This window comes from Neophocaena asiaeorientalis, unplaced genomic scaffold (assembly GCF_003031525.2).
Source record: "Neophocaena asiaeorientalis asiaeorientalis breed wild unplaced genomic scaffold, Neophocaena_asiaeorientalis_V1.1 scaffold138, whole genome shotgun sequence".
Lineage (NCBI taxonomy): Eukaryota > Metazoa > Chordata > Mammalia > Artiodactyla > Phocoenidae > Neophocaena > Neophocaena asiaeorientalis.
The window spans coordinates 4138373-4204820 of NW_020172632.1; the positions used below are offsets into that span (position 1 = coordinate 4138373).

General features: G+C 41.5%; 1 protein-coding gene and 1 non-coding gene across 2 annotated transcripts; both read right to left on the reverse strand.

The window, feature by feature from the left end:
* Positions 1–10635: 10635 nt before the first annotated feature.
* Positions 10636–10744, reverse strand: LOC112395924 (U6 spliceosomal RNA). The gene has a single exon (XR_003002468.1). It is a non-coding gene; the product is annotated as a U6 spliceosomal RNA (small nuclear RNA).
* A 12055-nt stretch (positions 10745–22799) lies between these two features.
* LOC112395837 (calreticulin-like) lies at positions 22800–56999 on the reverse strand. Its single transcript, XM_024739249.1, is given in 13 exon segments — positions 22800–23090; positions 28453–28545; positions 32613–32756; positions 33885–33957; positions 33959–33990; positions 36455–36664; positions 37883–37977; positions 41228–41399; positions 41401–41435; positions 44937–45037; positions 47538–47670; positions 54974–55114; positions 56900–56999. Coding segments are annotated over 13 exon segments (1620 nt in total).
* Between the last annotated feature and the right edge of the window lie 9449 nt (positions 57000–66448).

Here is a 66448-nt window from a genome sequence, read left to right on the forward strand (position 1 = left end):
CCTACCTTAAAGTTTTTTTGAATAAAATTTATTCATTTATTAGTAATGTTTATTGAGTTCTGTAGAGTAAGGGAGATTATTACATTCCACTGGCTTGTAGCAAGCAAACAAATACAGTTTTACACTTGTCCTATTTCCTTCCTTTTTCTTTCTCTTTTCTTTTTTTTTCTTCTTCCTTATGAAGGGTCCCAGAAGCTATACGAAACAAAAAGAACACCATGGGAAAGAAAATATTTACACTCAAGGCTGCAGGTCCTTTCATCTGAAGATTTCAAAGAATTGTCTCCATAACTAATTACAAGTCCTGCTTTAACATGGGGGAATGCTGAGACACCATCAAATTAAGAAGCTTGCCCTAAATCACAAGGCAAGTCTGCAGATGGGCTACAGACAGAACAAAGCTGTCCTGTTTGCCAGCCTTGGACTCTAAAGTAGGGCACATGAAGGTCAACAGAGGCTTCAATTAATGAGGAGAAAAGTTTGGGGAATTCTGATTCTGTACCTTTGAATTATTGCAGTGACAAGAACATGGGCTTTAGAGTAAAATTTGATTTCAAGTCTCAGCTCAGCCCATTACTAAATATGTAACCTCAGTGAAATCATAAATTAAGTCTTAGTTTCCTTCTCTGTAAAATGGGGATATTAACTCCTACTTCTAAGGTTTGGGGTAAGTTAAATGACGCAACTTTTGTGAAAGACCTAGCACAGTGTCCTGCTCTTAGAAGGTTCATGTACATGGAGAAAGCTAAGATACCCCACATGAACACATAATGACAAATAGACAACTGTTTCAGTCAAAGATTTTCTAAGCCACAATCACAGTTGTGTCTCAGTGTAAAACGATGACTGTGTATTGAACATCTCATAACACAAATAGAGGATGCCTTGTTCAGGCCTTCATTGCTTTTCTTCCTTGATTCTGTGCTTTCTTTCATAGCCCACATCCAAACTATCAGCAAGTTTTGCTAGCTCAACCTCCAGTATATATCTGAAATTCCAATTCTATTTTCAAAATATATTCCAGATCTGACCATCTCTCAGTATCTTCACTGCCACCATCACCTTTTTCCTAGACCACTGCTAGAGCTCCTTAACTAATCTCCCCAATTTCATGTTTGCACCTATGTCTGTTATCCTTATAATAGACAGAGTGATCTTTTTTAAATGTTCATTAGATCTTATCAATTCCCTGTTTAAAATCCTCCAGGGACTTCTCATCAAACCCCTGACCATTGACCTACAACAGAGCCAGGTCTTTCCAGGTGAAGTATGTGTCAACAAAGCACAGAAGAACAAGTATGTTCTGGGCATGTTGAGATGTTTGGTGGGATGGAGCATGGTGGGGATGGGAGAGGGAGGAACTAGCAGAGGAAGATTGGAGGAGGGAATTTTAGGAAATACCCAGAGGGAATCATGGCTGGGCCAGAAGAGGCTTAGAGAAATGCATCTGTCTGAAGATTCTCAGAGAGGCAAAATCACCACTGGAAGCAAATGGGACAATTACTGTTTTGTGTTGATAGTATTTTCAAATCTAGTGGCCTTGATTTTTTAAAAGCACAATCAGGAACCTATTTTATCATTCCAAAAGGAAGTCAAGTTTATAGGCCAGGAACCCTAACATCAGGACAGTGGTTAGGAGGATGGGCTTTGTAATCAGACAAATCTGATATTGAATCAGGGTCTCCACTTAAGCTATAATACCATGGACAAGTTATGTAAAGTCTTCGAGCCTCAGTTTTATGCAAACAATATCAGAGTGATTAAGAATATTAAATAGTTGATGCTTATAAAGCACTTTGCACAGTGTCTGGCACATGGGAATGGGAATAAGTGCCCTACAAATGGGGACTATCACATTATGGTTATGACAATGATGATTAAGGACTTGGTTATCTTTATAACAGTCCTGTGTTCATAAGTTTTACTGATAAACACTGTGTCTCACCCCTAACAGAGATCTGAAGTAAATCTGTCAAATTTTAAAAATCTGAGGAGACTGTCCCAATTCACAGCAACATTTGGTACTAAGAGACAAAAAAGGGCACATACTTGCACTGGAGACACTATCCACTCTGTCCCGCAGTCCAGAAAATCAAAATATGTAAATAGAATGGTAGCATCATATTTGCATTTAACTGTATATAAATGTAATTATACACCCTCGGTGCTCAGTGTTCAAGAGGGTTTTTTGTTGTTATTTTCAATATTGTCTCTATATGCAAGTCAAAGATTTCAGCTGATGCTCAACCAAAGAAGAAGTATAAGACTTGTAACTGAAAACTACAAAAACATCATTGAAAGAAATTAAAGAAGACCTAAATAAATGGAAACACTTCTCAAGTTCATGGATTAGAAAATTTAAGGTGTCAGTACTCCCTAAACTGATCTACAGATTCAAGGCAAGTCCTATCAGAATCCCACCTAATTTCTTTGCAGAAACTAACAATTCTAAAATTTCTATGGAATTGCAAGGGACTCAATCTTGAAAATGAAGAACAGAGTTGGAAGACTCATAGTTCCTGATTTCAAACTTACCATTAAAGTACAGTAATCAAGTTAGTGTGGTACTGGCATAAGGGGAGACATATAAATCAATGGAATAGAATTGAGACTTCAAAAATAAGCCCGTACATTTATGGTTCATTGATTTTCCACAGGATTGCCAAGACAATTCAAGTTGGGGGAAGAATAGTCTTTTCAACAAATGATGCTGGGACAACTGGATGTCCACACGTAAAAGAATGAAGTTAAGGAATTCCCTGGCGGTCCAGTGGTTAGGACTCTGTGCTTCCACTGCAGGGGGCAGGAGTTTGATCCCTGGAACTAAGATCCCTCATGCTACGCAGCACAACCAAAAATAAATAAATAAATAAATAAATAAATAAAACCAACAACAAACAAACAAAAAGAATGAAGTTAGGCTTCCTCCTCATACCATATACAAAAACCAACTCAAAATAGATCATTGATGCAAATGTAACACTATAAAACTCTAAGAAGAAAAAAATAGATGCAAATCTTCATGACTTTGAATTAGGCAATGATTTCTTAGATGTAACACCAAAAGCATAAGCGGCAAAAGGAAAATAGGTAAATTGAATTTCATCAAAATTTAAAACTTTTGTGTTTCAAGGAACACCATCAAAAAAGTGAAAAGACAATCCAAGGAATGGGAGAAAATATTTGCAAATCATATACCTGATAAGTGGACTATCCAGAATATAGGAAGAACTCTTACAACTCAGCCAATTAAAAATGGGTAAAAGATTTGAGGCAATATTTCTCCAAAGAATATATACAAATGGCCAAAAAGTACACAAAAAGATGCTCAACATCATTAGTCATTTGGGAAATACAAATCAAAACCACAATGAAATACTTCACACCACTAAAATGGCTATAATTTTTAAAATGCACAGTAACGACTGTATATCCACATGCAAAATACTGATGTCATTGAGATTGTTGCAATATTCAGTGTTGGTAAGGATGTGGAGAAACTGGATCCCTCATACATTGCTGGTGGATGTGTAAAATGGTACAGACACTTTGGAAAACAATTTGTCACTTCCTCAAAGAGTAAAACATAGAGTTACCTTAGGCCCCAACAATTCTATTCCTAGGTATATAGGAATTAAAACATAATTAAACATAATTAAAAATGTAGTCACATAAAAACTTGTATATGAATGTTCCTAGTGGCATTATTCATAATAGCCAAAGATAGAAACAACCCAAATGTTCATCACTGATGAATAGATAAATACATGTGGTATAACCATACAATGGAGTATTATTATTCGGCAATAAAAAAGAATGAACTACTGATACGTGCTGCAACATGGATGAACACTGAAGGAAGGGAAAGAAGCCAGACACAAAAAACCACATATTGTATGATTCCATTTCTATGAAATGTCCAAAAAAGGCAAATCCATGGAGACAGAAAGTAGATTAGCAGTTGCCAGGAGCTGGGGGAAGGGGAAAAGGAGAGTGACTGCTAATGGGTACAGGGTTTCTTTTTGGAGTGATGAAAATGTCCTGTAATTAGATAATGGTATGGTTGTGCAACTCTATGAGTACAGTAAAAGCCACTTAACTGTACACACACACACACACACACACACACGTCACTCTGGCTCTGTGTAAAGGATGGAACAGTGAGGGGCTTCCCTGGTGGTCCAGTGGTAAAGAATCCGCCTTACAGTGCAGTGGACAATCCCCTGGTTCGATCCCTGTCAGGGAACTAAGATCCCACATGCCTGGGGCAACTAAGCCCGTGAGCCACAATTACTGAGCTCGTGCTCCTCAACTAGAGCCCATGTGCTGCAAACTACAGAGCCCACATGACCTGGAGCCTGCACGCCTCAACTAGAGAGAAGCCCGGGCACCACAACACAGAGCCCTCGCACCTCAGCGGAAGATCCCACATGCCTCAACGAAGATATCCTGCGTGCTGCAACTAAGACCCGATGAAGCCAAAAATAAATTAATTAATTAAACAAAAAAAGGATGGAGCAGTGGGGTCAAGGATGGAGGCTTTAGAGATCCTGGTAAGAGTTATTGGAGAGAGGCAGAGGCAGTGGTGATAGACTTAAGGAGACTGATTGCAGGGATATAGAGAAGGCAGTATACCACAGTGGTTAAAGTTGTGGGCTTTAAAGGAAAACACACCTTAATTCCAACCTCAGCTCTGCCACTTATGAGTTGTGTGATTTAAGGTTAGTTCCTTAACCTATCTGAACCTCAGTTCCCTCATTTATAAAATAGAGGAGATAAAAATAGATCTACCTTGTAGGGTTATCATGAGGATTTGTTCATTTATTTTAAAAATAGTTATTGAGTCTACTATGTGCTAGGCACTGTTCTAGGTACTGAGGATACAACGGTAAACAAAACAAACAAAACTCTGCCTTCGTGCAGGTTATATTTCAATGGCGGAAGAGTGACAATTATATAAACTATATATAAAATTATAAATAAATAAATAATATATATTTATAAATTATAAATATAATTTATAAATCATATATTTTCTCCTTATTTACTTATGATTGTATACATATATACACATACATATGAATATGTATATATATAATCATAAGTTGATAGGAGAAAAATATATTAGTGAAGGAAGAAAGATAGATGGGAGCTTATATGAGCTTATATGGGAGAGGTTGAGAGTCTACTAAGGGTGGTCAGAAAAGTCCTCATGGATAAGGAAACATTTGAGACTTAAAGTAAGAGAGTGACCAAGAGTATATCTAGGATGGGTGGCCATCAAGGTAAAAAGAACAGCAGATACAAGTGTGGTAGCTAGAAGGGGATATGGAATCAGGAGAGATTTTGTTTTTTAAGGTAAGGAATAACATAGCACTTTTTTAAGCTGATGTGATGATCCTTTGGAAAGTGAAGTATTAATTATGTAGGTAAGAAAGAGGATTGCTGGAGCAGAGGGGAAAGGATTGATTTTTAGAGTACCAGAGAGAGGACTGGGTATGCAGGCATGGATGCAGGGGGGTGAGCTATCTGCTGAGAGGGAAAAGAAAGCGGAAGGTGTCGGAAGTTTGAGTAAAGAAAAGGTATGAAATAATCATTTAGGGAAAGTGGATGGACTTTTAAAATAAAATGATTCCCAGATAGCACTAACGGCCCACGTGAGATTAGTGGTGATGAATTTTAAGAGTCCAGTTGATATAGTTGTGGGTTTTTCTTCATCCACTTTCCCAAAGGTGGAGAGTAAGTGAAGAGTTAGATTGTCCAGGGTAGGGATTTTGTGAAGCAAAATAACAAAGCAAGACGGGGCAGGAGAGGAGAGGACATATCAAGGGAATGATGATAACATTGGACCTTGGAAGTGAAGTGTATAAAAAGAGAAGTGAGAGGACATGAAATGGGTAAGGAATGGTGAATAGGCGTTAGGATCACTAGATTGTAAGGCCAAGGGGGGAACCAAAGAACTGTTGGAGTGAGTGAGCTGGAAAGACAGGAGAGGTATAGAAAGATAAGAAAGATTATTGGTAGATTATTAATGAATGGAAACAATCCCTAAAATAATAGTAGTAGGGCTTCCCTGGTGGCACAGTGGTTAAGAATCCGCCTGCCAATTCAGGGGACACAGGCTCGAGCCCTGGTCCGGGAAGATCCCACATGCCACGGAGCAACTAAGCCTATGCGCCACAACTACTGAGCCTGTCCTCTAGATCCTGTGAGCCACAACTACTGAGCCCACGTGCCACAACTACTGAAGCCCACATGCCTAGAGCCTATGCTCTGCAACAAGAGAAGCCGCCGCAATAAGAAGCCCTTGCACTGCAACAAAGAGTAGCCCCCACTCGCCGCAAGTGGAGAAAGCCACGCACAGCAACAAAGAGCCAAAGCAGCCAAAAGTAAACAAATAAAATAAATAAAATTTTTAAAAAATAGTAGTAGTAAGACCTCAAAGTGCTCACTATGTAATGGGGAAGACAAGGCAGAATGAAATGAATGCTAAAGACAGGCATATGCAATGGCTGTAGCCAAAAAGAATCTTCAAGTAAGTGTGAGGGTCAGATAAAGGAACGCAGGCAAAGAAGGTGGCATTTGAGATGAGCCTCAAAATGGAGCAAATATAGAGCATAGCCTGATATATCATAGCAGTTGTACCATGGCAGCGAGTGTTCAGGAAACAATGGCTGGAGCACGGGCTGGGAGCTAAAATGCCAGGCTAATGCCTGAACAGTTTATGTAGGTAATAGTGACATTAGGGGCCTTCTATGTAATTGAATCTACTTATTAGCGTGATATGAAGTCATATTGCTTTCTGTATTTTGATCAGTCTAAAGTCTTCCTTTTCCTTTATGTACTTAGGTCATATTTAGAGTTTTTACATTTCACTAGGATTTTCTGATTGTCCTTTTAAGATCACTTCCCCTCAAATGCACTGATACGGCTGTTTCTTTCCAAACAATGGATTGCCACATGCCCATTCACTTTCTTTCCAATAGCCTTCCACTCCACCCCCCAATGTTGGTAGGAAAGCCTGACATGTGATCCCTTATGGGTCTGAAGCTCCTGTGAGAGAGGTGTGGGAAATAGGCTGGATATGATCAGAATTATGCTGTCCAGAGCATTAGGACCGGTTGCAGCAGATAAGAGTGGAAGGCAAATAGTCATATTCTCCCAAGGTTGAGGAAGACGGAAGGGACACGGTCTCGCAACTGAGGTGTCACAATTTTTTCAGGAACTCAGTATCAATATCAATGATGGGGTCAGTCTCTTGGCAAGCTATATTTATGATGTCATTTGAAGATATCACAACCTCTGTCTTCACAGACTAACCAGATAAATGTTGAAACCATTACCTTCTCTGTCATTGTAGCTTTGGCCAAGTCCTTCCCCTCCTCTGGACCCAAGGTGCTATCTTTAAAAAAGGGGCTGCAGTTATACTTCTCTAAGGTCCCTTCCAACTGTGACATGCTCTACATTTTCTGTTATCATTTATTCTTTATTAAATTTATGTGACAGGCATTTTTCCAAGCATGAGACCCTCTCACCACTTCACTCCGCCTGCCAAACTCCTGTTATGAATTATGTTGGGCTTTCTTCGGTAAAACATTTGTGAAAAGTTGTGCGTTACAGACGTAGAGAATGGACTTGAGGACACGGGGAGGGGAAAGGGTAAGCATCATGTAACACATTTGAGAGAAAATCATGTAAAGGGCTTTGTTTTGTTCCAGCAGCTGAAACAATAAAACCACCACAATGACATGCAACATCATTTTGTACTGCCCTCCAGTGGTGGCCCAAATGTCTTTTCCTGGTTGAAGTTTAAGGAATAAAATGTGTTTTCAGAGGAGCTCACATTATCTAAAGGTAGGAGAGTCTTTGAGGGCCTGAGGAAAGGGTATATCATCAAATCTCCCTTCTTAAAAAGGAGGAACTGAGGCCCATCATTGTTCTCATCACCATGCAAACCTATTCTAGTTTCTCCCGTCTTTGAAGAGATATTTTACAACCCTGACTCTGGGTCTACTTCTCTGCTCCCCTTCACAGCCAAATTTCTCAAAAGGGTTATCTACATACTGTTTCTACTTACTCATCTCCAATTTATTTTTAAACTTTTTACTCTAAAATAATTCCTAACTTTCAGAAGAGTTGTAAAAATATTACAAAGAATTCCCATATACTCTTTATCCAGGGGCACCAAAAGTTAGTATTTTTGCCACAGTCTCTTTATCTTTGTGTGTGTATATGTGTACACATGCACACATAAATATATAGCTGTATGTGTGTGTGGTCAGGGGTAGTTCTGAACCATTTGAATTGTAGCCTTTACCCCTAATACCCTAAATACTTCAGTGTGTATTTTCTAAGAACAAAGACATTCTCTTACATACCTATACACCCCTCTCCCCACCCCCACCCCTAGTATGAAGATTACATTCAGGAACTTTATCACTGACATAATCCTTATTTATAGTCCACATTCAAAGTTCACTTATTGGCCTGATAATATCCTATATAGCAATTTTCCATCCTATACAAGGTCTGATCCAATGCTTGATCCCTAATCATGCATTGCATTTAACTGTCATGACTCTTTAGTTTCTTTTAATCTAAAATAGATTGTTATTTATGATACTGACTTTTTTTTAAGTACAGGCCATTGTTTTATAGAATTTCCTTCTGTTTGGGTTTGTGTCCTATTTCCTTATGATGAGATTTATATTTTTCATTTTTTGGAGTGGGCAGGAATACTACCTATGGGATAGTGTGTCACATGAGGAGAAATATGGTGTTACCTGGTCCCATTATTGATCATATTCATTTTGATCAGTTGGTTAAGGTGGTATCTGCTAGGTTTTCACTGTAAAGTTATTATTTTTTTTCTATGTAAATAATGAGTAACCTGTGGAGAGGTACACTGAGACTATGTAAATATCCTGTTCCTCGTCAAAACTTTTGCCCAAACGTTTCCACATTCACCAATAATTCTTGCCTGAATCAATTACTATGATAGTTGCAAAATGGTGATTCTAGGGAATTCCCTGGTGGTCTGGTGGTTAAAACTATGTGCTTTCACTGCTGTGGGCTGGGTTCAATCTCTGGTCGCGGAACTAAGGTCCCACAAGCCTTGCAGCCAAAAAAAGGAAGATGGTGATTCTATAATTCCATTAGTCCATCTACATTTTTTTAGTTAGCATTCTACTGTAAGCAAGATCTTTCCCTTCTCTCTTATTTATCTATATTTAATCTATATTTATTATCACCAGTAAAAAAAACCTCATAGATTCTTATTTTATTTAATAGGTTATAATCCATTACTGTCATTATTCATTTTATTGTTCAACTTGTCCTAGATTTGGCCATTGAGACCCCCTTTAAGCTGGCTTCTGTGTCCTTTTGACACACGCTCATTTTTTTTTAGCATTTCCTTGCTTTCTGGTATAATACCGTGTTCCAGGTTCATCTTGTATTTTCCCTGTCTAAACTTGGAAATCATCCCTGTCTCCAAAAGAGCACTCCTTTAGGTGGGGAATGGTATTTAGAAGCCGAGATCTGGGCACCAGATATATCCATTGCTACTGGGGAGTAACTGCTTCTAGGCCCTTTAAGTAAACAGAGCCAAGGAGGAAAGGCAGCTTAATATATAGTCCAACTATTTTTAATCATGAATTCAGTACTGGTATCTCTAATTCCAGTTCAACACCACAGAGTTCTTTCTCCAATTCCTGATTTGCATCTCCCTTTTCCCACAGTGAGAACTCTGGCTCTCAACGGCATCAACGTCTTATTTTCATTTGTTCAGTGTTATGATATACACGAAATAGTTTCAGAATTGCTATATCCATTCCACTAAAGAAAACATTTTTTTTATTATTTATTTATTTATTTATTTATTTTTGGCTGTGCTGGGTCTTTGTTGCTGCATGCAGGCTTTCTCTAGTTGTGGTGAGCAGGGGCTACTCTTTGTTGCGGTGCACAGGTTTCTCACTGCGGTGACTTCTCTTGTTGCGGAGCACAGTTCTAGGTGCACGGGCTTCAGTAGTTGTGGCGCACAGGCTTAGCTGCTCCGTGGCATGTGGGATCTTCCTGGACCAGGGCTCAAACCTGTGTCCCCTGCATTGGCAGGTGGATTCTTAACCACTGCGCCGCCAGGGAAGTCCCTGAAAACAATCTATTAAATAGTGTTCAGTATTTGTTTGCATTTTTATTTTGTTTTTAGACTAAGGGAATATAGTCAAAATACTGTGTTCAAAAGTAATCCAGATCCATTTTTTATTTTCTTTCAGAATGGTTATATTACTTATTTAAATATAGTTAGGTTTATTTCTGTCTGTTTATATTCAGTTTTAGGATCCCTTTCATTCTTGTTGGTTCAATTTTCTTTTTTTTTTTTTTTTGCGGTACACGGCCCTCTCACTGTTGTGGCCTCTCCCGTTGCGGAGCACAGGCTCCGGACGTGCAGGCTCAGCGGCCATGGCTCACGGGCCCAGCCGCTCTGCGATATGTGGGATCCTCCCAGACCGGGGCACAAACCCGTGTCCCCTGCATCGCCAGGCGGACTCTCAACCACTGTGCCACCAGGGAAGCCCAATTTTCTTTTTTGAATATGTAAAAGCTAACATTGTCCAAAAGTCAGATCCATACACAAAACATATGTAGCACTTCACGAATCTGTGTGTCATCTGTATGTAGGAGTCATGCCAATTTTCTCTGTATTGTTCCAGTTTTACTATACGTGCTGTCAAAGCAAGAGCACCTCCAGTTAATTTTTCAACCTGTTGGGTGCTATTTGAAGTGTGACCCCCCAACACACACACTTCACTGAAACTGCTCTTGTCAAAGTCATCAGTGACTAATATTTTTCTATCCTTATCTTATTGGACCTTTCCACACTCTAAGCAAATCTCTCCAATAGTCTTGAAACACTCTCCTCTCTTGGTTTTTGTTCCCCTAGTCTTCTGGTTTTACTCTCTCTTCACAGGCCTCTCCTCATTATCCTTGTCTATTCAACCACCCTAAAACGTGTTATTCCTCAGGCCTCCTGGCTCCCTTCACTTCCTTCTGTGTACTCTCTTCCTAGCCAACCTCAGCCATGTCTAAGCCTTCAAATGCTGATTATGCTAATGACATCTAAATTGATATCTTCATCCCAGACCTTTCCTCTGGTTTCCAAACCTATAACGAACTGCCTAACTGACATCCACTTGGATGTCTCACTGACATCTTCAGGGTAACATGTCTAAAATAGAACTTCTCATTTCCCAGCCAAAACTGCTTCCCCCAGGCTCCTCCCTCACAGTAAGTATCAGTCCTATCAGGTTGCTGTAGCCAGAAACCTAGGAGTCATTCTTGATTTCTCTATGCTCCTCAACCACAATGTCCAATCTATCTGCGATATATGAAAATTTTACCTCCAAAATTATGTCAAATGAGTCCATTTTTCTCGGTCTCTACTACCACCCCTTCACTCATCATCTCTCACCCAGACTCCTCATCTACCTCATAACTGGCCTCTCTTTTATCTCCCACACATTCATTCTCCATTTAGTAGCTACCATGACCTTTTTAACAACAAAATAACAGTACAAGCTTACATTTATGAGGTGTTTATTATGTGCCAGGACTTGCTGCAAGCACTTTATATGTATTTAGTCTTTAAAACCACTCCATGAGGTAAAAACCAATTTACCTCAATTTTATAGAAAAGGAAACTGGAGCACAGAGAGGTTAAGTACTGCCCAAGATCACACAGCTGGTAAATGGTAGAACTTGGGCTTGGACCCAGAATGAATCTTTAGCCTTTGCACTTATCTACCACTTTATACTAGATCACGTTACTACCCAACCTCAAATGCTTTCATGGCCTCTCTCTACACAGGGACTAAATACCCAACTCCATTCCAAGGCCTGCTGATCCTGTGACATGCTTCCTGCTTACCCCACCAGGCTGCTGGCTGCTTCCCTTTCCTTCATTTCCCTCCAGCAACCTGGCTTGTTTTGTTTTGTTGTTGTTTCCCAGCTTCCTTGTACATAATAAGCCTTTTCTTACTGGCAGGCATTGCACAACCCCTGCCTCAAATACTCTTCTCTCTGGCTCCTTCTCATTCTACAGGTCTCAATTTAATGATCTGTTCTGAGAGAATTTCCCTCACCATGCTATTTCTTAAGTAGCTCCTTTCCTGGTATGTTCTATCTAAGCCCCATACTTGTTTTCTTTTTTAGTCCTTAAAACAATTTGTTGTTATTTATTTGTTTGCTTACTTGTTTTGTCTCTCTTCCCTACTAAAATTAAGTGCTGTGAAGGCAGAGGCTGTGTCTTAGTCACTTTTGTATATTCAGAGCCTAGCACAGTGCCTAGTTCATAGAAGGGGCTCTAGAAATATTTGTTGAATAAACATATCTTTTTCTACTTCATAGCTTCTGTTTACTCATAAATTTCTGCTTCCTCATCACTTTGGTTTGTGATAGAGACAGCCCAGGCTCTATCTCCTCCCACACATATCCTTACTCAATGTCATAGTTTAATTAGTTAGAGTTTTTATTGCTGTTAATTGCCTCAGTCACTTCATGTTTCCCAAGTCAGACCCCTGGGAGAGAAATATTGATTTGTCCAACTCATTTCTTAGAAGCCAGTCCACATTTGTAGGTTGTTGGTTGCTTGCCTGCCTTGGGGCAGATTCTCAGTCCTGGTCCAAACAGCTGTGCTGGGCAGGGTGTGGGTGGGGGTGGTCTGCACATTGCTGCTTCATTTCCTTTCTGGGACTTTCATCTTGAATCATAGCCCAAAGGATTGTCAGGCCAACCATTTGAATGTCCAGTGAAATGTTTTAAAGGAGCTTGATGATGATTCAAGTTCCCCCTAAGGCCGCACTGTGGGTGAGCTCTACGGGCTCTGGGCTCCCAGGACACTTATCAAGCAGTGCCTAAAGATTTATGGAGCGCTTACCATGTGCCAGGCACGCTGCATTACATATACTCTCTCAGTTCAACCTCACAACATTCAGGTGAGGTCGACATTATCATAATCCCCACTTTACACGTGAGCAAACTGAGATTTAAGGGGTTTGGTCCCTGGCCAAAGATCAAGATCTAGTGAACGGGTGATGCCAGGACCCTAATTTAGATCTTTCTAACTCCAAAGTCCATCCTCCCTACATTACACTAGACTGTTTACTTTCTCCTTATCAACTGTGTCACCTTGGTCAAGTTACCTAATTTATGTGACCTTCTATTTCCTTATCAGTAAAACGAGGATATTAATACCTAATTCATGGGATTATTATAGGTTTATGAGCAATCATAACCTATTCCAATAAACATAGCAGCTACGTTACTATCTTTCAGTTTAGTCTGAATCTAAATTTTCATATGTGAAAAGCAGAATTATCAACTTCAGTTGTCCATAAAGAACAGGATCTCCTGGGAGACTTTATCCTGCTGGCAAGTATTCCTGATCCAAATTATAAAGACATAGGGCTTTGAGAGGGACAACAGTTATTCTCTAAGGAAACAGAGAAATTCAATGTACTTCAGAGATGAGAAAGAACCTGCATTCAAACTAGCCATAATGTAGCAGAGTGCAAATTGGTAAGCACTCAGTATAAAGATTTAAATCTGTGTCTGACAAGCATAAGATTTTCTCCAAGGCCAGAGCATTTTACATTATAATCTTCTGTAATCCTACCACAACTTTAAGTGGTGGGTCTTCTTATGACCTCCATTTTTCAGGCTCGGAGAGTTAAAGTGACCTGGGTAAGGTCACAAATATAATCTGAGGTAGAGAGGGAACTGGAGCCCAGTGTGGCACCATTGCAACAAGCTTTCAGCTGTGTGCAGTCTGGCAAATCTACTAGCGAGTTACCCTGCCCTGCAACTTCAGGATCATTTGGGTGGAAACTGACTCCCAGGTCAAACATGATCCTGACATCTTGTACATTCATTATTCTCAGAAAAGGCAAATCAGTTCTACAGACATCAGCACAATTTAGGGAGAATGCTGGCTAGGATGGTAGTTCCCCATGTAGCAATACAGATAAATACCAATATCTAAACCAATGATATCATGTGAGGAATGCAAGAGCAAGAATAACTAATCTTTGTACAGCACTGGATGATTCACAAGGGACATTCATATCTATTACCCAGTTTCCTCCTCATATCACCCCTTTGAGAGAGGTATTATCATTGCCATTTCACAGATAAAGAAACTGAGGTTTTAAAAAGTTGATTTAGTATGAAGAAGTGGACATATATTGTTTTATGGTCTCTGGGCCTTCATTCCTCCTTCTTTTGAGAACAGTACCTTGTGTTTCCTTTGGAGATCAAACACCTTCTACTTCAGCAACAGTAATTGGATCAACATGTGTACATGATGCATCAGATCTTTGAGCATCACCCTTAGAACTTTTGTTTGGGTTTTTGTTCAAACCGTTGAGATGGAGGAGCTCTCTTAAATCTATGGGTATGATTCTGAAGTGAATGGCTACCACCACAAGAAAAAAAATTATGTATGAATTTTAAACCTGCAGAAGTTTAATGGGCAGAAGACCAAAACAGACATTTCTGCAAAGAAGACATACAGATGGCTAATAAGCACATGAAAAGGTACTCAACATTGCTAATTATTAGAGAAATGCAAATCAAAACTACAATGAGGTACCACCTCACACTGGTCAGAATGGCCATCATCAAGAAGTCTACAAATAGTAAATGCTGGAGGTGTGGTGAAAAGGGAACCCTCGTATACTGTTGGTGGCATGTATACGGGTGCAGCCACTATGGAGAACAGTATGGAGGTTCCTTAAAAAACTAAAAATAGAGTTACCATATGATCCAGCAATCCCACTTCTGGGCATATATCCAGAGAAAACTCTAATTCAAAAAGACACATGAACCCCAGTGTTCATAGCAGCACAAATTACAATAGCCAAGACATGTTAGCAACCTAAATTGTTCATCAACAGATGAATAAAGAAGATGTTTTATATATATATATACATACATATATATGTATATATAGAGTGGAATAGTACTCAGCCATAAAAAATGAAATACTGCCATTTGCAGCAATGTGGATGGACTTAGAGATTACTATACTAAGTGAAGTAAGTCTGACAGACAAAGACAAATATTATGTGATACCATTTATATGTGGAATCCAAAATATGATACAAATGGAACTTATTTACAACAGAAACAGACTCGCAGACATAGAAAACAAACTTGTGGTTACCAAAGGGGATAGCAGCGGGGAGGGATAAATTAGGAGTTTGGGATTAGCAGATACAAATTACTATAATACAAAATAGATAAACAACAAGTTCCTACTGTATAGCACAGGGAACTGTATTCAATATCTTGTAATAAATTATAATGGAAAAGAATATGAAAAAGAATATACATGTATATATGTATAACTGAATCACTTTGCTGTACATCAGAGACTAATACAACATTGTAAATTACCTATACTTCAAAAAAAAAGTAGAAATGGAGATTAAAAATAAAAGTGTGTAGCACATGGATGGTAGGATTAACTCTTGATATATAGCAATTATGTTAAGTGCAAATAAATTAATCTCACTAATTGGATTTTTAAAAAATATATCCAACAGTAAATTGGCTATCAAAGACACACTTAAAACATAAGGAGATGGAAAGACTAAAAATAAAAAGATGAAAAATGATACACCAGGAAAATATGAACTGGGTTGTGACCATAGTATCTGTCAAAAAGGAATTTTAGTCTCAAATGATAAGAAGTGATAAAAAGTCGTTACATATTCATAAAAGAAGCAAACACATAAATGTAATAGGTAAAACACATAGATGCACCTAATTATACAGTCTTAAAATATAGACAACTTCAGGGAGAAATAGATAGAAGCATAATTGTAGTAGAAGATTTAATATCCCCCTCTCAGAAACTGATATATCAAGGCTTAAAGTATAATAACCATATTTCATCAATTCTATACCTCATACAAGACTGGCTTGAGAAGGATTAAAGATATAATAAATGTGAAAAATAAAATTATAAAAGAAAAACATAGGAGACTATTACAGTTTGTGACTGAGGAGAATGGAAAAGCAAAACCTATTATAAAAAGCACAAACTATAAGACAATAATATTGATGAATAATAAAGATTTCTATTCACCAAAAGACACTGTAGACAAAGTAACTAGATGAGAGAATGAGAAAAGATATATGAAATATTTAATACACAAAATCCTTGCAAATAAGTAAGAGGGTAGCAACCCCTAGAAAGAAAATAAGCAAAAAACATGAACCTAGAGGAAATCGCAAAATCAAGACATATGAAGAGATGCTCAAAAATATCAGTGAAATGTTAATTAAAACAGCAATGTACTATCGTTTTACATCTATTATACTATAAAATATTGATAATGCCAGCTGGTTGGGTTGTGGGGATGCTGAAACCCTTATATGTGGTGGTGGGAGTATGGACTGGTATAGCCTTGTCGAAAGCAATCTGACATAAATTATGCAAATCAAGAACTCATATTCTATGAGCCCGCAGTTGCACTCCTGGGATATATCCCAAAGAAATTCTTATGCAGACACAGAAACATATTCATTGCTGTGTTATTTATGATGGTGGAGACTTGAAGACAACCTGATTGTCTATCACTGGGAGAGTAGACAGCTAAAATGTGGTAAATGTTCTGTCATTAAATATTATGCAGTAATCATCAGAAATGGATTAGATATACACACAGCAACAAGAAAGCATTTTATTTTTTATTGACATATAGTTGGTTTACAATATTTTAATAGTTTCAGGTGTACAACATAGTGATTCAATATTTTTATACATTATACTCCATTTAAACTTATTACAAAATAATGGCTATATTACATCTTCTTTATCCATTTATTTGTTGATGGACACTTAGGTTCCTTCCATGTCTTGGCTATTATAAATAATGCTGCTGTGAACGTTGGGGTGCATGTATCTTTTTGAATTAGTGTTTTCATTTTCTTCAGATATATACTCAGGAGTGGAATTGATGGGTCATATGGAGTTCTACTTTTAGTTTTTTGAGGACTGTCCATACTGTTTTCCATAGTGGCTACACCAATTTACAATCCCGCTAACAGTATACTAGGGTTCCTTTTTCTCCACATCCTTGCCAACATTTGTTATTTGTGCTCTTTTTGATGATAGTCATTCTGACAGGTGTGAGGTGATATCACATTGTGGTTTTGATGTGCATTTGTCTAATAATTAGCAATGTTGAGCATCTTTTCGTGTGCCTGTTAGAATCTGTATGTCTTTGGGAAAATGTCTATTCAGTTTTTCTGCCCATTTTTTAATTGAGTTGATTTTTTTTGATATTAAGTTGTATAAGCTGTTTATACATTGTGGACATTAACCCCTTATAAGCCATATCATTTGCAAATATTTTCTCCCATTCAGTAGGTTGCCTTCCATTTTGTCAATGGTTTCCTTTGCTGTGCAAAAGCTTTTAAGTTTAATTAGGTCCCATTTGTTTATTTTTGGTTTTGTTTCTTTTGCCTTGGGAGACAGATCCAAAAAATATTGCTATGATTAATGTCAAAGAGTGTTCTGCTCATGTTCTCTTCTAGGAGTTTCACAGTTTCTGGTCTCACATTAAAGTCTTTAATGCATTTTGAGTTTATTTTTATATATGGTGTGAGAAAATGTCCTAATTTTGTTCTTTTACATGTAGCTGTCCAGTTTTCCCAGCACCACTTATTAAAGACTGTCTTTTCTCCATTATATATTCTTTCCTCCTTTGTTGTAAACTCACTGATCATAAATGTGTAGGTTTATTTTTGGGCTCTCTATTCTGTTCCACTGGTCTATATGTCTGTTTGTTTTGTTTTGTTTTGTTTTTTGCCAGTACCATGTTGTTTTCATTACTGTAGCTTTGTAGTATAGTCTGAAGTCAGGGAGCATGAAACCTCCAGCTTTGTTCTTTTTTCTCAAGATTCCTTTGGCTATTCGGGGTCTTTTGTGGTTCCATATAAATTTTAGGATTGTTATAGTTCTGTGAAAAATATCATGGGTATTTTGATAGGGATTGCACTAAATCTGTAGATTTCTTTGAACAGTGTGAACATTTTAACAATATTTAATTCTTCCAAGCCATGAAAATGGAGTATTTTCTATTTCTTTGTGTCATCATTAATTTCCTTCATCAAGATTTTATAGTTCCAGAGTATAGGTCTTTCATCTCCTTGGTTAAGTTTATTCCTCGGTATTTTATTCTTTTTGATACTGTTTTAAATGGAATTGTTTTCTTGCTTTCTCTTTCTGATAGTTCATTATTAGTGTATAGAAAAGCAACAGATTTCTGTACATTAGTCTTGTATCCTGCCACTTTACTTAATTCATTTATTAGTTCTAATAGCTTTTTGGTGGGGATTTAGGGTTTTCTATACACATAGTGTCATGTCATCTGCAAATAGTGACAGTTTTTCTTCTTCCCTTCCAATTTGAATGCCTTTTATTTATTTTTCTTTTCTGATTGCTATGGCTAGGACTTCCAATACTCTGTTAAAGAGAAGTGGCAAGAGTAGGCATCCTTGTCTAGTTCCTGATCTTAGAGGAAATGCTTTCAGCTTTTCACCATTAATGTTAGCTGTGGGCTTATCATACATGGCCTTTATTATGTTGATATATATTCCCTCTATACCTACTCTGATGGTAGTCTTTATCATGAATGGATGCTGAATTTTGTCAAATGCTTTTTCTGTGTCTATTGAGATGATCATGTGATTTTTATCCTTCCTTTTGTTAATGAAGTATATCACACTGATTGATATTGAACCATCCTTGCATCCTTGGAATAAATCCCACTTGATCATGGTGTATGATCCTTTCTATATATTGTTGAATTCGGTTTGCTAATATTTTGTTAAGGATTTTTGCATCTATATTCATCAGAGATGTTGGCCTGTAATTTTCTTTTTTTGTAGTGTCTTTGTCTGGTTTTGGTATCAGGGTAATGGTGGCCTTGTAGAATGAATTTGGGAGTGTTCCATCCTCTTCAACTTTTTGGAAGAGTTTGAGAAGGATAGATATTAGCTCTTCTTTATATGTTTGGTAGAATTTCCCTGTGAAGCCATTCTGTTCTGATTTTTGTTTGATGGGAGGTTTTTTTTTAAACTACAAATTAAATTTCACTACAAGTGTTTGGTCTTTTCAGATTGTCTATTTCTAACATGAATGCATTTTTAAAACAGTGCAGGGCTTCCCTGGTGGCGCAGTGGTTGAGAGTCCACCTGCCGATGCAGGGGACACGGGTTCGTGCCCTGGTCTGGGAAGATCCCACATGCCGTGGAGCGGCTGGGCCCGTGAGCCATGGCCACTGAGCCTGCGCGTCCGGAGCCTGTGCTCCGCAATGGGAGAGGCCACAACAGTGAGAGGCCTGCGTACCACAAAAAAACAAACAAACAAAATAAAACAAAACAGTGCATAGTGAAAAATATGAGGTAACAAGATGAGATTTAAACACTATACCATTTACATAAATTAAAAATACACCCAGGGAAAACAAAAATTCATATTTTGTAAGAACATATGTAAAAAACAGTTTTACATCAGATAGAACTTAGTTGCTTGTGTGGGGAAGGGAAAGGCAGTAAAAGAGAAAAAAAAAAGTATCAAATAAAATTTAAAAGTGATAATCACTGGGGCTTCCCTAGTGGCGCAGTGGTTGAGAGTCCGCCTGCCGATGCAGGGGACACGGGTTCATGCCCCGGTCCGGGAAGATCCCACATGCCGCGATCACTGACCAAAGAGGATAAAGTGCTGTACTGAAGAGTGTGATTAACTAAATCATTTCAACCCAAAGTCAAACCAGTTAACCAATGAATAAACACAAAACTGGAAGAAAAGACAATAAATATTGCACAGATGTCTCTGGATTTGGGAATAATTAAAAATTTTTTACTTTTTTCTTAATGTGTTTGTAGATATGAAGTTTTTTACATTGAACATCTGTTACTTTTGAAAATTAAACATATAAACAGAAGTTCAAAAGAAAAACTCAATCTGGAGGAGTATGGTTCAGTGGCAGAATGGTGGTATTCAAAAGACAAGTCCTAGCAGGAAACACAAAAATTTCAGTCTGTGTGCAGAATGGATGGAACTATGCATGAATTTTTTCTTGTTAAAATTACATTAATTTCTGAAATAATGTTTGTACAATCAATCAAAATAAAGGTAAAAAATTAACAAAGGTAAAGCAGCAACTTTAAAAAATATATTCAAATGGATTTTTTTTTTTGGCCGCCCGGCGCAGCTTGCAGGATCTTAGTTCCCCGACCAGGGATTGAACCTGTGCCCTCAGCAGTGAAAGCTCAGAGTCCTTACCACTGGACTGCCAGGGGATTCCCTCAAATGGATCTTTATTGTTTACTACTCCCTCAGAATTCTGCATGAAAATCAGTATCTTTACCTGGTGATAATGAAAATATGTAACAACTGGTAGAACATATGCCTGACCAATCAGAGCAGACATTGGTAGTAAACAATGGTATCCCTAAAACATAGATTCCTCACACACTAGCCCTGCAGCCCCAAGACAGGGTTTAGACTCAGTACCTGAAGCCTTGCTCTTTTTCACTCTTATGTTATAGAAACAGGTATAAAGGTGAAGAGTGCCAAGATATGCTACCCCAAAATATGCCACTCTGGCATAAGGGTTATTTTAAGCTAAAGGCACTTGAAAAACAGCAGATACAAAAGGGATACTTTGATCTCTCCTTTCCTTCTGAATACAGGAGGTAAAGCTCCCACATAGGAGCTGCCCTCCACATACCAGGAGAAAAGAAACACTCATCAAGCTGAGAGCAAGAGAATTCTACACAAACTGACATTGTTAAAATAATTCTTATCTTCCTTTAGCCTCCCTGTACATTTTAGTTACTTTTCCACAATTGCCTCTCTTTGTTTAACCTAGTATTAAAGCATTTAGGTTTTGCCACTTCTTTGGGTCTTCATTTCCTTGTGAGGGCTCCCGTGTCACATAAAACTTACATTGAATAAATTTGTATGTTTTTCTCCTGTTCATCTGTCTTACGTTAACTAAATTCTAAGGCCCAGCTGAAGACCCTAAGAGGGAAGAGGTAAAGTTTTGCCTCCCTGCAAAGGCAAGTTTTCCAAACCAGAACATTCCAAAGATTGTAAGGCCCAGACACTACAGCCGACTCCAACCTACGGGAAAGAAGGAAGAAGGAGTTCTTGCTGCTTCTCCCTGACCTCACCACCCCCCTCCTGTCATACAGGTGCCCTGCTCTTTGACTCTGAAATTTGGTTCACACATATCCTCCTCCGAAAGACAGACTCATGAATTCTTCAAGAGCTGGTTCAAAAGTTACTTCCTTCGTGAACTCTTCCCTGAAAGCACCAGTCAGAGTTTTGTTCATTCTTTTAACTAATATTTATTGAGCACCTATGATGTTCCAGACCTAAATTTGTAGCCCTGTGCTATCATATGATAATTGTGTCTGGGCTTGACTCTCCAGCTAGACTGGGATTAATTTTTGGTGTAGTCCTAGTAAAATAAAGGAAGGAAGAGTCAGCGTTTAATCCTCACAGCTGAGTTTGCAAATGTGAAAAATGAGACACAGAAAATAACTCCCACAGGCAAGTTAGATTACTTGCCTAAGGTAATACAGCTGATAAGTGAGTAGGGCCAGGAATCAACCATGGTCACCTTGAACACCTGGCAGCCACATTAGCTTCTTATGAAAAGGCTGTCACACTTTGTGCAGCAACTTGTTTGTATGTTTATTTTTTGAGAAAATGTTTAAAAGAGGAAAATTACTTTATGATTATTTTTGTTAAAAGGGTATTTTTTCCATGTGAGACTTGCCTACTATCTGTACTCAGTCGTAATAGATATTTACTCACTCATTCAACAAACAGCCTAATGCAATGGAAGGATAATCTTTGGAACCAGACAAACTTGAGATCAGATACGGGTCCCGCCCCTTACTGGTTATTTGACCCTGAGCAAGTGACTTGCCTCCTTTTAGCAGTTTCTGCGTCTGTAAAAGGAAGATAATAATGGTATCCTCTACAATGGCTGTTCTGAGGATTAAATGAGCACATTGCAGCAGTTGCTCAAATTTATAGGAAAATGCTTTGTGATCTGTAAAGAGCTATGTGAATGCATATAATAATATAGTGAGCCGATGGTACAGAAAGGATAACTATAAAACCAGCAAACCTGCAAACAAGTAATAATTAATTAAAAACTACTGCACAAAACAGCAGAGAAGCAAAAGGAGTTTCACAAAGTATCTTTGTTTATGTTAGGAGGAAGTCTGATTTTGTTTTTAAGTGCTTGATACACCTGCAAGAAGAAAACATCAAGCATTATCGCCCACAAATACGGCTATCAGAACTGCTCAGTAAATACTAAATAATACAGATTTACATCTGTAATAACATCACTGGATATACTGGAATAAGTTGAAAGTGAGGCTCAGGTTTATACAGAGGCTTTTTTACTGTCAATTATTTTATAAATACCATGATAATGGTAAGTAGTAATAGCTACTATTTGTTGACTGTCTTTTTATATCAGGCACTTTGCACACATAGCTAATTTAATCCTTACAGCAGCCTCATGAAACAGGAATTATCACTCCCTTTCCATTGACAAGAGAAGCCTCAAGAAGTGATGGGACTTTCCCAAGGTCATACAGAGCAAAGGAGATGGGATATAGAAATCCAAATTCAATGTTCATTCAGAGAGAGCAAGTAATTTTGCTCCCCAGACTTTGCCAAACCATGAACATTCTACCTTTTAAGCAACATCATTTGCCTCTGAGTAGTAACCACTTGTTACCCAGTTATAGTTCATCCTCTGATCAACATGGACTTCTACATTTTTACCCAGAAATGCTCTTTCATCATCATCTTCCTTCAGCTGCCTGTAATTTCCTGGGTCCTCAGCAGAATCCTCTTCACTTCCCTCTTCAATTCCCCAGATGTCATCTTCCCTTTCTTCCTCCTTTTCCTTTTTCTTCTTGGCCTCTTTTTCCTGTTTTCTTTTTTCCATTTCTTTGTACAGTTCTCTCCATTGCTTCTCTATGTCCTGTTTAGAGTGTGGAATTTCAAAATAATTTACAGATGGTATAAACAAAAATAACTCACTTTAGAAATGTCTGGCATCTTCCCACACTCTTAAAGATTTCTGGTATGGTGTTTATTTACCTATAAATTTTCATTATGTGTGGGGTGGAGAGAAGTGTGTGTGTGTGTGTGTGTGTGTGTGTGTGTGTGTGTAATTTGTTCATAAATAAAATTGGTTCAGATTCAACAAACATCTACTGAATGCCTACAGTATTGCTAAGCATGGTATGAGACAGTCTACACACATTATTTCTATTCCTTACAGCAGTGTATGAGGTGTTACTGCTCCCACCTTCTAGATGAGGAATACGAGATTCAGACTGATTAAATCAGTTCCCCAAGCTATATAGCTAGTGAGTGGTAGAACTAGAATTAGAAACCATGTTTTCTGGTTCCAAGTCTGGTCCTCTTTCTGCTATATCACAGTAAAACAACCTTTATGGAACTCTTTGAATTTGCTTTTGAACTGTAGCCAGTACAAGTTTGCAGTCAGAAACGGGACTTCTGAGTTCTCTAATGTGTTCATCCAGGTGCTAGAATTTGATCCTTAGAGCTGTCTTCATAAATTTTACTACTCAGAGGGGCCTTAAAGAAAGGACACTGTCCTTGGGACTTCCCTGGTGACACAGTGGTTAAGAATCCACCTGCCAATGCAGGGGACATGGGTTCGAGCCCTAGTCTGGGAAGATCCCACATGCCGTGGAGCAAATAAGCCTGTGCACCACAACTACTGAGCTTGAGCTTTAGAGCCCACGAACCACAACTACTGAGCCCTTGTGCCACAACTACTGAAGCCCACGTGCCTGGACCCCATGCTCTGCAACAAGAGAAGGCACTGCAATGAGAAGCCTGCGCACCACAATGAAGGGTATCCCCCACTCGCCGCAGCTAGAGAAAGCACACGTGCAGCAACGAAGAACCAATGCAGCCAAGAATTTAAAAAAAAAAAAAAAGACACAGTCTAAACTCCTCTAGGGCTTTAATCCTCACCTAGAGAATCTGGTGGTCTTCTACCCAGACCTGGGGGACAAAGCTAGATTGAGAACCTGCATGCCCAGTAGGATAGGGCCTTCAACAATCCTAGCGGGAGCAAGTGCTTGACATCTTGTGTTTCCCACGTTATTCCCACATTCTCTCTTTCAATCAGGCCTTCATTTTCTTATGCCTGGGAAGCACTGGCTACAGTTAATGTCTCTATTTCTTCACTTCCCTCTCGCTGCTCTACTCACTGATCTGTTCCCAACCTCCGATCCTTACCAAAACAGTTCTTGCCAAAGGCAACAAAAGACCAACTCTACCAACTCCTCAAGCCCACCTGGACCTATAACAACATGTTAAACCATTTCCTTTTCATTAGACCTCAACCAACTTATATCTTCCCTTTCCTGCTTTCTCTATTTTTATGTGATTGCTCTCTTCCAAACATCCTCAACTCCTTTGCCCTTCCCTCCCTTAGTTGGGCAAATCTTCAAATCTGGTTAAATCCAACTTGCCAGGCCTGCACCTAAGCAGAGAAAATGGCTAGAGAAAATAGTAAAAACAGATTGTTCTCATTTTAAACTCATTAAAACTAAACTCAAAAATTAACTATAGTCCAATATAAAAAAAATTTTTTTTAATGCCAAGACATTTGACAATTAAAAAAAAAAACCATGGGGCTTCCCTGGTGGCGCAGTGGTTGAGAGTCTGCCTGCCAATGCAGGGGACACAGATTCGTGCCCCGGTCCGGGAAGATCCCACATGCCGTGGAGCGGCTGGGCCCGTGAGCCATGGCCGCTGAGCCTGCGTGTCCGGAGCCTGTGCTGCACAACGGGAGAGGCCACAACAGTGAGAGGCCCGTGTACCGCCAAAAAAAAAAAAAAAAAAAAAAAAAACCAAAAACTAAACTCAAGTGAGCCCTTAATGCTAACTGATGAGCCTATTATATTTCTGTGGTTGGTTCACTCTCCTTCTCCTTTTCCCCTGGAGCAATGTTGGGCTAGCAAGACTTTCTCAGAGCTGCACTGCACTTGACTATAATTCCTACCCAATTCTCCTTTTCCTCTCTCCTTTCACAGGTACCTATTCCTGCACCCTCTACCCTTCATCTTTCCCAGGCATTACCCCCAATAAATCGCCTACATTTCTAACACCATCTTGTTGTCTGCTTCCCAGAGAATACAACTACATATACACCCACCACCAAATCTACCCATCTGCCTGTATTTATTCTTATATAGTCATTCTTTATTCCTGTGATTATGGATAAAATATCCATATTCCTATGGAAAGCCAACCCATCTTCTTGGGCACTAGATGTCATCCACTCTCATATTCTCAAAAACAGTGTTCTAGAAATTCTCCTCTTTCTCTCCTATATTGTTTTTTCTCTTTATTGTATCATTCCCATTAACATACAAGCAGGCAGGAAGATCTACTGTATATAAAAAAAATTCTTGACCAACATTTCCCTTTACCTACCACCCTATTCTCTCTATACTTATTACAGCAAAACTCCACAAAAGACTAGCTTATACTTGCTGTCTCTAGTTTTGCTCCTTCCATTCTTTCTTGGACCCATTTTTTCCCCTATACGTCGCACTGAAACTGCTCTTGTCAGAGTCACCAATGAACCCCATGTTATTAAATTCAGTGGTCCATTCTCAGTCCTCATCTTTCTTGATCACTCAATACAATTGATCACTCCTTTCCCCCTTAAAATACTTTCTTCACTTGGCCAACAGGATAATGTCCTGGTTCTCTTCCTACCTCGCCGGCTACCCTTTCTGTTTTGTTTGCTGGTTCCACTTTATCTCCCTGATCTCTAACTATTGGGGTGCCCCAAAGCTCATCCTCAATAACTCCATCCTTCTGGTCATTGGGGTCAAAAACCTTGGAGCCATCCCTCTTTACTCCAACCCATATTTTGTATCTAATCCATCACCCTTTTGAGTTTAACCTTCAAAATGGATCTAGAATCTGAGCATTCCTCTACCTCCACCACTACCACTCGCTTCTGCCTTTGTTCCCCTATAGTCCTTTTTCATTCGTATAGACTTTTTGCAATGCAGCAGCCAGAGTAACATCTTAATCTATGAGCCAGTTCATATCACTCCTTTGCTAAAAATGGCTCCAATGGCTCCCCATTTTACTCAGGGAAGTGGCCCCAACTACTCTCATTCTTTCTCACTCAGCTCTAGTCACACTGTACTTCTTACTCTTTCTTAGACAAGCAAGTTATGCTTCTACTTCAGGGACTTTGCATTTGCTGTTCTCTCTACCAGAAGGCTCTTCTTCCCAAACATCTGCGTGGTTTGCTCCTTACTTCCTCCAAGTCTCTTAAATGTTGTTTACTCAACAAAGCCTCTCCTGACCAAAGAGCAAAACCCCCATGATGACAGCCCTCTCTATTGCTTTATTGTTCTCTGTAGTTTATCTCTCCATCTCATGCATATATATTTACTTCTTTATATGTTTCTTGTTGGGCTCCCCTGACTGAATGTAAGCCCCATGAGGGCAGAAACGTCTCTGTTTTATTTCACTGGTATATCTCTAACAACTACAACAGTGCTTTGAACAAGCACTCAACAAATATTTGCCAAGTGAATATTTAGGTTAATAATAATAAGTACCATGTATTGAGCACTTACTATATGCCAGGAACTTAAAAGATAATTGGTATCATCGTTCCCAATTTATAGATGAGGAGACTGAAGATCAGAGACGTTAAACAACTTGACCAAGGTTGTACAGCTAGTAAGTAATGGAGCCTGGATTTGAACCTAAGCAATCTAGCTCTAAAACTCATGCTCTTGACCAATATGTAACATTTCCTCAATAAAACAATATTAGAGGACTTCCCTGGTGGTGCAGAGGTTAAGAATCCGCCTGCCAATGCAGGGAACACGGGTTCGATCCCTGGTCCAGGAAGATCCCACATGACGCGGAGCAACTAAGCCTGCGTGCCACAGCTACTGAGCCTGCACTCTAGAGCCCACGAGCCACAACTACTGAGCCCCTGTGCTACAACTATTGAAGCCCACGCGCCTAGAGCCTGTGCTCCGCAACAAGAGAAGCCACCTCAGTGAGAAGCACGTGCACTGCAACAAAGAGCAGCCCCCGCTCGCCGCAACTAGAGAAAGCCCACGCGCAGCAATGAAGACCCGACGCAGACAAAAATAAAATTAAAAAATCTATTTTAAAAATAACAGTATTAGATGATAACCTCAAAGTAAAAACAAAACAAAACCAGACTAAGAAGTGTAAAAAGTCTAATTTTTATTTTTTCCATGATGACTGTGTCAATGCTTCTTTGAAAATGCTAAGTATCAAAGTTCTCTCAGAAATTTCTTTTTTGGGACTTCCCTGGTGGCACAGTGGTTAAGAATCCACCTACCAATGCAGGGGACATGGGTTCGAGCCCTGGTCTGGGAAGATCCCATTTGCCACCGAGCAACTAAGCCCGTGTGCCACAACTACTGAGCCTGCACTCTAGAGCCCGCAAGCCACAACTACTGAGCCCACATGCCACAACTATTGAAACCCGCGTGCCTGGAGCCCATGCTCCTCAACAAGAGAAGCCACCGCAATGAGAAGCCCGAGCACCGCAACGAAGAGTAGCCCCTGCTTGCTGCAACTAGAGAAAGCCACGCACAGCAAAGAAGACCCAACACAGCCAAAAATATAGATAAATAAATAAATAAATTTCTTTTTAATGCCTGTGCTTTGCTGGTGCTCTAACCATGAGCCTTGCCTGCCTTTTGGGTAATCAAGCATTGGCCACAAACCTGCTTGAATGGCCCAGAACCAGGAGGTCTGGATGAAGGGTGGCACCAAGAAGAAGCCATTGTCCTAAGTCTCACTCCACCCGTAAAATAGTTCTAGGAGAGCAGGGAAACTGGTAAACAGCACTAACATCTTGCTTCCTTCTCCAAGTCATCCATCAGAAATGGGTTCAGTGGCTCCCTTCTAGATCACCACACTGTGAGCAGGGAGTGTGACACAGAAGGAGAGTGCATTCTAACTCAACAAGTTAAAGGCTGCATGTGACCTTGTACAGTTTGTCTATACTCTGTGAATCTCAATTCCTACATCTGAAAAACGGGAATAACAATACCTGTCTTGCTGGTTTGTTTTAAGGGCTTAATGGGAAGACTTTTGGAAAGTGGTCATAGAGTCAAGTACAAGGTCGTAGATGTCCAATGAATACAAGTTCTTTACCCTGCCTCTCGGGGCCATTTAACCAGCAAATGAGACAATGACTGTGAGACTGATTTTTTAAACGCAGAGAACAGTGCACAACTGAAGAGTCAGACACCTGGAAATCCAAAGGAGGAAAATCTTACTTTTCTTATTCCCCAGGTCTTATTTCCAGCCTCTTCTGCAAACTCTTCATTATTTGTAAGAAGGAAATTGTCAGAGATGCAGCCTGATTTCACCTGTTGAAATGAAAACAATGGGATTATTAGAACTAGGTCAAAAGGCTTTAAAAAATCAACTGGAAGCTTTGCTAAATGCAGATTCCCAGGCCACAGACCCAGAGATTTTAATCAATAACTGAGGTGGAGTGAGGGAATACAAAGATGATTAAGAGCACAGAGGGTCCAGAATGCTGTACCACCTTAGCTGATCTGCTCTAGAAAGAAGTTACGTTACTGTTTCCCAAGGTTCTGTGTTCTCCAAGCCTGTGACCACTCTTTCAGAGGGTTGTGAAGAAATTTTCATCATTCTGCTAGGCTCCAAATTGCTGTCCAGTGGCTCTTGCCCCAGCTCAGATTGACAGTCTCTGCTGCCACTTATAGATGTCCTTTTTAAGGTTCTCTCCTCAATATAATCAGAAAAACTAAAATAATACGGGGAAAAGAAAAGGTTCAACAAGAAGTGCAAGCATAATTTAGATTCTCTACCATATTTCTCTATTTTCTTAAAATAACATATTTAATATTTACAATTAAAGAAAAGGATGAATCAAGTCAACGGTATATAATAATTTCAGTGTTTATTAATGATAAAGGAACAAAATAGAAAGAGCAGCAGTCATGGAATCAGACAGACCAGCTCAACCACATACTAGCTGTGTGACTTTGAGGAAGTTACTCAACTCCTCTGAGCCTATTCCCTCATAAGTGAAGTATTAAAACTAACTCACTTGAAGTGTTGTCATGAGCATTAGAAATAATATATGTAAAGCACAGTGTCTAGCAGATAACGGTCATTCGATAAATGATAATAGTTATTATCATAACTTTTCATTATCTGGATATGTTTCAAAAGAAACAAAAGGAGAGTCATTCTGGATTTTTTTGCTTTAGCATTATATGTTAAATAAATCAGCAAGTTAATTGTGTGAGAGCCGTTGTGTGACCACGAGAAAGTTTGCGGCATGAGTTATCATGTGTCCTTCCTCTAGGGTTTGAAAAATGTTTCGTTTTGTTTTGGTTTTTTTAAATAAGAAAGACTTTTATTTGGCTTACATCATCCCCCCAACCCTGCCTTCAGCAGAAAAATAAATGACAAAATAGCCACTTTGAATAAAGATCGTTAATTTCTTCTGAGCCATTAAAAAAATTGGTTCTAATAATTCCTTATGCAACTTTATGATTTTTTTCTTCGGGATTTTTTTTCTTTTTGTGAGTTGGGATTTATTTTTTGTTTTTTTTTTTTTCTTTTTGAGCTGTCAGCAGTCTTGGTTAGGGAACTGCTCATTTTTTGGCTCTTCCATTTTTTCTACTCACAGGAGAAATGTTTCCAATCTCCCCTGTTCTCTTTGGTGCTCACTTACCCCCATCCCCCCTACACTAAACTCCTGGCTCTGCCTCCAACTGAGAATCAGGACATGAGGCCCAGTCCTGCTTCCTACAACTCACTAGTGGAGGGACCTTGGTTTACTCATATCTCTTCTGTGCCTCCACGTTTTTATCTGGAAAATGGAAGAAAATATAATTTCCCTGCTTTCTTCTTACAGTTCTCAGGAGAAAAGAATATGTGAGAAAGAGCTTTGTGAGACTGTAAAGCCTAAAAAGTTAATTCACTGAAAGTTACCTGGTTTCCTGTGATGTCCCACTTGAATCATAAAGTGCAAAGAGTATAGGTTTGGGCACTTACTAGCTATGGGATCTTGACAAGTCAAGTCACCTCTCTAAGCCCTCCACTTCCTGGTCAGTAAAACGGAGATGATAAGCCCTACCCTCCAGCCCCACAGGCCTGTGACACAGACCACATGACCTAAGGAATGTCAATTGCTTTGCATTATGGCTGTTAGGCTATATTCATTGCATTTTGTGTCGCTACTCCTTCAAAGATCATAAGGAGTCCCAAAGCTAAGAGAAAGAATTTTCTTGTTCACTGCCATCTCCTCCTAGCCTCTGTCCTGATGAAAGAATGCAGTATCTTCTGCCTAAGGAAAAAAAAAGGAAAGAAAAGAAAAGGGACTGTGTATGGGAGTGTAGGAACAGAGAACAGGATGGGTCAGGGACTAAGCAGGAAGATTAAGCAGCTTACTAGGCTAGGACCTGATGCAGAGGGCGATGGACTCACAGAGCATCTGGAACCCTGGGTTGGTGCAGGGCAGGTGAGAGAATTCCAGCCCATCTCTATGCTGAGAGCCTCTAGGCTTTTCCAGTGAGGTGCAGGGACCCTGTGATAAACTGGATGTGTTGGTTTGGCTGAGTGGGTAGGGTGCAGTAGGACTTGGGAGTGCCAGACCCAACTAGAACTTAAAAGGAAAGGATGCCTGCAAGGGTGATGTCAGTGTTGTACAGAACTGTATCACAAGACAAAAAAAAAAAAAAAAAAAAAAAAAGAGAGATAATGCTGGAGTTTCAGAAATGTAGTCTCTCAGGATTTGTCCCAGACCTGCTGGGTCAGAATCTGCATTTTATTAAGATCTGAGTGATTCATACGCATGTTAAAGTTTGAGAAACACTCCTTCAGCATGGTTTAAATTCTCAAATAGAAAGGTTTGCCTACTTGAGGAGGAAGATAGAACTCAGAGCAATTAGTGTCAAATAATTTTTAAATTTTGTATATGAACAAAGAAACTGTTTAAAGTGTGTGCCTTAATGTTTTCAGTGGAAAAAAAAACCCAATGCATTTTAAGGAAACAATCAGATTAGGCATATTAATATGACCACATATTTTTTCAAGATGTAGAAAGTTCCTATTATTTATTAAAAAGGGACAACTGAAAAAAAAAAGAGATAACAATGGGAATTTGTACAAACTGTATCCACATTCTTCAGATAAAAAAGGAAAAAAAGAAGGACATATGTCTCTCTTCTTCCTTCTCTCCTGAACCCCTACTATGCACATGGTAATTTACATACATCATCTCCTTACACTTGTGTGCTGGCCTCACTGAGCCAGGAAAACAAGAAAGTCAAAGTAAACAAATAAACCAAGAAAGCTTCAAATTGGGGGTGTCTGTTCAAGAGACCTTTAGCAGCCTTGAACTGTAGAAATCACTGGTCAGAGACAGAGATTTCACTGGCTGTAAAACATTCCAGGATACACCCAAGGATAAGTGGCTGCAGTTTCTAGAGTCTCTATTGTACAGTGGGTGTAATCAATAAACAAGGACTTTACGGGCTGACAGACCTTTGAATCCTGTCTCTCCCATGCACTAGCTGTGTGCTCTTGGGCACATCATGTGACATTTCTGATTCTCAATTCTCTCAAACATAATACAGGGTAATAATAAGGGATATTAATGCTCACTTCCCCTTCCTCTCCAAGGGAATTCCAAGACTATGTATTGATAGGTTGCAGTTTCCAAGAGGCCTCCTGGGCTAAAGCTTTCACTCTGAGGCAGGCACTTGAGGTGCTCTCTTTCTCCTGAGCTGGGAAAGAATCCTCACATTTTCAACATCAGGTCTCATTGGAAGAAAACAACTCTGTGAAGGCCTGAGTATCTGAGCCCTCCTCTCTTCCTTCAAATCAGAGCCAGGAAAGGTAACTGACAGAGAAGAGGGAGGCTAGGTCAGGATTTGTCATCATGGCTGGGACAATCAGTCCCAACATCTATCTGGGGATTTTAATATTTCAAAGCTTTACCACATCTCTGATTCCCTTTTATTTCCAGAACTACCCCAAGATTTACATAGGACCGGCCTAGAAGTATAAAGTATTGGAACACTGAATCTAGCCTCAGAAAGGCCTGCATTCAAATTCCAGCTTTTCTGCTTACCAGATGTGTCTTCAGGCAAGTTAGCTAGCTTTGCTGAACGTCAGTTTTCACATTTAGAAGTAGGAGATTTCATAGTGAGAGTTAAATGGCACTTGCAAAGTCTCTGAAATAGTGCTTGGTACATGGTAGAGACTCAATAAATTTTAGCTATTATAATTATTAGGATGAATATAATTAATCCCATTTTAAAGAGGAACAGTTTGAGGTTTAGAAAGGTCAAGACTCACTCAAGTTTTGTCATTTCCAGCCTGAAGCTCTTTCTATTTTGTGGAATCTTTAGAGGGACTGTTCTTCCCTGGCTCTGAGCCCAGAGAGATTTACCCGCCAAAGGTCCAGGCCAAGGACACAAATGTTATAATAGTGACAAATGGCTGGGTCGGGCTTATATTCACGGTTGTCTATTTCTGGATGAATCCACTCCCCCTGGTAACTGAGATTGTGAATGATCCGAGGTTTACATTGTCCCTAAGCAAAGCACCAAAGAGTGAACATGGCATTAGTATTTTTCCATTCTTCTCATGCAATCAGAAAGATTAATCAATTAGGCATAAGGATTCAGAGCAGGATTCCTTGAGCTTCTCTCCCTTTCTTTGAGCTAATGCACAAGACTCTTCCAGGTTCCCCTTTCTTTTTTTTTTTAAAGAAGATGTTGGGAGTAGGAGTTTATTAATTAATTTTTGCTGTGTTGGGTCTTTGTTTCTGTGCGAGGGCTTTCTCTAGTTGTGGCAAGCGGGGTCCACTCTTCATCGCAGTGTGCGGGCCTCTCACTATCGCAGCCTCTCTTGTTGCTCAGCACAGGCTCCAGACACGCAGGCCCAGTAGTTGTGCCTCAGGGGCCCAGCCGCTCTGCAGCATGTGGGATCCTCCCAGACCAGGGCTCGAACCCGTGTCCCCTGCATTAGCAGGCAGATTCTCAACCACTGCGCCACCAGGTTCCCCCTTTCTACACAGAGGGATATGAACAAGGTAGCAGAGACCCATTCTGAGCCTGGTCCCAGCTCTCTGCATAAGTTTGTTCATGATGTTAAGAAAATGTAGCTTCACAGGGAACCACCATCTAAGGACTCTGGACTTGGGGCCATTCTCTTCCTGGTGTGCGGTGTAGGAAACTGTGACCAAATAAAACAATGTTTGTTTCAGTCTGGAGCATTTGACAGTTGATTCCTTTAGTTCCCTCTCATTTCTGACATGAGGTCAGGACTTAGCCTTAAAAAGAAGTTCCCTCACCCTCCCCCAACATGCCTGGCTCATTTATGTCCTACCCTTCCCCTTTCTGGACCACTTCTGAGACTTCCGGTTCCTGACCCCAGACCCATTTCCTGTTTTGATCATGTTCCTTTGACTGATTTCCACCACTCCGGACAAATCCCTTGCCTAGGGCTCCCTGGACCTCTGCCTCCCAGCATCAACCTTGACCACCTTCTCCCAGATAGGCACAGCCCTGAGAACATGGCCCAAATGAGGCTACAATCTTATGGAGAAGGGGAAAGGAGGAAGATGACCACAGGATCTCAGAGTTTCTGCTCTGTAGATTAAAATTTACATCTTTTCTCTCTTATTTCTCATACTGATTGGCAGGAGAGACCCCCTCACCTTATACTTCAGGTTTGGTATCAGGGGCCCTTCCCACTCCCCATTCATTGCCTCATTCCAGTCGTCTGGCTTCTGGGTCTGGGATGTATTCGAAGTCTTCCCAGTCCTAAAACAAAATGTTCCTCCATGAGTGCAGATGGGTGGGCCGGTATGAAACGGGTACAGAGTACAGTAGGGTTGGACCTAGCGCCCTACCCCTGCCGCTCTCCTGTCCTCACCCCTGTGAAAGCCCAGCTCAGGGCTCTGCAAACAAATCCAAAACATACAGCAGAGAAAAAGCCTTTAAGCAACTCCAGTGCCTCCTCATATTCTCTATCCTTCTGACCTTGACTACTTTAAGCTCAAATAAGATGGGAATTTCCCTTATCCTGGCCCTCTCCCTTCCCCAGTTTTGTGCCCCGATTGTCAGAACAAGTCTTCTAGTCTGAGTTCCTCTTCCTGAAGGCCTCTCTTAGTGACCTGCCTTGTACCCCAGCATGCTCCCAGATCTGTATCAGTCCTCCCTTGTACCCCAAGTCCCTTCTATTTCCTAAAACAGAGCTCCAAGTCATGGCCTGTCCTAACGTTCATATTTCTTCTGCTCTGGAGCCTCCAAAGTTTTGCTCTATCTACCTGGCAGTTCACCTTGGTGCTGACCACTTCCCAGATTTACTAAAGGCTTTGCTGCCAAGCCCACTAGACTCACAGTCATTCAGTAGCATGAAGTTCCCTAGTTCCTGGGATGCCTCAGCTGTTTTGTGGTTCCTGAGACATTAACAGTCAGCATCCTCTCCTGGGGGCTGTAGACTTGATAGCGCCCAGCCTATCTAAGTAGTCTCCACCTTCTCCGGGTCTACTCAACAGGGAGCATAGAGGCCTGCAGCCTCTCCCCTCTCCCCCAGGCCTTGATCCAACCCTGACTACATCAGGTGCATGGTCCACACCAGGAGGGAGAGTCTATGGTTAGGCTTGCTGCCCTGAGCCTGCCTGCTGGGTCTAGAAGTAAACTAGTCCCTAATTCTCCCAGGGTGCTGAAGATCCAGACACTGCTTGATCATCTGCCTTAATTCTCTGACTACACCTCCCTCTCCCTGGGTTTGGAGCCCATTGAATCTCCCTACACACGGCTGGGCCACTGCCCACCTCTCTACAGGCCTCTCCTTACAGAATGGATTCCAGTTGCTGGGTGCCGTGCTGCTCCTTGCTGAACCCTGAGCATCTCCTCTGCATGAGGGTGAATCTGCTCTGACCTCAGGAGCAGCAGCCCGGCAGGTGAGGCCCTCCATGACCTGGCTCCAACAGACCATTCCAACTCATCTTCCATCACTCTCCACCTTGAACTTTATGCTCCTAAAATACTAAACTGCTGTTTTCAGTTCTTTACATAACCATGTTACTTTCCACTTAACTGATGTGCCTGAGAACTCCTGCTGTTCTCAGGGTCTGGAATATTTTTCCTCCAACTCAATTTCCCTTGCTGTAATGAATTTACTGTTTGACATTCAGTACATGATTAACACATAAATGCCATGTATTAAGAACTTATTATGTACCAGACATTAAATTATGTATATTAGCTCATTTAATCGTCACAACAACCTTCACATATAGGTATTATAATAATCCCTGTTTGTGAAATTTCACAGCAGTTATATTCCTTGCCCAAGGTCTAACTGCTTATAGGTGGGGTTTTGCAGTTAGTAAATGGTGGAGCTCGGATACAAACCATATCTGTCTGACCCCAAAGTCTATGTTTCCAATCCCTAGGTTAACCAAATCACTGAAGCATGCCTCCTCCTTCCCAGAACACCACCTGCACCCCAACTCTGCCTGAGTTAGGAGCCTGTTTGGGGCTCCCACAGGATTTGGCTTCCCTGACTCTCACCATTAATTACACAATGTGACATGCATCTATGTACTTGTCTGTATCCCTCACTAGATTCTGAGTCCCAGGAGGATTTTCAGTCCCTGGATTGTTCTATTCATAGCTGTATCCAGTACAGCTTTCCAGTGAATGATAATGAACCAGTGAGTATGTTCCACATGTTTCCCATATCAATAACTTTGGAATCAAAGAGATCCAGGTTCAAATGTTGGTTCTAATATATGTGTGCCTGGGCAAGTCACTTCATTTTTTTTTTTTTTTTTTTTTTTTTTTTGCGGTATGCGGGCCTCTCACTGTTGTGGCCCCTCCCGTTGCGGAGCACAGGCTCCGGACGCGCAGGCCCAGCGGCCATGGCTCACGGGCCCAGCCGCTCCACGGCATGTGGGATCTTCCCGGACCGGGGCACGAACCCATGTCCCCTGCATCGGCAGGCGGCCTCTCAACCACTGCGCCACCAGGGAAGCCCAGTCACTTCATTTTTTAAGCATCACTTTCCTTGTCCTCATAGAGGCTGCTAACAGGGGCAGTAAATCCTCAATAAATGTGAGGTACTTCCCTCTTCCCTCCATGCCTCTCTGGATACCAATATTTAGCTGGACACCTCCTTGAGGGAAAGATGCTCCCCGTTTCTGCTCCATTGTTCCTAGCTTCCTTTGCCCATCCCCACAGCTAAGATCCCCTCCCGCTTCCCAGCGAAACACCTCACCACAGGTTTCCTATCTTCAGGATCCTCTATTTGTAGGCATTCATCCCATTTCCTTGGTTTCCTGGCATAGGGAGCTTTTATCTTCCTGGGAGTCAAGAAGTCCCAGTCGTCCTCCAGGTCCTCAGCTGCTACTTGCCGGTTGTCAATTTTGACCTCATAAGTAGCATTGGGGCGAATAATCAGAGCGTACAGGTGAGTGTCTTTATTGATCTAGAAAGGGAACGAGGAATATTTCAGTCCTCTGTTGGACCTCAAGCATTAAATGCACCATCTAAAACAGACCCTCAGTTCCTAAATGCCACTTCCCTCATAGTCACAAACACACTTTACCACATTCTCTGGTTAACCCAAAAGAGACTTTGGGTCTCATTCTCCTGAGTACACACTCCTCTGGTCTCACCTAGTTCCCATCCTTCCCTTCATCACAGCTCTGGTCATTCTTTGATCTTGTCTGTTTTTCTGTCTGTCCCACTAGACTCTGAGCTTCTCAACTGCAGGGATCGTTTCTGACTCTGTTGTATCTGCAGGTCCCAGCACAATGCCTACCCTGAGCAGGATCCAGGGAGTCCCTGTATGCACAGTCCTGCTAGGGAAGGACTTTGCCCCAAACATAAGTTCTCCAATGACCCAGGACCTAGGGCCTTCTCTAGACTCAGTCTCTGCCTCTCCCCTGTGCTCTACTTGTGCCAAACTTCTTGCGGTGCTACTCTTTATCAAGTCTCCTTGACTTTTCTCATGTGATTACCTCTTCTAGTAACTCAATCCTCCCTAAAATTGTCACCTTCCTTTACAAGACCAATTCATGCTCATCATTCAAAACTCAGCACAGTAGAAACCTTCTTTGTGCTTCTCTGAAGCATTTCCTAAGGCACCAGGTTGGGGTCTCCTCTGTGCTCTCACAGACCCCAATCAGACTAGGTAGTCATTCTCCTTTGCTTGACTCTTACCTATACTGGACTCTGAGTTTTGAGAGATTAGAAGCCATGCCTGGCTCACTCTATCCCCAGCCCAAGGCCCAGCACAGAGATGGCATTCAGTGATTTCCTGTTGAGTGGCTGATGAAATCCAGCTATTATCCTCCAGCCAACCTAGATCTCTCTAACCCTGATGTTACTAAGGTAAACTCACCACCCATTTCTAAGTCCAGCACTCCCCATCTTCCCCGTCTCTTCCAATATCTAGCAGTGGGGAAGTGGGCCTTGGCAAGCATTGTTCCAAGAGATAAGCTTACATGACTTCCTAGGCTTTCAGACCAATTGCTTCTATGTGATATCCTGTAATTTACAGCACTTCTCTGGGTCTATTTTCTAATCTGCAAAATGGAGATGATAGTACTTAATTTACAGGGGTGTTGTAAGGATTAAATGAGATAACAAATGCAAAATGGTTATCCTTCCCCCTAGGCTGAAGACCAGCCCTCACACTCACCCTGTGCTTGATGGTCTTGTTGTTCTCATGGTATCTCCCTTGATAATGAGGGATGACTTGTACTTTGTTGTTGCCAAAGCCACAGATGTCAGGGCCTGGAAATTAAATCCCAATACATGAATTTACATCACTTTTAGGCAGTTTGCCTGTTTTGTGGCTAAGACAGACATAGCAGGAAAGAGATAGCACACACAAATTTAGGATTATTTGAGGAAAATTTAATAAAGGGACTATTTTAATTCTTTGTTTTGTTTCAGGTTTTTTCTGTTTTTGTTTGTTTGTTTTTGTTTTTGGCCACACCATGAGGCATTCGAGATCTTAGTTCCCCAATGAGGGATTGAACCTGCGTAAAGGGACTATTGTAAATTGTGGGGGCAGGACATTGAGAAAATATAAGGAATAATGCTATGCTCCAGGCTATTCCCAACCCTAAGCTTGAAGGGGCTAGGAGAAGGGGCAGTTACCAAAGCCCAGAAAAAAAAGGAGTTCAGTAGAGAGGGCAGCCAGGAGATAAGCTGTGACCTTCAGTCAAGGGACACAACTCTCCTCCCTCCCTGTGATCTTCTGCCAGAATTCCATTGACCAAACCCAACTGGAAGCCCCTCCTGTGCCAGGCACTTAATACCACGTCATTTAATTCTCACAAGGAGGTATTACTATCTCCACTTTTAGTTGGGAAAATTGTGGCCCAGAAAAGTTAAGCAACTTGCAGAAGTTCAAACAGCTAATAAGTAGCATTGCTGGGCTTTAAACGCAAGCCTAACTAGAAACAGAGCCTGGGGCTCTTCCTGCTTTGTGAAAGCTTTAGAGGAAACTGTTGATTTGTGAGTCCAGAGAGCTTAACCTGGAAAAGGCCCAAGAATAGGGGTTTTTTTAAAATATAAATTTAGTTATTTATTTATTTTTATTTATTTTTGGCTGCATTGGGTCTTCGTTGCTGCACGCGGGCTTTCTCTAGTTGCAGCGACGGGGGGCTACTCTTCGTTGCAGTGCGTGGGCTTCTCACTGTGGTGGCTTCTCTTGTGGCAGACCATGGGTTCTAGGCACATGGGCTTCAGTAGTTGTGGCACATGGGCTCAGTAGTGTGGCTCGCTGGCTCTAGAGCGCAGGCTCAGTAGTTGTGGCACATGGGCTTAGTTGCTCTGAGGCATGTGGAATCTTCTCAGACAGGGGCTCAAACCTGTGTCCCCTGCATTGGCCGGTGGATTCTTAACCACCGTGCCACCAGTAAGGTCCCACCAAGAATAGGTTTTAACCTAGTTTTTCTACCTAATTTCCCATGCTATTGCTCTCTGACTATCCTAAATATGTGCCTGCGTGCACCACACACACACACACACACACACACACACACACACACACACACTCAGTGTGCTCTAGCTACACTGGTCTCATCGTTTTCCTACTTGCATTTGAATTTCACGTCTCTGAGCTTTTGTACACACAGTTTCCTATGCCCAAATTACATTTCCTCTCTCTCCTTTTCTGCTTATTAAAATCTAACTCATTCTTCAAAGAATAATTAATACCTTCTCCAAAAAGCCCCCAGGTGGACATGTCATCTTTTGTGATCTCATAACTCCTCATCAATACCTTTTTAAAAATATGTCTTCATTCTGCCTTTTAAAAAATGATTCATGGGCTTCCCTGGTGGCGCAGTGGTTGAGAGTCCGCCTGCCGATGCGGGGGACACGGGTTCGTGACCCGGTCCGGGAAGATCCCACGTGCTGCGGAGCGGCTGGGCCCGTGAGCCATGGCCGCTGAGCCTGCGCGTCCGGAGCCTGTGCTCCGCAACGGGAGAGGCCACAACAGTGAGAGGCCCGCGTACCGCAAAAAAAAAAAAAAAAAAAAAAAAATGATTCATATGCCTGTGTCCACACCAAGCAGAAGGCAAGAGGGTAGAGTAGAAAAGCCCAGGCTTTACAGCCAGACAGACTGGGTTCAAAATCTGACTTCCAACTTACTCATCTTGGGCAAATTTCTTGCTTTTGTTTTCTCATCTGTAAAATGGAGATGATAATAGCCCAAACTTGTTGGGTTGTTTGAGCATCAAGTAAATAATTTGAAAGGGAAAAAAATCACATTAAAAAAACCTATTTCCAATTTCCCTACTACAACTACCATGTACGTTACAGATATAAGTGCCTTGTGAGAAGGGTAGATTCTGAAAAAAATAGAGATGGGCAGACTCATGTTTTAGACCCCCATAGTGCTTTATTGGTCTACCTAAGAAAGGGATTGAAAAATAAGAAAGAGGGCTTCCCTGGTGGCGCAATGGTTGAGGGTCCGCCTGCCAATGCAGGGGACACGAGTTCGTGCCCTGGTCCGGGAGGATCCCACATGCCGTGGAGCGGCTGGGCCCGTAGGCCATGGCCGCTGAGCCTGCATGTCTGGAGCCTGTGCTCCGCAGCGGGAGAGGCCACAACAGTGAGAGGCCCGCGTATCGCAAAAAAAAAAGAAAAATAAGAAAGAAATTGAAAGATAAGAAAGAGAGTTGAGGGAGAAGGGATTCAGACAGAAAAAGGATGAAGAGGAGGATTTTGGCGAGGGCAAGAGAGAGATCTGGAGTTCCCTGGGAAAAGAAAAAATAGAGAGAATTTTAAGGAAATGTTGGTTTATGATGTGTAGTTTAACCCTTTCCTCTGAATTTGTAAAAACCTTCAGTAAAATCCACATTCTTCACCAATGATTTGGGAGTTGGATTAGTTGCCGTTGTTTCTTTAAATATCAACCACGTTGAAACTGAGCTAAGTAAGAGCTGGACTGCCCCAAGGAGGGCCAGTATACTGAGGTTACAGATGCAACACTGGATGCACTACAGATGTTGGATAAAGGTGATTTCCCTAACCTTCTGTGCCTTTCTCTCCCTGAGGGCAGGAACCTCCTTCAGAGCACAAAGCCTTATTGTAATAGGTATATTTGAGGGTATCTACACAGTTTCTGATCCCTTTCCTTTTCTCTTAGAAATGGAAAGTGTCTCTCTGTACTGTAGCCTTGTTAATACCATGTGACTCTTCACCTCTATATTAACATTTAGGTTTAGAGTTGCTTTTCTCAGGTCTTCTAAGAGTCTTACCACAGAGGGAGGTGGACCTATCACATTAGAAATTTCCTGTTCCAAAGAATATGAAAAAGAATGTGTATGTTAGTATGTGTGTATAAAAACTGTATATATATAACTGAATCATTTTGCTGTACAACAGAAATTAACACATGGTAAATCAACTATACTTCAATACAATAAATTTTTTAAAAAATAAATTTCCATCTGAGCCTTTTCTACAACTACAGTGGTTCTCATTAAGACCTCACAGGGCTGACAGCGACTGCTATCAGAGAGCTTACCAAACATGATGTAATACTCAGATTCTGAATGCATATCCTCCTGGTTCAGGGTGTCAGGAAAGAGTTTCACGAACCCACCACCGCAATGGGTGCCTTGCTTGTGTTTTACTGAAAACTGAACCACCAAGGTCTCATTCTCATTGCTGAATGGCTTCTTGAACCTGGTGGAGAGGGGCATAAAACTTGGCATCTTTACTGGTCTGGAGACCTGAGAGCAGAGAGCACAGAATCTCTAGATTTAAATACCCTAAGAGCAGTCAGAGAAACCTAGCACTTGGTCTCACCAATCTCTGCTACATTCTTACCAACTGCGTGCCAGGTGACGTCCTGGATGCTTTACACACATAATCTTATTCAAGCCTCAGAGCAAGCCTGCAAAATTGGTACTATCTTCACTTTTACAAATTAGGAGTCTGAGTCATGGGGAGGTGAAGTGACCTGCCTAGGGCCACAAGGCTGGTAAGGAACTAAACTGGGATATTTTTTTTAAATGCACCCACTTTATTTTTTTTAATATTTATTTATTTATTCATATATTTGGCTGTACCAGGTCTTTGTCATGGCACAGGGGATCTTCGTTTCCTCATGTGAGATCTTCGTTGCAGCACAAGGGATCTTAAGTTGTGGCATGTGTGATCTTTTAGTTGCGGCAGGCGAACTCTTAGTTGCAGCATGTGGGATCTAGTTCCCTGACTAGGTATCGAACCAGGGCCCCTGCATTGGGACCGCAGAATCTTAGCCACTGGACCACCAGGGAAGTCCCCTAAACTGGGATTTTTATGACATGTTTGACTGATTTTTTCTTTCTCTTATACCATACTGTCTCTGAATTTCAAGAGATACTTAAATACTATTCTGAAGCTTTACAAAACAAGCTCTATTTCTATTAAGACCCCATGGGTGGCCAGAATCAGGCTCTGTCGTGCACAACTGCTGTGGTAGGAAGAGGCCCAGCACAGACTCTTAGAATAAGTAATAATTGTTGCTAACATTTGTTGAACACTTCCTCTTTACCAGGCAATATGTTTCATTCATGTGTATTACTAGTCTTAATCCTCATAAAAACCCTATGAGGTGGACCCTACTAATATCTCCACTTTATCATGAAATCATTGAGGCTATTTCACTTGTCCAGAATCACACAACCCATCTATCTAATTCCAGAGCCCCCAACCCGAGACTTTATCTCCTCGTCCAGAGAATATCAGAGCTGTAAGGGGTCTTAGAGCCTTTCTAGTCTAACTACATTACTTTACAGGTGACAAAACCAAGACCCAGAGAGGGAAAGTTACTTATCTAAGATCATATAGTCACAAGTGACAGACACACAAGCCAAATGTCCAGACTTCCAGGCTAGTGGTCTTTTCATTATTTTAAGCTGCTGCCCAGCTTTCTGGTTATGACTCTGTCACTTTAATTCTCTGAGTCTTAGCTTCCTCATCAGCAAAATGTGGATAATTAATCATACCCCAGAGGGTTCCCGTGAAAGTTAAATGGGTAAGAGATGTGAGCAGCACTTTGTAAACTGTCAATATAAAATGCAAGGGACTATCATTATTCATGCTTGGTGAGGGTCCTTCCTTCATGATCCCACAGCTCTTTGTACTTCATTGGGTCACATTATGTTGCAATTAAGTTTATTTCAGTCTCTTTGAATAATTTTTAAGCTCCTGAAGAGCAGGGGCATCTTTAATATAAAGATCTAAGGGGAATTCCCTGGCAGTCCAGTGGTTAGGACTCTGTGCATTTACTGCCAAGGGCTTGGGTTCGATCCCTGGTCGGGGAACTAAGATCCCACAAGCCACGTGGCATGGCGAAAAAAAAAAAAAAGATCTGGCATAGAGGAAATGCTCAATAAATATGCGTTAAGTTGCTCAGAAGGATCACAGGTGCTGATTCAGGTGTCTCTTGAGCATTTATTGCACACCAGGCTCTGTGCTTTAAGCACTTTCATGTCTAATATTACATTAGGAGCTGTCTATATTTTAAAGAGCATGCTTATTTCCCCAAAGACCTCAAGGGAGGCTAGAATAGCCAGAGAAGACTTCATGGAGGGAGGAGTGGGCACAAAGGAAAGAGCACTGAACCCACAGGTAGAAAACTAAGTCTTGAATTTCCACTCTACCAAACTTAGCTGTGTAACCATGTGATTTCCCCCCCACACACACACGGATGCCCCGGAGCCTCATTTGTACCCAGAACACTTTTAGAAAACCAGGAGGTACCTAATGAACCTGAGTAGGATGAGGTGTGGGGAGCAACAACCAAGAAATCAAACTGAGAGTAGAGGACTTCCCTGGTGGTGCAGTGGTTAAGAATCCGCCTGCCAATGCAGGGGACACAGGTTCAAGCCCTGGTCTGGGAAGATTCCACATGCCGTGAAGCAACTAAGCCCATGTGCCACAACTACTGAGCCTGTGCTCTAGAGCCTGCGAGCCACAACTACTGAGCCCATGTGCCACAACTAGTGAAGCCCGTGCGCCTAGGACCAGCGGTCGGCAACGAAAGAAGCCACCACAGTGAGAAGCCCGAGCACCGCAAGGAAGAGTAGCCCCCGCTCACCGCAACTAGAGAAAGCCCGTGGGCAGCAACGAAGACCCAGTGCAGCCAATAATTAATTAATTAATTTTAAAAACAAACAAACAAACTGAGAGTAGGTGGGCCGCTGTGCAGACTGAGCCCTCAGAAGAGTCACTCAGACAGCCTCCATTTCTCTTCTCCTCGGGAAACAATTTTCCAGAGTGGATTTAAATGAGACTTTAAATGTTCAAGCCAATTCGTAATTCTCCTCTTTACTAAACATGAAAATGAGATTTATAACAGTAGCCAGGAGAAAGAAGATGGAAAATCACTCCAGAGGACACTCAATGGATTCTATTTATAGGACAGAAGCTTTCTCAGACAAAAAACCATTGCCTAGAGCTCCTCCTTCCCTCCTAATAATTATTTGGCTCTTATAGCAGCCCTGTCTAATGAACGTGGCAAATGATGACTATTATCTCCATCTAATATCAAGGCTAAGAGAAATGAAAAGTCTTGCCTGAATTATGCAGCCAGCAAGTCACAGTTCTAGGTCTGTCTGCTCAGTTCTCTATTGTAGCAAGCAGCTCCAGGGGAGAGCAGTATTTGGGGGTTACATAGTGCTTTCCCCTGTTTCGAGTGCAGAGTGTTAAATTCAAAAAATCCTAGGGTTGGGGAAAGTAGTATGGTCCGGGGTAATGAACACAGTCCTGGAGTCAGACCTAGAATCAGGTCTCAGCCCCACCTCTTGCCAGCTGTGAATATAACCTTGGGCAAATTATTCAACTTCTCTGAGGCCCCCTGAAAAATTGGGAACATAATAGTAACCATCTCATGAAGTTATTAGGAAGATTAATGGGGATAATGTGTCTAAGAACTTTTAAATACCTGTTACTCAACAAAGACATTATTATTTTTGTGGAGACTTTATTCTTCACACTCTACTACTTCTCTTTATTCTAAGAAAGAGAAGTGAACTGGTAATCACAAATAAAAACAGTTGTATAAAAGTCAGAACTTTCCCAGTAAATTAGTATTTCTTTTTTTTTTTGACATCTTTATTGGAGTATAATTGCTTTACAATGGTGTGTTAGTTTCTGCTTTATAACAAAGTGAATCAGTTATACATATACATATGTTCCCATATCTCCTCCCTCTTGCAAGTATGTTCTTAAATTGTAGTAATTACCTTTACCCTATGCTTTGTCTCTGTAAAATTTTCCTGCAGTGAGCTGAAATTTACCATAATCCAGCCTATGTTTAGATTCAACCCATCTTTTTTCCATCCATCTATGGAGTTAAAGAAGAAAAAAAGCAACATATAAAAACGGTTTGTGTTTTTTAAGGACAATGAAATACAGCCAAGGCTGATCAAGTCTTATGGGAACAGTGACGGGATATCAAAAGGTAACTCCGAACTACTATATAGCACAGGGAACTATACTCAATATTTTCCAATAACCTATAAAGGAAAAGAATTTGAAAAAATATATATGTAGGTACAACTGAATCATTGTGCTGTACGCCTGAGACTAACACGACATTGTAAATCAACTATACTTCAATAAAATAAAATTAAAAGTAAAATAAAATATATTACTCCAGTATTCCTGAAATCCCCCTCACTATCTGATGCCTGAACCCCACCATTTATGCACTGCCATATGATCAGTGTTCCATTAATGCTCTAACCCACCCTCCCCTATGAAAGTGAAACCCTGAAAACCACTACAGGAATGTTTGTTTGAAAGGCATGAGACACTCTCATAAAAGTTGATGGAAAATACGGTTGGGGGCCTGAGCCCTTATATATATTTATGTTTAGTAAAATAAAATAATAAAATTAGCTTACCAGGTAAAGAGATTAGCAATATCATTTTATACTTCTTGAATTAGTAATGATGATATTGAACAATCAATTTCCATTTACCCTTTTTTATTGCTTAAACTTTTTAGACTCTCCTCTGCAGTTTCAAGGAGAGGGTGATAAATTTGTTTTGCTTTGGCATAGATGGCATATAGACAAAGAGGCATTCTTTTTGGGACCTGGCACTCCATCCAAACATTCAGTGCCTCTCTGATTTTATGCCTCAGAGTTGCTGACTCCCACTTCCTGGACCCACCACAGTCCCAGAGTCATGGGGCAATTTGGCAGCTTGAGATGGAAGAGGCCTTGAGGGTAGCCTTTATTTTGTCTCCTCCCTGCAGCTGCATTTCTCTTTCTCAAATCCAACTACCCAATATCTAGGGTTATTGCCTTAGCTCTGCCCATGAAAACCCCATATCAACATACCTCTAATAACGCCACCCTGAGTTGGCTCTGTTGACTCCTATTACTCAAGTCTAACAACCAACAACCTCCCTTCCTGAGGCCCAGGGGCTTGCTTTCTCTTGTCTTCCCCTGTCACTCCCAAGATCTTCGTGTTACACAGGCCAGAACGTCTCAGTGATGACCTCACCCATCACTCCTGAGGGAGGGGCCCCAGGAGATTCTTCCTGCCTCAAGTTGCTGTGGCTTGAATGAAATGGATCCTGCTTCCCTGACCATAGTTGACGCAATGAAGGGTAAGAATTGATGTCAAAGTCAAAAGATTTGTTATTATGTGTTAGACCCTTGTGTGGCTCCCTGAAAATTTCCCCTCATTTACTCCCATGGATAATGCTTTAAGATAGATATTATTAGTTCCATTTTGCACCTAGTAAGTGGTTCACCTGAGATTTGAACCCAAATCTGTTTGATTTCAAATACTGCCTCTTCTCTGGAAGGAGAGGGGGATGCAGGGAAAAGTGTTATGAAGAGAAAAAGCTTGTGTAATCATAATAATAGCTACTGCTTAGCAACTACATGTCAGGCATTGCGCAGAGGACCTTACATGCATTATCTCATTGTAGTCCAATAATAGCTCTGTGACAAATGTCCTATTTTTTCCCGCATTCAAAAGATGAGGAGAGTGGAACTCTGAAACTTGTCCAAGAACAAAATTTGTAAGTTAGATGAGTAAAGCAGGCTTGGACCCAGGGCTCTGCAACATCAAAATCCGTGCTCTTGATCCCTATACTATACGGCTTCCCATGAAGTCATGTGTGTGAAAAGTCCTTTATAACCTAAAGAGTGTACAGCAAATGTAAGAATCAACCATAGTACTTTACAGTTTGTAAGTAATAAAGTTATTTGTGTATAGTTTGAGGAATGTCTGTCTTCCCCACCAGACTGAGAAGTTTCATAACTATTTTACTAACCCTTGTGTCCCAGTTTCTAGCACAGAGTAAATCACCAAAACATTTGCTGAATGACTGAATGGATGCATGGTCATGCCTTTTGCCTATGCCATAGATTCTCAGCCTTACAGATGGATTGACTCATTTATGAATCCACTTGACAAATGTTAATTGAGCCTGGCATGTATGTTGAAACAGTTTACAGCTTTCACCTTGAACTTATGGTAGGAGAGGTTAGAACAGAACTCACTAATCATTTTTTCTGGGTGAACAGTACTGATGCTAATCTAACTTGCCACAGTTTAAGATGTCCTCAAATAAGGAGCCTTTCTTGTTAGGAGAATAATGTCACCTGGTTAATAAAGTTCCATTTTAATGTTTTATACTTTTCCTCTTAACATCATAGCATCTTAACATCATAAAAAGCTCAAGCCAGAACGACCCTTCGTGGTCACTAACCTGACCTCCTTGTATTGTGTATAGAGAAAATGAAGCCAAGAGAAGGAAGCCACTTGCTCATGGACACAGCTGCCAGTTACAGAGCTGAGACTAGAGCTCAGTTCTACTGTACTCTGGTCCTGGGCTCATTACTCCTTCATTCACAAATATTTCTTGAGTATTCATTTTATGCCAGGCACCAGGGGCACAGACTTGAATCTGACCATGTCCCTCCAGGGACCTACGAGCTTCAGGGAGCTCAGAGTCTGAAAAGACAGGCAAGTAAACAATTACAATACAGTGTGGTAAGGGGAGTGATAGAGGGACACACAGGACAGTGAAATTCAGAAAAGCACTGACTGCCCTCCAGAGTCAGGGTAGATTTCAGAGAAGGCATGCCTGAAGAAGAACTGAAAAAGAAGAAAAGGTAGGAGTGAGTGTTCCAAACAGAATGCCTTGCATGTGGAAAGGCCCTGAGGCATGAAACAGCATGGTATTTCAAGGGAAATGCAAGCAGTACTGTATGGTTTTGCAGGGCAGAGGGGCCCGATCAAGGAGAGCTCTTATTAGTTGAGAGCAAGAGAGCAGTGTATTTACCGAGATTGGATGCTACCATCTTTTTTTCCTTGTTAAATCTTTCCTTCAAACTGTTCAAATATCTGTATGTCCCCAGAGATCCATCCAACAAAAAATAACAGGTGTTTGGGTGCTCCCACATCTAGCCGATAAATACACATAATCACAGCCACATCTGTAAAGATGCAGAACCAAGGAGGCCAACTAACAATGATTCTTCTGTCAAATGAATTCATTTCCAAAATGCACCTCCCAGGATGCCTGGCTTGTGGTGTAGTTCAAATCAGAAGACTGGGCTAGGGCCTCATCTCTTCCCCTAGCTTCAGCAGGATCTTTAGCCTCTCTGAGGCTCAGTTTATTCCTCTGTAGAAAGGTTTTACCTACCTCATCGTTTCTGGGAGGATTAAATGAAACAGCATGCAACACAGTGTCAGGCACATCGTAAGTGCTCAATAAGTATACTTGAAGCCGAATCTGTATATGTGTATATGTATACAAAGATACATAATATCAAAGGTAAAGAGAGAAATATTTGTAGCCTTGAAGGTAAAAGTTGTGCCTTCCCCAGCACCTAGTCCTGAGCCCGGAACGGAATAGGTCCTTTAGAAAATGCTTGCATAATCAGATAAAAATACATATCTGCTGCATTTATTCAACATCATCAGATTATATTTTGCAAAGGAGAATTTTCTAGATAAACTAAAGCTTACCTCTTCAGGTACCAACATTTTGTCTACCATTTTCAATGGAAAAGTTTTGTAGACATTATAGAAGACCCTGACCCATTATGTAGAGAATCCTAAACAAAGTTTTAAGTTTCTTGAAGACTCAAGCTCTGTACTAGGCTGTAATGTACAGCAGAAGTGTGAGTTTTTTTTGAAATTTTTCTGTCTCCGCTGTTGCCGTTCAGCTGTGAGCACTCACTTCTCCCTGAGGTCAGTGTGTTTGCCTCTAGCAATCTACCCAGCTCTTGTGAAACCGGTGGACCTACGTCCCGCTTACCTGCCTGCCAACTTACCTGTTCACTTCCTTTCCTTTCTTTCTGTCTACCAGTCTAACTGCATGTCTGCCACATAGACCATAGTCACTCAGATATTTATCAACTAGTAAAAAGCCTTATGGGGTGGTGAATAGCACTGGATAAGAATCTTGGGTCAATCACTTTTCTGAATCTGTGTTCTCATCTGTAAATACGGATTATATCTAAACTCTTTAAGGAAAGGAACACTGTGCACATAGTAGGTACTCAATAAAAATTTGTTGAATGATAGATTGGCATGAGGACCAAATTAATTAAGATAATAGTAATAATTATTATTAATTAATATCAGGATGATGATTAATAATAACTATTAAAATTATTTTTTTTGCTGTCATTGAATGGACACTGTAGTGGGTCCTCCGTTCATTTTTTAAGCTGTCATTTCTAATCAACTATACCCTAAGAAGCAGATAGCCAAGTTTGCTAAGAAAGTGAACATTAAACAAGAGGCCATATGTTTGAACTATGATAGAATTAAAGTCCTTCACTTACATTTTTGCAGGGAACCTATACTGTGCCAGTGTGAGTGCTAGACGCCAGGGTACAAACAAGACATAATCCCTCAAAGAGCTCAGGGTCTAAACAGAGAGACAGACAAATAAATCATCTGCTTTTCTTATTTTATTTTTCTTGGATTTTCAAAGTAAATAATTTATTGTAGAAGATGTAGAAAGCCCAGAGGAAGCAAATATGCAGTAAAAATATCCATCATCTACCTCCCAAGATGACCATTGTCAACATTTTGCTATATTTCCCTCCAGCCTTTTTTTTTTTTCTTTTCTGTATGTTAACAACGGCTCCTGCTCTCACCTCCACATCCCTGCAGCCTCTGGAGAGATCCTTGCCATCAGTTTGTACTTGAGACCTGGAAAGGCCAGCTGGATCAGGCCTCTTGGGTTTGGGCATCTGTCCAGGGTGATTCTTCCTCAGGCCCAGCATGTCCAAGTATCCACAATCCACAGATGGTCCCAATAGCTTATCAGTCATAAGCCTGAGCATCAGGCTGTTCCCCAGCCCTGCTGGGCTGTCCTCAGCAAGTCCGAGCCAGCTGGGCACAGAGGTCCTTTGTCTCAGAATGTCTCTTCAGCCAAGTTTTCATGGTCAAGTCTGAGAACTGACAGAATTAACATTCACATACACGCATGCGCACACACACACACACACACACACACACACACACACACACACACACACACACACACACACACCCCTTGTGACTTCTGCATCATTCAGTCCCTCATCTGAATTCCGGTTTCTTTCTGTCTGATTTTGTACTTTGACAATGGCCTTTGCTGTCACCATTAGCTCTCCCCCTCACACCTGTTTATGTCACTAATTCAATGATTCTCCAATTCAATCAACCACAATTCCTGCATATTTTAATGTGCCCTTTTTTTAATGCGAAGTCTGAGATTCCAAAAGCTCATGTCGTCCCTGAGGCCACTGGTATGATTACCTGCTGGCCACCTGACACTTGGCAGCTTGCATAAGTGGCCAGTGCATCCTTTATGGAGGTAAGAGACCTGGGTTCAACAAACATCGCTGCCGCTGACTCACTGCGTGACTTTGGGAAAACCACCTCTCCTCTCTAGGTCTCAGTTTTCCCATCTGTACAATGAGAGGGTTGAATTCTAAAAACCCTCTAGTTGCCAAGTTGCAATGTGGCCTGGAATAGTCTGAGAAAACAGCAGAAAGAAAGGAGCCTGACTCAAGCTCTGCCACAAACCCATAAATGGTCCTGCTATGTCATATCCTCTCTCTGGACCTCAGTTTTCCCATCTGTAAATGGGGAGAAGGAGGCCATTTGGGGCTAGATGAGCATTCAGAGCCCTTTCAGTTCTGACATTCAAAGAATCTAAGCTTTACCTTTCTTGGGGTTGCTAGGCACTACTTAAAATGTGAGCTAGAGAGCTTCCCTGGTGGCACAGTGGTTGAGAGTCCGCCTGCCGATGCAGGGGACACGGGTTCGTGCCCTGGTCCAGGAAGATCCCACATGCCATGAAGCGGCTGGGCCTGTGAGCCATGGCCGCTGAGCCTGCGCGTCCAGAGCCTGTTCTCCGCAACAGGGGAGGCCACAGCAGTGAGGGGCCCACGTACCGAAAAAAAAAAAAAAAAAAAGATGTGAGCTAGAAGACCTTCAAGTACCAGATTCATGGGAGGCAGTGGGGTGGGGAGAAGGAGTAATGTGAGAAAAATCAGCTTTGGTATCGCACAGTCCTGGGTTCAAATCCTGACTTTGCCATTTAAGAGCTGTGTGACCTCAGACAAATTACGCAGTGTTTCTGAGCTTCAGTTATACTGTTTGTAGACTGGAAAAATAATTACTTTACAGAGTGGAGGTGAGAACTGGAGCGTGTAAAGCATCATGCCTAGTGAGTAAAACTATGCTTAATAAAGGTTACCTAAGGCATCAAGTACAGTTTAGCTGTAAAAGCTAGAGTTCAAAAGGAGGAAATTCAGTTCCAGAAAGAAATGGAAAGACAGAACAGTTCTCTTCATTTTTAATAGTTTTTAATTAAAAGAGTAACACAGGTTCATTGTAGAAAATAAAGTAAAAAAAAAAAGTTATCTGAAATTCCATTATTTACCATTTACATTTTGGTGTATCTTCATCTATTCCTTTCCTCTATGCACAAATATATTTTACATAGTGACAATATATGCCTTATATGTAGTTTTGTACCTCTTAAAACTAAGCTTAGATCATAAACACTTCCCCATGACATTAAGAACTTGCCAAACCTTATATGGCTGTATCATACTTCACTTCATTGGGCCCCTGCTGATGGATATTTAGGTTTGTCTCTGAATGTTTCCAATTATTAATAACACACCCCATCTCCAGTGACCTTCCACCCATTCCAGTTTAGCCATCTGCCCCTACATTCACACCTTGGACCTTATCGTGACCAGAAACTGCTCCACCTCTGAAATCTCAAACCCAAACTCTCCCCTCCATGATTGTGGCTTTCTATCCTCCAACTCTCACGCTCTGTTACTCAAAGTACACCTGTTCTTTGATGCCCTCCATTTTTCTCCAGTCAACTGTCTCCTTCCTATCTAATTCTCACAGTCCTTCCTTCTTCCCTCCCTCCCTCTATCCTTCTTTCCACAGAATTTTACGAGCATTTTCTATGAGCCGGGCACTGTACCAAGTGCAGGGGTTGTAAAGTTGATAGAGATGTGGATCCATCACCTTGCTCACTCCTCTCGACCATTTGCCTTTCTGCTCACTCCTCCCCTGCCCATTTGCCTTTCTGCAAAAGCCCCACTGTGTCATCCAAACCTTCCACCTTCACTTTCCCTTTGCATCCCAAATTACCTACTTGAGCCCTACATGACTTCCTCTCTCAGCCGGGATCCTCCAAAACATAGGCCACGGCTGTCCAGTTCATTTCCCAGGCAGCCTTCCACCCCCACCACTCCTCTGGGTCGTGAAATGGTCTCTTAACTGCAAAATGCAATGAATGATTTCCAGTTTGCCTATTTGGCCTCCAAACCACTTTTGACACTAGCTGTGTAAACTTGGGAGGGTCACTCAACCTCTTTGAACCTCAGTTTCCTCATCAGTGAAAGAGAGATATCACCTTTCTGACAGAACTGTTGAGAGATTCAATAAAATAAGGTATAAAGAAAAAAATCCACTGGTACACAATAAGCATTCATCAAAGATTAAGTTCTGACTCATTGCATTTGGTTTCCTGGGTCCCTGACAACGAGGAAATGTTTGCCTTGGCTAGTATGAGCATTCTGATCTCTTGAAAGAGTCATTTCCCAGTGCAATTCATTCATTCATTCAAAAATAATTGAGTATCTGCTATGTGCTTGTTCTGCGGGCTACAGATACAGCAATGAACACAACAGAGAAGCACTGTGTTCTCAGGAAGTGAATCTAATAGCGAGGAGAAAAAGAAAGGCAATGAATAAACATGTAAACAAGAAATGCATCGAACAGTGAAAAGTATTCTGAAAAATTAAGCATGCAAAGGTTCATGAGGGAACTTTCAGGGGTGATGGAAATGTTCTATATATTACTTGTGGTGGTGGTCACACAGGTGTTTATATTTTTCAAAATTCAGTGAATGATATACTTCAAATGGGTGCATTTTATGTATATAAATTATATCTCAAAAAGGTTGATTTAAAAAAATTAAATCATACAAAGGGATAGATATGTATATGGGGGGATAATTTTTGATAGAGTGAACGAGAAAAGCCCCTCCGACATTTAAGGAGACATTTAAGCAGAAACCTGAATGATGAGAAGGAGTAAACCATGTGAAGATCTGAGAGAATATTCCAGGCAGAAATCACAGCAAGTTCAAAGGCCTTGAGATGGGACTGAGCCTGGAGTGTCTGAGAGACAGCAAGAAAGAACAGCCACTGTGGCTAGAATGTAATGAAGAAGCAGGAGATAAGATTGGAGAGACAGGCAGGGATCAGATCACGGAGGTCATGGTGAGAAGCCTGGATGTTATTTTAAATCTAATAGAAAGACAGTGGTGGGGGCTTCCCTGGTGGCGCAGTGGTTGAGAGTCCGCCTGCCGATGCAGGGGACACGGGTTCGTGCCCTGGTCCGGGAAGATCCCACATGCCGCAGAGCGGCTAGGCCCGTGAGCCATGGCCGCTGAGCCTGTGCGTCCGGAGCCTGTGCTCTGCAACGGGAGAGGCCACAACAGTGAGAGGCCCACGTACCGCAAAAAAAAAAAAAAAAAAAAAAAAAAAATGCAGGAAAGACAGTGGTGGTTTTTAAGTTCCAGAATGCTACACTCTGATTTATATTTCAAAAGGAGCAGTCTGAAATTTAGATGAGAAGAGACTATGGAGTAGCCGGAACAGAAGCAGAGAAGACACTCGAATTCCTGCAATAGTCCAGATGAGTGGTGATAATAGCTTGGACTAGCATGGGCAGCAATATGAGAGGTAAAAAAAAAAAATACCGTATTCAGAATATAATTTGAGGGTAGAGTCAATTGGACTTGTTGCTAGATTCGATGAGGGGAAAATAAATAAAAAAGGAATCAAAGATGACTCTTAAGGCTTTTGACCTAAACGACCAGGTGAATGGTTGGGGCACTTACTAAGATGGAGGAAACCAGGGGAAGAGCAAGTCTGGAGGAGGACACAAGAGTTTGCTTTAGACACGTTAAGTCTGAGATGCTCATGAATTTATGCACATCTGGTTTGTATACCAGCCTCATATGAGTTTGGAAGAACAAGCCAGCATCTAAATCTTCCCAGGTCTGAGTACCCTAATAGTATTTGGTTTCTGGGTCTTCTACTCTGAGGATAAGCCTCAGAACCCTGGTGACCCCACTACCCAACCCTCCGCAGTCATGAGTAGCATTAGCCCCTCAGCACATCTCTCTGATCTCTCTCCTTTCAGTATTATAATTACATTTTGGGTTGATTCCTTTAAAGTAGGCACTGAATATCAAAAATTAACGTCTCTAAGTCCTACTGTAGGAAGATTGCTTGGAACATGATTTTTCTTCATGGGATGTGATTTTTGGATGTGTGTGTGTGTGTGTGTGTGTGTGTGAGTGTGTGAAAGTTCAACTCAACCATTCAATTAATCCTTTTTTTAAAAATAAATTTATTTATTTTTGGCTGCGTTGGGTCTTTGTTGCTGTGTGCGGGCTTTCTCTAGTTGCGGTAGGCAGGGGCTACTCTTCGTTGTGGTGCGCGGGCTTCTCATTGCAGTGGCTTCTCTAGCTGTGGAACACAGGCTCTAGGTGCGTGGGCTTCAGTAGTTGTGGCATGTGGGCTTCAGTAGTTGTGGCTCGCGGGCTCTAGAGCGCAGGCTCAGTAGTTGTGGCGCAAGGCTTAGTTGCTCCGCGGCATGTGGGATCTTCTCGGCCCAGGGATCGAACCCGTGTCCCCTGCATTGGCAGGCGGATTCTTAACCACTGTGCCACCAGGGAAGCCCCAACCATTCAATAATCCTTTACCGGGCACCTGTCTAAGCCAGGCACTGACTTTGACACTGGAAACAGAGGAGAATCGGGTAAATGACAACCATAATGTGAGTAGGGCTGACACAAAGGAAGCATAGAAGTTGAGGGACTTAGCGGAGGCCAAGGCAAGGCTTCCTGGAGGAGGTGATATCAGGCAGAGCAGCCTTTTCTGCACATAAGGTGCTGGATTTTGTTCATGATCAACTGTCTTGGGGTTTGGGACTTAGAGCCCCTTTTTTTTGACTCCAAGAGTAGTTCAGAAATATTTTACAATAACACCCTTGGGAATTTCACTCTTGCCACACTGGGCAAGGAGGGTTCGGTCCTTGGGGAAGTGACTGCAGATCTGTGCATGTTCTCTGCCTTCTGACAGGAAGAATTGTGTTGTGGGTAAAGCCACCCCAGGCAGGTGGGGGTGGGCAGGTGGGGCAGGAGCTAACGGTCAGAAGCTTAGCCTCACAGGGTTCACTGCATAGGATAGCTGAGGTCAGTCGGGAAATGGGGGACCAGCAACCTACACTTGGAAGAGGCTTGTGCCTTGTCAAAAGGTTCCGCCACAGCCAGTCAGTGAAGCTGAGGGCTTCCTGCATCCCACCCTTCAGCCAAATCCTAAGCATCTCTCCTGTCCGCCCCTTCCCCTATCTCCCCACATACCCACTACCAACCCCCTCCCCAAAGCCTCTCCACTTTTCACCAAGAAGATTACCATAGCCTCCCAGATAGTTTTTTTATTTGCTTGTTTCTGGGGTGCTTTTGTCTCCAGTCTCAACTTTGGTCAGTTTCGCAGTACACTCTCCACATTTTTGTTGATATGTTCTTTCTAATACCCAGGCCAGATCTTGTTCTCCCCAGCTTGCCATCTTCACTAGCTTCCACTGCTTTCAGCGAAAGGCCAGGCTCCTTAGTCCCCTTGATCCAGCCCCTGCCTGTTCTCCAGCCTCCCCTCAACCACCCTCCCTTTCACAATTTCCAGTTTCCTGAAGATGCCACTGCTGACTGTGTCATAACTGGAACCTTTGTACATGCTGTTCTTCTTGCCTGGAACACACTTCTCTCCATCCCTGCCCCCCAGATAAATTCTTACTCATCCTTCAAAACCCTGCTTGGGTTTCACCTTCTCCCTGACACTTTCCTGTCCGGTCCCCTTGCCTGGGCTTATTCGTTCCTTCCTCGGCACCACCTCTGCAGCTTGTTCTCAACACAATGTTACTTGTATTGCATATTAGGGAATTGAATCTCAGAAAGGGGAAAGGGCTTATGCACACTTTCACGGTAGAATATAGACTCAAATCCAAGCAATCCTGATTCCTAGGCAAGTGCCCTATCCACTGCACTCTCAAACAACTAATCACATTTTACACACACACACGCACACACACACACACGCACACACACACACACACACACGAAGAGTATTTTGTGGGCTGAAACAGTACCATTGAACATCTGTCCTTAGGTAAATAAGCCCTAATTCTCTAATATTCCTGAGTCATTCCAGGGAGGAGGCTGGGCAATGAGATCTCCTACATCCTCTGAGCTCTGATATTTTATGAAACACAAAATTTTACTATCACAATTAGCACTCATATTTTCCCTCCAGAGTTCACTTCTGTTTTTTGGATGAAGGGAAGGGAACAAGCATTTATTGCATACCTACTACATACCAGGGGAGATGCTTTACATATCTTATCTCATTGAATTCTCATAACAATTTTTGCAAGATGCCTTTTGCTGTCCTCGTTTCATAGGCAAGGAAATTAAAATGTAGACAGGGTAAACTACTAGCCCAGGGTCACACAGCCAGAAAGGAAGGAGCAGAGATTTGAACTGTAGACGGCTGGGGCAGGTGATTGAGGAGGAGCAGGTAGGGTCCCGTCTACCTTCGCCCCCCATCCCCTCCCGCTCCGCCGAGCGTCTCACCCCCATCTTGGAACTCCTCGCGCAGGTAGGCCCGGCGCTGTGCTCGTGCCCCCAGCACGCAGGTGGCCAGCAGCAGTGGCCGCAGCGCCAGCCCCTTCATCTCGCGGAGCTCGGGGTCTCCATGCCCAGCCTCGGAAAGCCGCTAGCCTAGCCAGGTGCTCCGCTCTGCTGCTGCCTCTGCCCGGGCCCCAGGGCGATGGCTGAGTTCACCTACACCCCGCACCTGACTGTCTCTCATTTGCGGCCTTGGGGGTAATAATGACCGCAGCCAATGACTGGGGACCACGCGCTGAGAGTGCTGGAGGATGGAGGTGGGGGGAAGGCGACCAAGTGTTGAGGGAGCTACAGGGCAGGGTCCCTAGGGAGTGGGGGCATGGCAGGGCCAGCTCAGGCTGGCCTCTGGGGTCCCGCGAGCCTGCTCATTGGTGGTGCAACCTGTTTTGCATTGCTGTCACATGCTTCCTTCCATCATCCCTCTGTCCCTCCATCCTTCCATCCCTCTTTCCTTCTATCCCTGTATCCTTCCTTCCGTCTACCCATCCACCCACAGGGCCTATGCAGGACAATGACAGTGTGATGTCTGTCTAACAGAAACACCCACGGCCTGAGGGGGCCCAGAAGAGGCCTTAAATCAGCATGAGGTCTCAAGGAAGACTTCCTGAAGTGGGTGACAACAAAGGTTAGCCAGGCAGGAAGAAATGGGGAGAGAGGAGCAAAAGGAATACTGTGTGCAAAGGCCCAGAGGAGGGAAAGATTGGTAACTTAATATCACTTCTACAACGACCCAATACCATGCAATCGGTATCATTTCCCTTATTTGAGGCAAGTGAAGCTCAAAGAGGGAAAAAAGCACCAATATTAATTGATCACCATATTGCGTGCTAAGCACTATACCAAGAACTTGCCATGCATCATAGCATCTGATCCTCACATTAGCCTTACAAGGTCAGTGTTATCTTGTGAGACTTACTTTACGGACTCTGAGAGACAAAATGACTTGCCAAGGTCACACAGAGATGGAACAGGGGCTAGAACTCAAGCCTTCTCATTCCAGTGCCTTCACTGCACCTTCATTCAACTATTTATCTGTTCAATATCTATGTATTGACGTCCTACTGTGTGCCAGGCACAGGGCTAGGTACTGAAGATATACAGTGGAGAATAAGGCTGCCAAGTCTCCTGCTCTCGTGGGGCTGACTTCCTAGTGGGGTAGACAAAATCATTAAGGAAGCAAACAAATATATAATGATAGGCATTCAAAAAAGCAAAACAAGGTTATGACTTAGAGAGTTGGAGAGAGATGGGGGAAGGCTGATAGGCTGGGAGAAGAGAGGGAAGTCCTCTTCAGGACTGGTACTGGTTGAGATCTGAATGAGAAGCCATGTATTGATCTGGAGACAAGTGTTCCAGGCAGAGGCAACATCAAGGACAATGGCTCAGAGAACGGGAATAAGTTTGTCTTATTTGAACATTGGAAAGACAACCAATGTGGCTTGAGCAGAGTGAGCAAGGAGGACAATGTCAAGAGGTGAGAAATCAAGAGTTTTAAATGGGCCTGTAGGCCATGGGAAGAATTTATAACCGGTGCAGTGGGAAACCCTTGAAGGGAGTGACATTATTAGTTTTATATTTTAAAAAGATCACTTTGGTTTCTGTGTGCTAAGTAGAGGATGTCAATATATAACCAATTAAGGTTATTGAGTTCACAGTTAAAATATATTAATCTTGAGTTCACAGAAGAGGTCCTGGCTATAAGTATAAATTTGGGGTCATATAAGTGGTATTTTAGGCCACATAGCTAGATGAGATGGTTTAGAAGAGGGAGGGGAGATTGGCCAAGAATCATGCAAGTACCCCAGCCCGGGAGAACCCCAACCCTGAGAGGTGGGCAGAGAAAATGGAGGCAGCAAAGGAAACCAATGACTGGCTCCTAAAGAAAGGGTTTCAAAGAGCTTCCCTCAGAATTCTAGGTTTTTTACCCATTGGCAGGGCAGTCTTCTCTTTTTTTTTTTTTAGGATGCGTGAATCTTTTTATTTATTTATTTATTTTACATCTTTATTGGAGTATAATTGCTTTACAATGGTGTGTTAGTTTCTGCTTTATAACAAAGTGAATCGGTTATACATATACACATGTTCCCATATCTCTTCCCTCTTGCGTCTCCCTCCCTCCCACCCTCCCTATCCCACCCCTCTAGGTTGTCACAAAGCACCAAGCTGATCTCCCTGTGCTGTGCGGCTGCTTCCCACTAGCTATCTACCTTATGTTTGGTAGTGTATATATGTCCATGCCTCTCTCTTGCTTTGTCACGGCTTACCCTTCCCCCTCCCCATATCCTCAAGTCCATTCTCTAGTAGGTCTGTGTCTTTATTCCTGTCTTACCCCTAGGTTCTTCATGACATTTTTTTTCTTAAATTCCATATATATGTGTTAGCATACGGTATTTGTCTTTCTCTTTCTGACTTACTTCACTCTGTATGACAGACTCTAGGTCTATCCACCTCATTACAAATAGCTCAATTTTGTTTCTTTTTATGGCTGAGTAATATTCCATTGTATATATGTGCCACATCTTCTTTATCCATTCATCCGATGATGGACACTTAGGTTGTTTCTGTCTCCGGGCTATTGTAATTAGAGCAGGGCTGTCTTCTCTTAAAGGGAGTGCCAGAATTGCAATTCAACGAATATTTCCTGATCACCTGCTGTGGGCAGGATGCTGCACCAAAGGGGAGACAAAGGCAGAGAGGACCCAGTCCTTGGCCTCCAGGAATTCTTGAGCTCCCTGGAGAGATAGACCGTTAGGCAACTCACTTGGAATGTGGAAGCCTGAGTATGGTGCCCTAAGAAAGACAAGAATGGGAATTCCCTGGTGGTCCAGTGATTAGGACTTGGTGCTCTCACTGCCAGGGGCCTGGGTTCAATAACTGCTCAGGAAATTAAGGTCCCACAAGTCATGTGGGCACACACACACACAGACACACACACATACACAGACACACACGCGCACACACACACACACACACACACACACACACACACACACACATGAAAGACAAGAACAGCAGGAGCACAGGGGCACAGAGTCGTAAAGATGTGCCAGACAGCGTCCAATGGCTTTACTTGCATCATCTCCTGCAATCCTTGTAAAACAATAACTACTGTTATCTCCACTTTACAGAAGAAGGAACTGAGTCTTAAAGATGGTGGGTAACTTGCCCAACGATACACAGTTGACAGGTTGTAAAGCCTAGATACACAGCCAGGTCTGCCTCACTTTAGAGCTCAATGTTTAATCATTCTTTAAAATTTTTTAAATTGTCTGATCGGGCTGGAGCATAAGGTTCCTGGGAAGATGGAGGGTCCAGAGAACAAGACACAAGGAGATAAAGTGAAAAGGTGGGAAGGGCCAAATTCAAGGTCCAGGCCTTGAATGCCAGCAGGAGTTTGGATTTGGTTCTTCTGGCCAGGGTTTTCCAACCTCAACACTAGTGACATTTTGGGCCAGATAATTCTTTGCTGTGGGGCGTCTCTCCTTTGCATCATAGGATATTTAGCTGCATCCCTGGCTTTTACTCATTAGATACCGCTAGCACTCTCCACTCCCCCACAAATGTGGGAATTAAAAATATCTCCAGACATTGCCAAATGTCCCTCTGGGGGCTGTGTGCAAAACTGGTCTACAGTTGAGAATTGCTGCTCTAGGCACTGGTGGGATTCAGGGTTTTGAAAGGAAAGTGAGATGATAAGCATTAGGAGTGCTCCCTTAACACTAATAACCTCTACCTTTGTTATACTCAAAATGTGAGAAATTGTATTATGTTTCAATTCTGATAAACTGGAATCACCCGTACTATTTTGGTAACATTCCCACAGACTCTGTTCATTTTTTGTGAAACAAGTAGATTAAGTTAAACATGTGTTCCTCAGAGGCACTGTAGCTTCTTTGTTGCTATATTCTCGGTTCCTAACAGACTGAATGTTAAATGAATGGATGGATTTAAATTTTTTTATTATATACATAATTATATTTATCTTTAGGACATCATGCTGACATCAGAGATTTGTCAGAGGTCCAATATATAGTACAAGATAAGCATCTTTGTTTGCAAGGAAAGAAAAATTTGTGTTTTAATCTTTTGACTCCAAGATTCTACAAATTGATAAAATGCATAGGCTTCATTTACAGGTTTATTTTCCAGATGGGTAGGCCCACATGATTTTTGCAGCATTCACAGAGTTTTCTTCAATCTGTAAGAATTTACTGTTCATTGTTCACTGTATAAAGCTATTTGGGGTGACTTAATACAATTTAATTCAGCATTTATTGAGCTACCCCTAGGAACCAGGTACCAGGAGAGGAATGAAGGCACAGTTTCTACCCTCTAGATGCATCTAATCAAATGGGATGTCAGGCTTACCAGGGCCTGCCTGACTTTGTTCTGTCCGTTACCTGCAGTGTGACTTTTGGCCAGTCAGGGCCATATTATGACTTTTGTAGGCCCTAGGCACTTTTGCCCTCATGGGCCCCAACCTCCATTAAGAAAAAAAAGTATTTAAATATATGTGCATCACTGCATGGCATAAAGACAAATATAATTCAGGCTGGATTCATTATTATATATTCATTATTATTATATTCATTTTAAAATTCTGATTTAAAAAGAAATTAATGTTAAAACATTTTCTTGGGCCCTGAATACTATGTCTACTCTGCCTAAAGTATAAGTTGGCTCTGGGGCCAATTACTGACCTCACCTAGTTCTCATTTCCTTCTCTTTAAAATTCTAAATTTGAAGGGTCGTTATGAGGTTTACTTGAGATACTTAGAAGCTACATGAGGGCAGAAACCAAGTCTGATTTGTTCTCCATTGTATACCTAGAGCACTTGACAAAGAGTAAGCACTCAGTAATATGAATGTGAAATTATCCTCACAGTGCCAGAATACAGTGAACACTTGACAACTATCAGATTTCTTCCACCAGATGTCCTAGAGAACAGTTCAGAGCATACATAATAAATACCAGAAAGCTGGAATCTATGGTACAGACTCTGACGGTAACAGAAATTTGGGTCAGGAAGGATTGTGTGGCTCTGTCAGTTCACATGCTTTTTAATCTTATTTGTCAGTACATACATGCCCTGGGTCCACTTAATTACATTCATAACCCAATCTATCATTAGCTATATAGATAGGGGAGTGTTGAAAATCATTAATTTTCTACTCCCGTATGGTGCGTTTATGCACCATTAACTTGTTTGTGCAAGGAGTTGTACCAGTATTGCTGTGTATCTCCAAATCCTCTGCAGATTTAATTACAAAGCTATGGAGTGAATGCAAAAATTATGCATCAAGGCCCATGCTTTGGAAATCACTGTGTAGTCTTGGGAATTAGATAGGAGGTGAGATCTTTGTAATTAATATGCTTCCACTTAAGGGTTGGAACCCTGTGAACCTGTGAGAACTTTTTTCTGTCTAAAAACAGTGTGTCTGCAGTTCTGCAGGGCTAGCTGGAAGTTTAAACTCTAAACAATAGATATCAGAAGGAAAAGAACTTTGCAAACGGTATTCAGTCTGGCCCAGGTCTCCCTCTCTAGCCCCATCTCCCACCACGGGTTCACTGGTTTACCTCACCCTACCCCACCTGGAAGGATATGCCATTCCCCAAATGCACCATACATAGTCTCAAAACATTATGTCTTTACCTATACTGTTCTCTTTGCTTGGAATATTCTTCCCCTCTTCATTCTGGGAAACCCCAGAGAGAGTACCTATTCCTATTAGCTAATCTACTAGTGTTTGTTTCTCCTCCCTGAGTAAGAAAGCAAAGTTTTCATGTTGATAAGCTCAGCTCAAATGCTATTTCCTTTGGAAGCCTTCCTACCTTCCCTAGAAAGAAAGGAAAAAAAGGAACGCACTTGGGTGTTGGACACCAGTTATGTAGAAGTACTATGCTGGATTCTTTGCATTTATCATCTTATTTAATCCTCAGGGCAATTCTGTGTGGGAGGTATTCTTATTCTCAGTTCTCAGAATCTGAGGTCTAAAGGTTGAGTATCTTGGCCAAAGTCCCATGCTAGTAAAGGGTGGAGGTTGCACTGGAATTCAGTTCTGTCACTGTCTCTCTCAGGTAAATAGTTACATTACTGGAGCTTTCAAAGTCTTCCATCATACCCCTCCCCTAACACATCTCATTGTATGATTATTTATATACCATCATAATCTGTCTCCTTCACTAAACTCTTGAATGAGAGTTACTTCTCTCTGTATCCCGAATGTGTGGCACATTGACTGGCATACAGTGGGTACTCAAAACATGTTGATGGAATGAGGTGAATAATAACAAAGCACTTGGCAGTCTGCAAACCATTTTCAAATATATGACTTCATTTAATTATAAATAAGCATAAGATAAAGTCTCCGCCTTTGAAAGCTAGCAATATAAATGAGAAAAGCCATATGCAGGTGTAAAAGATAATGAACAAACAGTATTAGGAATAACAACATTGTATACCTATACAAAAAATGTCAACTGAGGCCAAGGAGAATAAGGACTAAGAAAAAGATTTTAGACTTGGAGAGAAAACCATCTTAGAGCTCCATTTGGGGGACATGGTAAGACATTTTTAATACCTTGTCTTATTTCATCTTCACAAAAACCCAGTGAAGTGATATTGCCCCTATTTCCCAGGAAGGGAACAAAGTTTCTTTGTTTGAGAGGTTAAGTGTTTTGCCCAAGATCACACAGCTGGTTTATAGCAGAGCCTGTTCTATCTCCCAGTCTCTAAAAGCTCTCCGTCTTTTCTTTTCTTTTCCTTTCTTTTCTTTCCTTTCCTTTCCTTTTCCTTTTTAATGATAGCTGGATTATTCTGTGCCAATATTTTAGGGGGTACTAATAATTTGTATGTTACTTTCACAGGTAACAAAAACATTTTAGCAGGGGTCTTCTGGCTAAACATTGTGGTGTAGTAGAATGTTTAGTTGTAGTAGTACGTTTCTTGGTTTGGGTTGGAATCCAAGTAACTTATTTAGGATGTGATGGCAGGAAACCTGGGTGGGAGTAGGGTAGTGAGACAGGGGAGCGAAGAAAGCCAAAAATATATACATTATCAAGCTAGTTACCATGGTAGCCCACTGGAGCTCAATTATGCTGGGGGACTCTGGGACACAGTATAAGACACATTCAGGGTGTCTCAATGGAGGGGTGAGGAAGCTGAGGTATTATCCACCAACTTGCCATCCATCATTGAGTTAAAAACTGCTTCTTGTGACATTAAATCTCTGAAACGCCTAGCTTGCTCTGCCCATAGGCCAAGTGTGTTCTCTAGACAGAAAAAAAAAAAAAAAAAGAAAAACCTTCAGTAAAAGAGCTGCAAGTATTCCCTGTAAGTGGCTTTCAGTGTGTAGACGTGAATGCCAAGAAAAAATGGACAAGAAACCATTAGCATCTACTACAAAATGTAATGGGATACAAGTCTTGCCTCTACCACTTCATTCTACATTCCAAAGAAATTCATTAAGTAGTTATTGTAAGTCCATCATACACTAGGTCAGGGATCAGCAACCTATGGTTCAAAGGCAAATCTGTCCTGCTACTTATTTTTGTAAATAAAGTATTATTGTAACACAGCCATGCCCATTCATTTATGCTTTTGCCCTACAATGGCAGAGTTAAGTAGTTGTGATAGAGAATGTCTGGTCTGCAAAGCCTAAAATATTTACTACCTGGCACTTTACAGAAAATGTTTGCCAACTCCTGGGCTAGGTACTTTGGATACTGAGATGAATAAAATAAAAAACTCCTGCCCTTAGAGAGTTTCTAATCTAATGAAAAAGGCAGATGCGTAAACCAATAAATGCAAGAAAGTGTTACAAGTGCTATAGTAGCCATTCAAATGAGGGAATGATAATCTAACTAGTTGTGGGAGAAATCAAGAACATCTTCATAGGTGGAGGGGGCGGGGTAGTCTTAAAAAAAAAAAGAAAATCTTTGTAAAAGACATGACAGACACTTTAGCAGAAACCCTAAAATGAGTGGGTACTTTTTAGACAAACACAGAGGAGGAAAGACATTTAACACAGAGGGGGCAGAAGTAGCAAAGATGTCACACAGATCAACAATGAGATGAATTTAGGAAACTAGTGTCATATTTGGACATGGGGAGAGGAGTGACTCTAAGAGTAAGACTGAAAAGTGAGGAATTAAATTTTATCTTTTCTTTAGAAATATGAATGGCTCCCACAGTTGGTGTGAAGGCCAGGCTGAAGGGAGCAAGAGCGGAGTTGATAACTCCAAGCTATGAGAGTGATCCAAGCATGAAATGGTGCAGGCTTGAACCAAGGTGGTAGCAGTGGACATGGAAAGGAAAGGCCATCTGTTTCCTGTGCAGACTGATACACTCTACCCTGTCAATAGACTGGCTTATGTGTCTCCCCTGTGCTCCCATAGCACCCTTCCTCACCACTGGTTTAGCATGAATTGTCCTCTGCAGCAACACATTGTGTTCCTTGAGGACAGGAACCATGCATGACTGATCTCTGTCCCCGGCATTCGGTCCAGGGCTTGACTCAGAACTGGTGCTAGGGAAGGCTACTTCCTGAAAAAAGTGAATGAATACATTGCAAATTTTTGGCTGCAGTGACTTGTCTCCAAGTTTGCAGTTGACATGTCATGTCAGCTCATGTGGAGACCTAGACAGATAGAGAATGAGGAATTCTGCAGGGCTCCTGATTGGGGTAGAAGGCTGTTCTGGCAAGACCTGATAGGATATCACTGCTTGAACTGTGATGCTGGTTTATTCCAGCTCCTCAAGAAGGCAGGCATATTATGATTATAGATGACAAATACCTGGAAAATTCAGAGCTGGCATAAAAAATACCTGGTATTTTTTATTGTAATCTTTTTTTACGCCTTCACAAAATGGCATTTTTTCTCATTATAAATACAGTGTTACTTGTAGAAAATTTGGAAAAGACAAAAGAATTATAAAGAAAAAAATAGTCAACCACAATCCCACAAACTGACTACAGATGTTTTTCTGTATATCCTTTTTTTTTTTTAAATAAAAAAAATTATTTATTTATTTTTGGCTGCGTTGGGCCTTTGCTGCTGCGTGCGGGCTTTCTCTAGTTGCGGCAAACGGGGGTTACTCTTCATTGCAGTGTGCGGGCTTCTCATTGCAGTGGCTTCTCTTGTTGCGGAGCATGAGCTCTAGGCTTACGGACTTCAGTAGTTGTGGCACAAGGGCTCAGTAGTTGTGGCGCATGGGTTTAGTTGCTCCGAGGCATGTGGAATCTTCCTGGACCAGGGCTCAAACCCATGTCCCCTGCATTGGCAGGCAGATTCTTAACCACTGTGCCACCAGGGAAGTCCCTGTATATCCTTATAGTCTTCTGGGAAGATATGCACATTTTTAATAAAATTAGAATCATACTATATATATAATCTTAACATCTTTATTGGAGTATAATTGCTTTACAACATTGTGTTAGCTTCTGCTGTATAACAAAGTGAATCAGCTATATATATGTATACATATATCCCCA